Source organism: Girardinichthys multiradiatus, chromosome 5 (assembly GCF_021462225.1).
Source record: "Girardinichthys multiradiatus isolate DD_20200921_A chromosome 5, DD_fGirMul_XY1, whole genome shotgun sequence".
In the NCBI taxonomy this organism is placed as follows: domain Eukaryota; kingdom Metazoa; phylum Chordata; class Actinopteri; order Cyprinodontiformes; family Goodeidae; genus Girardinichthys; species Girardinichthys multiradiatus.
Window position 1 is genome coordinate 33,530,070 of NC_061798.1, and position 67,402 is coordinate 33,597,471.

Consider the following 67,402-nt stretch of genomic DNA (forward strand, 5'->3'; position numbering starts at 1 on the left):
AACAAGAGAAAATCCGGACTTTGTCTTATAAGTTTTATTCAAAGGCATTCAGCGTTTGAAGACCCTGACACTGAGGTTAGTCAGTGAAACAGAGCCCCGATCAACATTTACACACAGTATTTATACCAGAACATGACTGTGTTATCTCAACTTCCAAGAGTCTGTGTTTTATGACCCAAACCCTTCTTGAGTTCAAAGGTGACAAGGTTATCTAGGAACAGACCTAACTGCCCTTCCTGACATCATCCTAAATGATGGGTCTTAACCATTAAACTCTCCAGCATTGGAATTTAGAGTCCATCTGCTCTAAAAAACAGAACACTAACAAAACACAGAGGTCAGAGGTGAGAGGTAGATGGAAGGTCACCTGTGGGTGACAAAACACAGAATCAAATGAGAGAGGTGAAGGGAATATCAGAGCACTTTAAAAGAATTTTCCATTACAGTCTCTTGGCATTTTGAATGTAGGAGAGGTTCTTATGATCAGTCCAAATGAGAAAAGGGACTTCAGTACCCTCTAACCAATGCCCCCATTCCTCAAGCGCCAACTTGATGGCTAACAGTTCACGGTTGCCCACATCATAATTTTGCTCTGCTGGAGACAAGCGACAAGAAAAATAGGCACATGGATGTACCTTATCATCCAGAGGAGACCGTTGAGATAGAATAGCCCCTACTCCAATGTCAGAAGCATCAACCTCTACAATAAATTGTGCACATGGATAAGGATGGGTCAATATGGGTGCTGAAGAAAATAGAGTCTTTAATTCCCCAAATGCCCTTTCTGCCTCAGGAGTCCAATGGAACGTTTTCAGAGAGGAGGTGAGTTGAGTGAGAGGTGCAGTGACCTGACTGTAGTTCCTTATAAACCTCCTATAAAAATTTGCAAATCCCAAGAACCTTTGAAGTTGCCTGCGATCAGTTGGAGTAGGCCACTCTGCCACTGCCTTGGTTTTCTCGGGATCAGTTCTGTACCTGCCTGCCTCAAAAATAAAACCCAAAAAAGACACAGATGTGACACTGAATTCGCACTTTTCAGCTTTAACAAAGAGTTGATTCTCAAATAGCCGCTGGAGAACTGTTCTGACATGCTGGCGATGTTGTTCTATGTCCTGGGAAAAAATCAAAATGTCATCCAGATAAACAAAAACAAAGAGGTTGAGAAAGTCACGAAGAACATCATTAATAAGAGCCTGGAAAACAGCGGGTGCATTAGTCAACCCAAAAGGCATAACCAAATACTCAAAATGTCCTAGGGGGGATTTGAAAGCTGTTTTTCACTCATCACCCTTTCGGATCCGGACCAAATGGTAAGCATTGCGCAGGTCAAGTTTAGTGAAGATCTTGGCAGAATGTAATTGTTCATGTATGCAATCAATAAGTGGTAGTGAGTATTTATTTTTAATAGTGATTTGATTCAATCCTCTATAATCAATACAAGGTCTTAATGTGCCATTCTTCTTACCCACGAAGAAGAATCCGGCGCCAACAGGGGAGGTAGACGGACGAATGATCCCAGATGCTAAAGAATCCTCAATATACTCTTTCATGACCCTTCTCTCGGGTCCGGAGAGTTTAAAGAGTCTGCTGGATGGTAGCGGAGCGCCTGGGAGGAGATCAATAGAGCAGTCATAGGGGCGATGCAGAGGTAAAGAAAGAGCCCCTTGTTTGCTAAACACAGGTGCGAGATTGTGGTATTCAGGTGGAACTTTGGACAGATCAAAAGGCTCAGAAGGTTTGAGTTGTTTGATAGAGTGAGAGACAGCAGTCTTTAAGCAGTTCTGGAGACAGAAATTACTCCATCTCTCTACTCAGCCCTCCACCCAATTAATAACGGGATTATGTTTCTGCAACCAGGGAAACCCCAAAACTAATTGTGGAGAGATGGAAGAGACAACAAAGAACTCACCCCATTCATGATGGTTACCAGAGGTGATCATGTGAAGCTGAGGCACTTTAAATCTCACTTGAGACATGGTTTGACCAGTGATGCCAGTGACAGAAAGGGAATTGTTGAGAGGCTGAGAGGGTATTTGAAGTTTATCAACCAGATCCGAGGAAATAAGATTCTGTTCAGCACCAGAATCAATAAAAGCGTCAACAGGAAACTTCTCTTGGCCAACAATAATAGTGACCGGAAAACAAAGACGAGAGACAGGGGAAAAATGGGACATGCTCATCAAAGTCCCCTGACCTATTGACGAGCCCTCTCTTTTCCCTTCTTGGGGCATCTTGTGATTAAATGTCCTCCTTGTCCACAATATAGGCAAAGACCACCCTCAAAGCGCCGTTGTCGTTCCTCTGGGGAGAGTCGAGTGTGACCAATCTGCATCGGCTCCGGTTCCGCAGATCCCTCTGAAGAAGAAGTGGGTGCGTCGAGGAAAGTGGTTCGAGGCGCCAGAGAGTGCTGCCATTGTGAATTGTAGTTCCTTTCTGTTTGTCTCTCTCTTAGACGGTTGTCAATGCGGATCGATAGGCTGATTAATTCATCCAGTCTTTCGGGTTCATCTCTCAAAACCAACTGGTCCTTTACTTGATCTGCAAGGGAATTAACAAAAATACCCTTGAGTGCCGCTTCATCCCGACCCACCTCCTGCGCTGCCACCCGGAAGTTGATGGCGAACTCAGCCAACGCTCTCCTTCCCTGTTTGAGGGTGAGTATCTTCTTAGCCGCTGCCTCCTGCTGGAGTGGTTGATTGAAGACTCTCTTGAAGTGACTGAAAAAAATGGCATAACTAAGAGACTCAACAGGGTTAGATGCCAAATAGACGTGCGCCCAGCGCAGAGCAGATCCCTTTAGCGAGGTAACAATATAAGTAATCTTGGAGACAGCAGTAGGGAAAAGGGAGGGGGAACGACTAAATGCTAATTCACACTGGAGAGAAAAACCACCAAAGTTATTAGGATTACCATCAAACAGTTCAGACGGACGGAAGTCAGGCTCTCGGATCCCAGAAGATAGAATTGTGGGTGGCTGAGGATTCTCTAAACGAGCTGGAGGATTGGAAGAGGCAGGTGAGAGTTTGGTTATGATTTCGCTTAAAGCATGAACCATACCACCAAGTTCTGTGAGATGAGAATCCGTAGTCCTTTGTTGTTGCAGTAGCTGTTGAAGCATGGTTTCAGTAGATTGTAGGCGTTCCTTTAAGGAAGTCTGTTCATCATCTGAATTGTTCTTCGACATGTTAGATGGCTGGAACATACTATCATGAATTGCTTAAATAGTCGAAGTAGAACAAAACCAGAGAGGATGAAACAGACTCAGCACACAGGATAAGATGGTAAATGAGGTTTATTTCTACTGTAGACTTTGTTTAAGGAATCTTGAGTTGGAGTGGTCCAGAAGCCAGAGGAGGAGGAGGTAAACCCAGGAATCCAAGGAGAGAGAGAGAGAGAGTACTGGTGATGAGAATATTTACAGTGCAGTCCTTAGGAGAGAGTATTACCAGATGTTGGCAGGCAGGTAGGCAGATAGGCAGGCAGACGGATAGGCAGAGAGACAGGAGTCCACATAACTGAGGTTATGTTCCAGCAAAGGTCTGTTTCAGCAGCTACCTTAAGAAGCCCATGAGCTCATTAGGAGAATGCGTTGCAGCTGCAGACAATGAGCTGCCAGAACCAACCAGAAGGGGAGGAGCAGAGATCTTGCAACCAGGCACTGAGATCAATCTCAGTTGGACAGTTCCTTACAACTGTAAAATCGGGAAGCTATCAGGAGGATGGCAGCAGTCTTCTGGCACAGTTCCTGGACATTAAGGAGACATTTCCCAGTCCTGGCCTTCGTGTGGAGCAGCTGATTGGAAACACAGATACTCCTGACCTCACCAACAGCGAAACATGTATTCTGTACCATCTTACAGGATACATTGTGAATAAAGTCATCAAACATTCCAACATCTGTGATGGATGCTCAAGTTCAATTAAGCAAAATGATGACACTTTGGAAGGAGAGCACAGTACCCTATTGATACTGAAGAAATTCAAACCAGGGGTGCTGTGTCAGCCATCACACGTAGCCTTCAGTCTGGTCCAGAAAGTTGAAAAGCTTTTCAGAACAAGGTCCAGTCAATCTGTCATGGAGCTCCCAAATGCCATGGATACTAGAAGCAAATCTATTAGAAAGCATGCTTCCTTGATGTCATGATGTGCAAAGAAAAATAGCCACCAGATTCATCAGGCTGAGACTAAGAATAGCAGAAAAACATATCTTTAATGAAAGAAAAAAAATTCTGGCCAATGCTGGACATCTTGGAAGTAAAAGTCAGGCAAAAAACACGAAGAAAAAACAATGTCAAACCTCATCTTGCACCCCAACAAACAAGTCCTAAGCAAACACCTTGACTGTTACCACGGACTTTTGATTGTTTAAAAGTATTTTTTGTTACTGTTCTGTGTATTGATGTTGATATGTTCCAGTAATAATTCTTAATTTCTTGTTCTGTCTTGAGATAGATTCTAACATCTACTTCAACTTCACCCATGATTAGCAAATGCAAAACTAATAACATAGAACAAATGTTAAGTAACAGTCCTGCTTTAAATACCAACTTTGTGAAGGTCTTAAAATCATTTTGTTCAAACATCTTGATTCAGCTATTATTTTTAAGGACAAAAGAAATGAGATCTTGTTAGTGTGAACATTAACACTGCATTTTCGCAGGAAATGCTAATTTTTCTAGTTACCTTTGTGGTGCTTTGTATCCAACAAGGTTCAGCAGTTCATTTAAGCCATTCTCGTGTGGTTTACTTGGAAAAGAATAATAAAAAAATGACTCCTCTTCACAATCACGTTTAATGATAATGTCCCTATTTATGTGGCCATCGTTGACAAACAATTTATAACTTTAACTAAATTAACCATGCCAATATCACAGTATTTTTCCAAGATGTGCTAGTTCAGTAGCTGGAATTACAATAAAAATTTTAAAATTATCAACGTTAAGAATGTAAGCTGTAATGGACATTTTAAAATGCTGAATCAGACACAATGAGATAGACCCGTCTAAACCCGCCATGCTTGCAATGAGCTAGCTGCAGTTAAAATACAACTAGCAAGTTAACATGCTTAATTAATTAAACCTGGCAATATACAATTCAATTCAAAAATACTTTATTAATCCCAAAGGGAAATTAAATGTTGTTATAGCTCATATTATGAAGGTTTCCTCAAAGAGCCATTGTAGATGCTGATGGCTGTGGGCAGGAAGGATCTCCTGTAGCGCTCTGTCTTACAGCAGATCTGAAGAAGCCTCTGACTGAAGACACTCTGTTGTTGTAGGACAGTCTCATGAAGAGGATGCTCAGGGTTCTCCATAATGTTCTTCATTTTATGAAGAACCCGTCTTTCCACAATGATCTCCAGAGGTTCCAGAGGAGTCCTCAAAACAGAGCCAGCCTTTTTTATCATCTTGTTGAGCTTTTTTAAGTTCCTGGCTCTGATGCTGCTTCCCCAGCAGATGATGGCAGAAGAGATCACACTTTCCACAATAGACTTATAGAAGATATGCAGCATCTTGCTGCAAACACCAAAGGACCTAAGCTTCCTCAAGAAGCGCTGCTCTGTCCATTCTTGTAGATGGCTTCACAGTTGCCTCTCCACTCTAGTCTGTTGTCCAGGTGAACACCGAGGTATTTATACTCCTCCACCACCTCCACTTCTTCTCCCATGATAGAAATAGTTTTTGATTTATTCCTGTTTCTTTTAAAATCTACAATCATCTCTTTTGTTTTAGTCACGTTCAAAATGAGATGATTGTTTCTACACCATGCCACAAAGCGGTCCAACACCTTCCTGTACTCAGCTTCTTGTCCATCTCTGATCCACCCAACGACTGCAGAATCATCCGAGTATTTCTGCAGATGACAGGAGTCTGTCTTGTACTGGAAGTCTGAGGTGTACAGAGTGAAAAGGAATGGTGAGAGTACAGTATTATATGAAATATAATTGCTAAACTGCGATACAGAACACTAAAGCTTCACAGTAGCAAAATAATGTTGTATTTTCATCAACTTATCGTAAAAAATCCTTCCGAAACACCGAGAATGAACTACGTCCAATGCTGGAGCTGCTGATGTGTGGAACTATTAGCAGCTCCATGACCCACGTGACTTCCGCATTCCATTCTTTCTATAGAAGCCTTTTCTATAGAAGCCTTCCATTCTTTCTATAGAAGAAGGAGTGTCCTAACTCTCTCTTTCTATGGCGCTGATGAAAACCTACCTGATGGCTTCTCAGCCAATCGGCGTCACGTATGCCGCTATTTTTGCGTGCCCCCCTTTTGCAATTGACCAATAGAATTTCACAGCGATAGTTGATTAACCAATGACCATCACTGATTGATAATGTGAAGTTCGAGAAATTCTCTTTCGAAATAAATGAACTATTGATATGAGTAAAAAGACACAGCATTTTGACATGTGTTTTTACTTTTCTGCCACTTTTCCAGTCAAACCTACCACTCAAAGCGCTTTACAACTAGCAATGACTCTATTGTGAAAATCTTGAAACAATTGCAACAAACTTTAAGTGTTGATGTTTGCAAATCGCCAAAGTTGACTGTGCGGCTGAGATTGTTTTTAATGTTTATTTTTTTACTTTTTACCACTGTTGTTTTAGTAAGTGAATCAATAAATGCCGCACTCCCCTTTCAGATCATGATTTAAAACAACTATAGTGTGTTCTTTAGGCGCTAGAGCTGCTCTCCTGAATGTGTTGTAGTGAACTAACCAAATAGATGATGGGTAAGATTTATATTTGGTGCAGAATTGTTTTTTGTGAAGCTCCAAACGGTATGAGGTGATACAGTCACAGCGATTTTCTTATTATTACTTTTATTGTCATTCCAATAAATAACACAAAATAACAGAATCTGATTTCAAGTCTATACACTCACCTGTAATTTCAGAATGGGTTGTTTGAAGTGAACAGGTCTTGATGTAAATTATAATACTGTAGCCTTTCTTGTTTAATTTTGTTCCAAGTAGCCCCATTTTTATCATTTTGGGCACCCACTCATTAAAAAGTCTGTGTGTCCCTGTTTATTAGCACAAATAGCATAAAAGTTTGAAAAGTTGCACAGTTATGTATTTATTCAAAGTATGACCACATATTGCATATTGAATGCAGTCAATGGAGACGATCCGCCAGGTGTATAAGACGGTGAAGCAGCACAAAGAAAACTTTACCATCCTCCAGTGCACCAGCACCTAACCTCTGGACCCCGAAGCTGTGTGATCACGGTGAAAATGTATCTATTTTGACCTATTTTGCTTAATTGTTAAATTTACCTATATGCGACCTTCCTGTTTTAGCATGATAAAGAAATACAGATGCAGTAGTTAATTAACCCTGGGTAAAACTTGGAAAGGTAGTGTCAGGTTTAAACAACCTAAAATACTTATAACATCACAAAAAGAAGAGAAAGACAAATAATTTATTATTTACTCGCAGCGAGGAGAACGGTCAAGATGTGTTCAGTTACAAATCTCGCACCACTCTGAACAGCATCTGTCCGCACCTCTCTTTTTATTATCATTTGGGGGTCCCTAGTTACAAAGAACGTTGCTCTCTGAAGGATGGGAAACAACAGCTGCATCGTAAACAGGTCATAAACAGCTTTATATTTTAACAACACACTTCCACAGTCTCTCCATCTTAGGATCAGTGCGTCTTCTGTTCAGTGCAATCAGCCTTCATCTTTATGACCTCCTCAACTGCGGCTGCTTCCTTCTCAACTCCATTTATGATCTTTGCCAGCAGGCAACTCATGATATCTTTACTCACACATACAGCATGAAAGGTTATCAAAGTTAGTTATTAAAGTTTAGTCAAGTTAAAGAATAGGAGAAAATATAAGATAATTCTATATTCAATTATTCCAACATTTCCCCCCTGTATATCTTATATCTGCCCATATTCTCATATCACTTAACAGCCACTTCTTTCAGATTTTCTAACTGTAAGACTATTTTCATGTGTACAAAGACAATTATACTCAGAGGTACTTACTGACATTTAAATCACAGATTCATATAGAGATGGATCTGCGTATAGGTCAGAAAAATGGTCAGTCACATCCTCATCATCCTGATGTTTAAGTAACGGACAGAGTTGGGTAACTCTGTCTTCCATAGGAGAAATAGCTGTGGTGATGAGACGGTTAAGAAGAGAACGAAGGCAGGCAATACAACAACATCCACACAATGTCAAAATTGCAGCAAACACTGCAAAGGAAATTATTACTGATAATACAAAAATTTTATACTTCCCAAACATATCCAGCCAGGAGTCCCACATCAAGGTGTCTACTCCAGAATGCTCTTTCATTTTGCCATTTAGAGATCTCAAACCTTCTATGGCTTTAGTTAGGCTGCCATCAGCAGCAGTGTTGTTAGGTATGAATGTGCAGCATTTTTCTCCAAAAATAGCACAAACTCCTCCTTTTTCAGCTAACAACATGTCCAAAGCAATTCTATTCTGGAATGCCATCAGGGAAGTTGAAGCCAATTAGTCATGGACAGTTCAAACCCGCTTTGTCCAATTGCCTAGTTTTTGCACATTGTAGTGAATATAATTGATCCTGTCTACATTTTTGTTCATCGTACACCACTTACAGATATTTGATTCAAATCATGCAGCTACTTGATCAGTTAATTTATCTTCATCTATAGCATCTATGTACAGGTCCTTCTCAAAATATTAGCATATTGTGATAAAGTTCATTATTTTCCATAATGTAATGATGAAAATGTAACATTCCTATATTTTAGATTCATTGCACACTAACTGAAATATTTCAGGGCTTTTATTGTCTTAATACGGATGATTTTGGCATACAGCTCATGAAAACGCAAAATTCCTATCTCACAAAATTAGCATATCATTAAAAGGGTCTCTAAACGAGCTATGAACCTAATCATCTGAATCAACGAGTTAACTCTAAACACCTGCAAAAGATTCCTGAGGCCTTTAAAACTCCCAGCCTGGTTCATCACTCAAAACCCCAATCATGGGTAAGACTGCCGACCTGACTGCTGTCCAGAAGGCCACTATTGACACCCTCAAGCAAGAGGGTAAGACACAGAAAGAAATTTCTGAACGAATAGGCTGTTCCCAGAGTGCTGTATCAAGCCGCCTCAGTGGGAAGTCTGTGGGAAGGAAAAAGTGTGGCAGAAAACGCTGCACAACGAGAAGAGGTGACCGGACCCTGAGGAAGATTGTGGAGAAGGGCCGATTCCAGACCTTGGGGGACCTGTGGAAGCAGTGGACTGAGTCTGGAGTAGAAACATCCAGAGCCACCGTGCACAGGCGTGTGCAGGAAATGGGCTACAGGTGCCGCATTCCCCAAGTCAAGCCACTTTTGAACCAGAAACAGCGGCAGAAGCGCCTGACCTGGGCTACAGAGAAGCAGCACTAGACTGTTGCTCAGTGGTCCAAAGTACTTTTTTCAGATGAAAGCAAATTCTGCATGTCATTCGGAAATCAAGGTGCCAGAGTCTGGAGGAAGACTGGGGAGAAGGAAATGCCAAAATGCCAGAAGTCCAGTGTCAAGTACCCACAGTCAGTGATGGTCTGGGGTGCCGTGTCAGCTGCTGGTGTTGGTCCACTGTGTTTTATCAAGGGCAGGGTCAATGCAGCTAGCTATCAGGAGATTTTGGAGCACTTCATGCTTCCATCTGCTGAAAAGATTTATGGAGATGAAGATTTCATTTTTCAGCACGACCTGGCACCTGCTCACAGTGCCAAAACCACTGGTAAATGGTTTACTGACCATGGTATCACTGTGCTCAATTGGCCTGCCAACTCTCCTGACCTGAACCCCATAGAGAATCTGTGGGATATTGTGAAGAGAACGTTGAGAGACTCAAGACCCAACACTCTGGATGAGCTAAAGGCCGCTATCGAAGCATCCTGGGCCTCCATAAGACCTCAGCAGTGCCACAGGCTGATTGCCTCCATGCCACGCCGCATTGAAGCAGTCATTTCTGCAAAAGGATTCCCGACCAAGTATTGAGTGCATAACTGTACATGATTATTTGAAGGTTGACGTTTTTTGTATTAAAAACACTTTTCTTTTATTGGTCGGATGAAATATGCTAATTTTGTGAGATAGGAATTTTGGGTTTTCATGAGCTGTATGCCAAAATCATCCGTATTAAGACAATAAAAGACCTGAAATATTTCAGTTAGTGTGCAATGAATCTAAAATATATGAATGTTAAATTTTCATCATTACATTATGGAAAATAATGAACTTTATCACAATATGCTAATATTTTGAGAAGGACCTGTATGTAGAGTCTCCCTCAGTCTGCCAAGCTACTTCTCTGCAATTTCTATTGCGCTAATCATGTGAGATTACACTAGATAGTCCATCTGTTACTTCATCTATTAACACAGGATATAACCATAAAGTAATTAAGCACAGAGTCCTGTTACAATTGAAGATGATCAATCAAACAATCTGTCGTCACCACACCACCAAATGTCTCCTCTAGAGACTGGTTTAAAACACTTATTTAATTTTACAATTGTAATACACCATACTGCAATGAGATTTCCCAATTTATTGTCTCTCTCTGTCATATTTATACATGTGTAGTTTCCAGTGGTGACCTGCTTATGGAAAACTGATTTATCCTTATCTGCTGTAGTTACAGGAAAAACAGAATCCTTGTGCTGACTCATTTCATTAAATTAGTTTGATTCATTACTTCCATCACACAGGGTTGTGGTATCACAGCTGGAATTATTTGTAACAAAGGCCTGGGACCCAAACACACAACAGTCTCTTTTAGTCATGTTAGCCGCTTACTCTACCATCAATAACCAGTTATTATTTGTTCCTGATACTCCAGTAATAACCTGGAACTAGTCATCTGGTTAACTTTCCTAACATAATTTTTACTCTCTTCGCTTTGTTACCTGGATTGCGTTATCAGCTTTATGGAACTTAAACAACTTTAAGTTTGTTTAGTGCACATAGTTAGGTTATCTTGCCTTCCTTGATTTAGCGCAACTTGTTTCGTATGACTCATAGCAGGTGTTATTACATTTTTTTTTATCTTGACTGGTTCCCAGAAGTACCAGAAAAATAAAATCAGTATGAGAAAAAATATATATAAATACCCAGCATCGAAAAGCATTGTTCATCCATCTAAAAGTCATTTTGGCTGAAATTCTGACTCCTCTAAGTGGTTCCAGTGTCTTCATTTTCTTCACTGACTTTCGGGTCTCTCCAGCCTCTAAATGTCTGGGTCCACCCTATTATCAGTCTGTAAATCACTTCCCCTGATGGAGCTTTCAACCAAAATGACCTTTTTACAATGTGTAAGGTGAATCCAAGTTGATCTCTCAGCTATTTTTACTAATGTGGGAGTGGTTAATAATACCTGATATGGGCCCTCCCACTTAGGTGAAATACCAATACTTCTTCTTTACACTCCTTATTAGCACCCAGTCTCCTGGTTCCACTAGTTGATTTTCCTGCTGGGAAATAAAACATTCTTCATTAGTTTGAATTTGTTTCTGTTACTTTTCTAACATACTCCTCATATAATCAGCTAGGTTAGCTTCTTCATCTAACTCCCACTGATTTTTGAACTGTGGTAATCTGTATGGTCTTCCAAATAACGTTTTCATTTTGAAAATGCATCTATAATGACTAAGCAGAACTTCTTCCCTTCACTGTGGTTTAACTCAATAAAATCCATATGAATTGTTTGAAAAGGGTATCTTAGTTTTGGAAATTGTTCCCTTCGTGGTCTTAAATTCCCTTGTGGATTATGTTTTGCACATGTTAAACATGTTTTAAAAAAAAAAAATGTTTCATAAGAATTAAGAATTAAATCCATATGTTATATAATATTAATATATATGTCCTACCATTCCTCCCTGTTGAGACATTGTGAAACACGATGGCTCAATATTGCCGCCCATTTATATAGGTTTTTTGGTAGGACAGGTTTATTATCTGGTCAGATATAGTTTTCATCTTTTAATGCAGCTCCATGTTTTTTGCACATTTCTATCTCCTGTGGTGGGCTTTGTTGTTGCATTTCTTTTAACACTATATCTATTGTCACCAATGCCACCAATATCCTGTTTGTGTCTTCCCTCTCATCTTTTTTGGAGAAATCATTCACATAAACTATTTCATGATCCTGCAAATCACTTCTAGTTTTTGCTTCTTTTTCTACTAATTCTTGACAATCATGTTAATTTCCATCTTCAGCTTCTACACTCTATTTCAGTTCAGATGTCATGGTCAGCTCTTCCTCATACATTAGTTTGTTCAATGGAGCTACTATTTCTGCATAATTTGGCACCCAGTTTCTACAATAATTAGTTAGTCCAAGGAAAGGAAGGACATCATTTGCTTTTTTGTTACTGGTTTTGGAACTTGTAATATTGCAGTCTTTCTTTCTTCTACTATTGTGCGTCCCCCTGCGCTAAGATTGTGGCCTAGGTATTTAACCTCATTTTTATACAACTGTAGTTTCTTTTTACTGACTTTGTGTCCTTCTTCTGCTAAATGTTTTAATAATGCTATTGTGTCATTTTTACAGGTCTCCTCATCAGGAGAGGCTAATAGCACATCATCAACATATAGTAAAACATGACTACCTCCTGGAGGGTCAAACTTGGCCATACTTGCAATCATTACCTGAGAGTATACAGTTGGACTTTCACAGTAGCCTTGAGGTAGTCTGGTATAAGTACAGGGGTTGGACAATGAAACTGAAACACCTGTCATTTTAGTGTGGGAGGTTTCATGGCTAAATTGGACCAGCCTGGTAGCCAGTCTTCATTGAATGCACATTGCACCAGTAAGAGCAGAGTGTGAAGGTTCAATTAGCAGGGTAAGAGCACAGTTTTGCTCAAAATATTGAAATGCACACAACATTATGGGTGACATACCAGAGTTCAAAAGAGGACAAATTTTGGTGCTCGTCTTGCTGGCACATCTGTGACTAAGACAGCAAGTCTTTGTGATGTATCAAGAGCCACGGTATCCAGGGTAATGTCAGCATACCACCAAGAAGGACGAACCACATCCAACAGGATTAACTGTGGACGCAAGAGGAAGCTGTCTGAAAGGGATGTTCGGGTGCTAACCCGGATTTTATCCAAAAAACATATAACCACGGCTGCCCATATCACGGAAGAATTAAATGTGCACCTCAACTCTCCTGTTTCCACCAGAACTGTCCGTCGGGAGCTCCACAGGGTCAATATACACGGCCGGGCTGCTATAGCCAAACCTTTGGTCACTCATGCCAATGCCAAACGTCAGTTTCAATGGTGCAAGGAGCACAAATCTCGGGCTGTGGACAATGTGAAACATGTATTGTTCTCTGATGAGTCCACTTTTACTGTTTTCCCCACATCCGGGAGAGTTACGGTGTGGAGAAGCCCCAAAGAAGCGTACCACCCAGACTGTTGCATGCCCAGAGTGAAGCATGGGGGTGGATCAGTGATAGTTTGGGCTGCCATATCATGGCATTCTGTTGGCCCAATACTTGTGCTAGATGGGTGCGTCACTGCCAAGGACTACCGAACCATTCTTGAGGACCATGTGCATCCAATGGTTCAAACATTGCATCCTGAAGGCGGTGCCGTGTATCAGGATGAATATGCACCAATACACACAGCAAGACTGGTGAAAGATTGGTTTGATGAACATGAAAGTGAAGTTGAACATCTCCCATGGCCTGCACAGTCACCAGATCTAAATATTATTGAGCCACTTTGGGGTGTTTTGGAGGAGTGAGTCAGGAAACGTTTTCCTCCACCAGTATCATGTAGTGACCTGGCCACTATCCTGCAAGAAGAATGGCTTAAAATCCCTCTGACCACTGTGCAGGACTTGCATATGTCATTCCCAAGATGAATTGACGCTGTATTGGCCGCAAAAGGAGGCACTACACCATACTAATAAATTATTGTGGTCTAAAACCAGGTGTTTCAGTTTCATTGTCCAACCCCTGTATATCTTTGTCCCTCAAAGGTGAATGTAAACCAGAACTGACTATCTTTATCTATAGGTACAGAGAAAAATGCATTGCTTATATCAACTACAGTAAATATTCTAGCATCTGGTCTTAGGGAATTTAATAATGTATAAGGATCAGGAACGCACGGTGCTCTCTGAACAACTGCATTATTCGTGCCTGTAAGTCTTGTACCATGCGCCATCCTGTTGATGGAGCTTGTTTTTTAACTGGAAAAATGGGGATGTTACATGGTGAATCCTCGCATTTTATTATCACCCCTGCAGTTATTAAATCCTTTATTACTGGTTTTATTCCTTCACGTACATCATGTTTCAAAGGGTATTGTTTTACATTGGGCCTGTATTCTGTTTTTGCTCTAATTTGGACAGGTAATGCTCCTTTTATTAAACCTACGTCAGTAGGGTCTTTTGACCATAACTTATCAAGGACTTCATTCAAGAACTGTTCCTCCTGTTCAGTAAGGAATATTTCTCATTGTTGCTTTGTATGCAAATGTATCTCTTCCTGCACTATTGTTCCCATCTGCATAAACATAAGTTACCATGACTTTGGTAGGGGTTACTTTAGTTAATGCTTTTTCATAAGTTTTATCTGGTCCAGGAGTATTTTTATACCACATGGTAATATGTAGATCATCTGATCTTGTAGTCGAGTAATGAAATTTCTTCCTTCTGTTAATAAAGCTGTCCCTATGTCTAGGGGTGGCTTATTTGGAACATCCAGTGAATAGTGGTAATAAGGTGGTCCCACTCCATTTAACACAAAATAATCTCCTTGGCTGAGTTCTGCTTTTCTCTTTACTACAATATGTCCTTCTGAGGTCAGAATTAATGCCAACCCCAGATGTAGTAATCCATCTCGTCCCAATAGATTCACCGGACACTCAGGGAACATTAGAATAGATAGCTGGCATGACTGTCCATTGGGATCTCTTATCCAAACTGGTTCAGACTCACAGACTTGTGTAAATTTCCCACTAGCTGACCTTACTGTTATTTGCTGATCACTAAGTCTGGAATTTGGGATTGTTTCTCTACAGGTGGTCCTGCATGCTCCGGTATCACAAAGAAACAACACCCTGAGGTGTATTGTCTATAATTTCCTCTGCTCACTCCTCCTCTCTGACACCTGCGGTTTTGTCCTCTGCCTCTAAATTTTCCTCTTCCTCTGTTGTTTTAATAATAAATCTGTTCTTCTTGCTGGAAAAAGGTGTTGACTATCTTTTTTTTTTTTTTTTTTATCCTTCATTACTTTTTCTGCATGGAGGGCATGATTTACATAGTCTTCTAGATTTGCTGTGGGGAACCCTATAAAATGTCTCCTTACCCAGGTATTAATTGCACCATGGAACCAGCATGTAGTGCATTTTTTTAACTGCTGTCGATAAGCTCCTTGTTCGTTTTCATCTTCTTGTAGACCACTATGCATTTTAAACACATTTGTCAGTCTAATCCTATATTCTTCAAAAGTTTCTTCCTCTTTTTGTTTCACTGGCTATTTCTGCATAGTCAGCTCTGCATCTGTATTTAACTGTAAGCCTATCGATTAATCCCCTCACTCTGTTTGTTCTGCGGTTAAAAAGAGTAAAATATTTTCCAAGGTTACACAGAGAAAAAACCGTGTCATGCCATGAACCTCCATGACAAGCTGTATCGACAGCCTTCAGCGTCTCAAAACAATAATAAAAAAAATAAAATAAACACAAATAAAACATACAGGGGTTGGACAATGAAACTGAAACACCTGGTTTTAGACCACAATAATTTATTAGTATGGTGTAGGGCCTCCTTTTGCGGCCAATACAGCTTCAATTCGTCTTGGGAATGACATATACAAGTCCTGCACAGTGGTCAGAGGGATTTTAAGCCATTCTTCTTGCAGGATAGTGGCCAGGTCACTATGTGAAACTGGTGGAGGAAAACGTTTCATGACTCGCTCCTCCAAAACACCCCAAAGTGGCTCAAAAATATTTAGATCTGGTGACTGTGCAGGCCATGGGAGATGTTAAACACCACTTTAATGTTCATCAAACCAATCTTTCACCAGTCTTGCTGTGTGTATTGGTGCATTGTCATCCTGATAGATGGCACTGCCTTCAGGATACAATGTTTGAACCAATGGATGCACATGGTCCTCAAGAATGGTTCGGTAGTCCTTGGCAGTGACGCGCCCATCTAGCACAAGTATTGGGCCAACAGAATGCCATGATATGGCAGCCCAAACCATCACCGATCGAACCCCATACTTCACTCTGGGCATGCAACAGTCTGGGTGGTACGCTTCTTTGGGGCTTCTCCACACCGTAACTCTCCTGGATGTGGGGAAAACAGTAAAGGTGGACTCATCAGAGAACAATACATGTTTCACATTGTCCACAGCCCAAGATTTGCGCTCCTTGCACCATTGAAACCGACGTTTGGCATTAGCATGAGTGACCAAAGGTTTGGCTATAGCAGCTCGGCCGTGTATATTGACCCTGTGGAGCTCCCGACGGACAGTTCTGGTGGAAACAGGAGAGTTGAGGTGCACATTTAATTCTGCCATGATTTGGGCAGCCGTGGTTTTATGTTTTTTGGATACAATCTGGGTTAGCACCCAAACATCCCTTTCAGACAGCTTCCTCTTGCGTCCACAGTTAATCCTGTTGGATGTGGTTCGTCCTTCTTGGTGGTATGCTGACATTACCCTGGATACCGTGGCTCTTGATACATCACAAAGACTTGCTGTCTTGGTCACAGATGCGCCAGCAAGACGTGCACCAACAATTTGTCCTTTTTTGAACTCTGGTATGTCACCCATAATGTTGTGTGCATTTCAATATTTTGAGCAAAACTGTGCTCTTACCCTGCTAATTGAACCTTCATACTCTGCTCTTACTGGTGCAATGTGCAATCAATGAAGACTGGCTACCAGGCTGGTCCAATTTAGCCATGAAACCTCCCACACTAAAATGACAGGTGTTTCAGTTTCATTGTCCAACCCCTGTACATGAGGTACAGCCATGGTGGGGATGGATTTATTCACCAAAGGGACTCATTTTAGCCCATCCAATCCTGTCAAACCTCATCAGATCTTTGGTACAAAACAAAAACTTTCCACCTACTCTTTTTACTCCCCTTCTTCTGTCCTGCTGTTCTACTTTGCAAGTCCATCAAAAATTACTTCTTAGCCCTCTGACCTTTTCTGCTTTCCTCAAAAACGTCCATTCTTGTGCATCACATCTCTCTCTTTTTAGTTACTTTTAAGCAATAATCTACATCCTCATAACCTTCTTTGTTCATTTTTCTTAAATCACGTTTACTTTTAATGTACTTTTAATTATTGCATCCTATAGATCACCTAATTTTTTAGAGTTTAAATGACCATCATAATGATATGTGGTTATCCATTTATCTAAATATTTTAATTTAAATATTTTAATTTGATCCTGTGCTTCTATAAATTTCCAATCTTTGCATTGTTATTCATTTTTAGTTTATTTTACTCACCCCTTTTCCCATTTTTTTTTGTTTTTTTTTATTTGGTCCAGTATATAAATACCTAGGGTATTCTAAATACTGGCTTATTCTGCTCAGTAAGGTGACAGAAAAATCTCCTTTTGTGGTAATTCTCACTTCAACTCTTTCGAGTGGAGAATTCTTGCCTTTGCATCCACAAAAGTTAGTCACTTACAATCCTACTGCTTTGGTATGAGGCAAAACCTAGAGGTTTAAATCCTCCATTTATTTCTCACATGCACACATTTAAACGCGGATTTTTCTTAGTATTTTTTGTTGTTTAAAATACTTAAACGCAGACTCCGCTGTTCTGGAAACACGGAATTTTCAGTATTACTTATTAATACTATAAACAGGACTCCGCCGCACTGCTTTTACCTGTTAGGGCCTAGGATTTACAAGGTTTTTTATTTCACGCAATGACCCCCAGTCATTCGTCACACTTTTTTTAATCCAGATTCAACTCACCACTTTGTCCTCTCCTCTCTCTCTCAGAGTTCCGTCAGCCGTCAGATCCCAGCGGGCGGGCCGAAATCCAGTCCCGGAAAGGGTCTGTGTGTCTCCCTGATGAAGACAGACATGCGCACGGTCTTTTCCTGGAGTCTACCGACCCGCTGGAACCTTCAGGCGTAGTTGGAATCCGGCTCTCGAAGGACCAAATTAATGTCAGGTTTAAACAACCTAAAATACTTATAACATCACAAAAAGAAGAGAAAGACAAAGAATTAATTATTTACTCGCAGCGAGGAGAACGGTCAAGATGTGTTCAGTTACAAATCTCGCACCGCTTTGAACAGCATCTGTCCGCACCTCTCTTTTTATTATCATTCGGGGCTCCCTAGTTACAAAGAACGTTGCTCTCTAAAGGATGGGAAACAACAGCTGCATCGTAAACAGGTCATAAACAGCTTTATATTTTAACAACACACTTCCACAGTCTCTCCATCTTAGGATCAGTGCGTCTTCTGTTCAGTGCAATCAGCCTTCATCTTTATGACCTCCTCAACTGCGGCTGCTTCCTTCTCAGCTCCATTTATGACCTTTGCCTACAGACAACTCACACATCCTTTACTCACACAAACATCATGAAAGGTTATAAGATCAAATAGTCAAGTTAAAGAATAGGAGAAAATATAAGATAAATCTATATTCAATTATTCCAACGGGTTGAGGAGGAGGATGAGAGTGTCCTGCCCAACATGGTGAACAACTAGGGAAAGAAAGCCACATATTGATCATAAGTTTGTTTTAAAACCAAGTCACTTTGTCATTTTCTTGAGAGGATACTTTGGATGACGTCCAAAGTGACGTGGGTTTTGGAATTTATTTTCTTGGTGTGTGGGGGCTTTGCGAAATTTAATCTAAATAATCAATACAGTTGAAGAGTAAACCAACTTGGCTCAGTTGTCATCTCAAGTTTGATTTTCTTCCTTTGTTCTTTAGAGCTAAAATCTTGCTTAACATTTAACATTTCAAGAGGAATCTAGAAACTTGGTCAGAGTTGAGTTTCAACTCTGTGGTTAGTGCTTACAGAAGATGCACAATGGGCAGGTTATGCTCCTGAGTGCTTTAGTAGAACCCAACTGGACTTCTCTTGCTTCTTGAAGATGTTTTGCCTCACATCCAAAAGACTTCTTCAGTTCTGGACATGGCTGGAACTAACAACCTTACAAGTTTTAGTCAGAAAAATCACACTGTGTGTAATTGCCCCATTGAAGTCACCATGGAGGCAATTGGGACTGTGAGTCACCACCGCTACCCTCCATTCAGCTCAAAGTTTTGGGCAAAACCTCTTCAAGAAACAAGAGAAGAAGTCCAGTTGCAATAAATTGTTTCTCTCAGACCTAAAACATTATGTGTCAAATTATCAAAGAAACACAAAACACCGTTTTTAATTACAATTCTATTTATTAATGGAAAAAAAACTATCTGAACCAATCCGGCCCTTTTTGGAACAAGTAATTACACCCTAAACCTAACAAGTGGTTGGGTCACCTTTGGACTTGCTGGTGTGCTTTAGGTCATTATCCTGCTGCATAACCAGAGTGAACCTAAGCTTAATGTCAAAAACTGTAGGTTGGACATTTTCCTTCAGCATTTTCTTGCAGAGAGCAAAATTCAAACTTCCATTAATCCAGCTTCTGGAGCATGAAAGCCACCCCAGACCATCACACTACCACCACTACCATTTTTCACAGTATGATAGTAATTTTCTGACATTTTATGTTAATTTTACATCAGAGATAAAGGAATAGGATTCCTAAGAATGTTGGGAAACATGACTATTTGGTTTGGTATCAAACTGTTTTTTGTCAGCAGGGGTTTTTGTCTTAACTCTCCCATGGATGCCATTTTTACCAAGTCACTTTCTAATCGTCAAAACATAAACTCTGACCGTACCCGTCTAAAGTGAGACCTGTGGTGCTTTGGATGTTGCTCAGTGGCCTCTAATATTGTTTAAAACCTGCCTGTATATAAATACTGTTTAAAAAGCAAAGTGATTTGACGTTTTTATTTGATACAAATTATTACACATAATCCAGAATTATACTATCAAACTAATTTGTATTTCTCACAGATTAAGTAAATTAATAAAAACTAAATAAAGCAAGAAACACCAACCATAAAGTTTTCTTACTGTTGCTAAGAGGGAATAATTTGATGAAAAATGAATGCATGCTTAGAATAAATATTAAATAACCAGATAAAGACTAAACCCTGTCACAGTTTTGTCATTCTGGTGGAAATGTAAAGGTTGATTTTAAATTAATCTGCTTTTCTACGACGTATATTAAATCAGAGAAGTGAACAGGGAGGATTGATTCAAATTCCAAACCAAATGTCAGCTTGGCCACCACAGAACCACTGGGCTAGAACTGAATAAGATTCCTTGTTTTAATTAAATACAGTGAGGATGGATCTGCAGGTTTTCCACTGTGGGTCATTTCTCTCTCAGGACATACAGGGACACTAATCCTGCATTAATATTCAAGTGAGAAATTAATTCTCTTCCTCTTTTGAGCAGACACTGTAGAAACCCGGACGATATTACTGTTGGAATAATTGAATATAGATTTATCTTATATTTTCTCCTATTCTTTAACTTGACTATTTGATCTCATAACCTTTCATGATGTTTGTGTGAGTTTGTCTGCAGGCAAAGGTCATAAATGGAGCTGAACTAGCAGAGAAGGAAGCAGTCCAGTTGAGGAGGTCATAAAGATGAAGGCTGATTACACTGAACAAAAGGCACAACTGACCCTACCAGTTGGAGGAGACTGTAGGAAATGTGTTGTTAATGTATAAAGCTGTTTATGACCTGTTTACGATGCAGTTGTTGTTTTCCCCCATCCTTTAGAGAACAATGTTTTTGTAAACTAGGGACCCCCGAAAGACAATAAAAAGAGGAAGCGGTCGGATAGGCTTCAGAGCGGTGCGAGATCTGTAACTGAGCACATCTTGACCGTTTCTCCTCGCAAAGCGAGTAAAATAAACTAATACTTTGTCTCTCTTCTTTTTGTGTTGTTATAAGTATTGTTAGGTTGGTTAAACCTGACAATTACTGCTTTAGTGAAAACGCTACGTGAATGATTTAGTTCTGCTGAATAAAAACTATCATACAGTAAAATAATGCTTGTCTGCAAAGTCCGACTGGCTTGTGAACAGGGACAGGGAGAGGCACAGTATGTCAAGCCCAAAGTCTCTGAGCTTCTAGGAGAGGATATTTCAGGGAGACTGAGAGCAAATTTGGAAAATGTGTGGTTCTGTTGCATTAAACAGCCAATGAATGCTACCTAATGTGGCAAGGAGTGACTAAATCATGCATCCATTCATTGTTTTCTGCTTGTTTGAGATCAGGTCACGGGGGTAATGTGTCCAAACAGACCCTAGATACCCCAGACAACACTTTCTAGCTACTTCAAGCTCTTCACCATCTCCAAGGCTGAGCCCAATTACCCTCTTGATGGAAGCCCAATGCAGCCAATACTATGAGAAATCCCGAACTTTCCTTCCTTCACCACGACATCAGAACAGGGCCCGCAGAACCACAGCCAAAGCCCAAAACCGTCTGACCATCCAACCCAAGCAATGATATTAAAAGTTCTCAATGCAGTTTTGATTAAATCATGTTAAATGCATTATGTAAAGAACCTCAGGTTGAAATACACAATGCATTTCTGCATAACTGGTTTCACAAGTTTATATGATGGTGAGAACGTTAACCAGTATGTTGTTGCAAAACCTGTGCTGAAGCATTAACAATGTCACTCTAATTGGTTGTTTAATTATAGGCTGGCAAATAGAAATCCACACTGGTGTGGTGCACCAACGATTCATGATTAATGAACCTATTGTTCGAGCTTCTACACACACTGCAGTCGCATTTACTAACAAGCAGAAAGATGACAGGACAGCAGATCTCTCTTCATTTTTACTGATATTGAAATCAAATGGACAATGAATACACATGGTCAACTGGCTATGACCTAGTCTTTAAAACCACAAATGTCTAATTTCAGTGACAAATGTTTTATATACTGTATATATTGCCTTCTGTATATGTACATAGGTACACTCAAAGTACATACACACTGCTGGAGTTTCAACACACATACAAACAGGTCACATACATTTTGTAATGATTGGACTTTGTTTAGTACTGACAAGGGGAAAATAGCTTCCAAAAAAACAAATGCATAGATTGGACATTTGAACATGATATACCCCAATGGGACACTACACACAATTTAAAGTACACAATGAATTTGAAGTGTTTGGGAATTTGGTCCATTAAAAAAAATATTTAGAGAGAAAATGCACGCTGATACTTCATTAAGAGGAGAACATGAAGATGTTGGAGGACAAAAGATGCAGGAAGCCACTGAAAGATTCACTGGACTTAAATTTCAAGGTTATACAACAGCATTCTGATATTGTGTGGAGGTGTTGGAGGATGTAGTGTAGCTGAGAGCCTTAAACAAACGAACATCAATCTTTCCCTTTTAGTGTCCCAACTCACCACCCTTACAGCGTTATCAAGGACCACAGACCAAACAGTTTGGTCAGATCAAACAAGACTTTAACATGGGCCACAATACATGAAGTCTCGACTAGTCTGAGGTCGGAAGAGAAAAATCTTTCAGAAGGAAGAAAGGATAATCTCTACAGGCCTGCAGGAAAGGGAAAAACTGGACTGTGGCCTTCACTTTGGAAGATAAATTATGTGGATTCAGTAGTTGGTTCGTTGGTGTGTGAGGTGGAAAAAAAGAAAACATGTAATGGAATGACTTCCCACAAGCTCTCTGGTCTCTAACGGACCAGCGGGGACTGCTTTAGGGAGATGAGGACGGAGCGCATGCGGGACACGTCTTTGGCCTGCTTGCTGGACTTGGGGTTGAAGTCACAGAGCCGAGCCACCCGCTCCCACTCTGTCCCGGGGTTGTTCTCATCTAGATCTGAAATCATGGCTTCCTCAGCCGCCCTGACAGAGGAAAACAGATCAGTCAGTGGAGGAAGAACCAAAAATCCACAGAATGATATAAACACCATGAGAAAGTCCTCTGCTGAGAGCCAACACAGGTTATGCTGAATCCCATTCATTTCACTCTTCATTAAGCTGTAGCTCATAAACTTTAACCATGTCGGACCAAAGGTTTTATATGACGTTTTACAGCTTTTGGCTGGGTTGGATTATTAGCTCTGCAGAGTCTGCCTCACGTAGGTGGTTCCCATCATAAAAACAAACCCAACTGCCATTACACCCACAGCTTTATTATCTGCAGCGTAGCTCCACCTTTGCTCGCATTTAACACCTCAACGACCTGACTTTTCAAACAAGCCACAACAGCAATCAGAGGTACATCAACACCACCAATTATTGAAAGAAAAAATATATATATACAAAAAAACTTAGCTAAAATAAATAGATAAAAGATTTAAAAAAGGATTTTAACATGATTTGCTCATACAAATACAACAAAGTTTGCCTTGTGGTTGCAAATTTTCTAAACAAAAACCAAGTGTAGCAACAAAGAGCTCAGCCATGTTGATGGTATTCATAGATAACATTACCAAGAACAGCAAGTTCAGTTAGTTTTTGTCAAAAAACTATTGTGCTTTAGCCATGCGCTGTCCTGTGGCAGAAGAGCACAAATTGGTTTCTTTTATCTTTTATGTGTGCGAAGAAAAAACCCTCCAAAAAACTTTGATATCATCTCTGTAAACAAATATTAAAAGAGTAAAAAATAAATAATCAAAATCAATCGCTAAGATCCAAACCAGACTACGGCTTAAGTGATGAAACATTCCTAACACCCACCCACATAAATACCAACACAAGAGTTAATTTGTATTTACAGTGGCTTACTCATTTCTGAGTTCCCACGCTGCCTGTAAACACAAATTCAGTTCCAAAGAAAAAACAAAAACACAAAAAGGTAGACAAAGTACAAAGGGGCATGGAAAGCTAACCAACGTTCACCGTCACACCCATCTACAAAACACAAGGGACTAGGAGGACCACGACATCAAAGAAGGGACATTACATCTAAACGAGGGAGCAACTAAACTGTATGACATTAAAAACAAAAAAAACAGTCACAAAACTGAAACGGTCCTCTTGCCAAAAAATATCAAATACTTAAGAGGTTTTTGGGTTTCATTTGTTTACTTAACTGGTCTAGGCGGTAGCAAGGATGGTTAATGTGTGTGCTTTAAGGTGCAGAGGAAAAGAAAACAGGGAGAAACAGTTTCACCAGTCAGAATTCAAAAAAGAGAGAAAGAGAAGGAAAGGAGGTGAAAGAAAAGACAAAAATGAGCTCATTGCAGATGTTGAAGCAAACATGCCAAAGTGACAGTTTTTTTCCCCATGAAAATCATTTCTGTGCAGCTTTAGGTTCAGTAAACAACTCTTTCCAAATTTATTGAAATTTGTGCTAGAACATTTAGAAGCATTTTAAATGTTCTAACACGTCGCCTAACAGACTGGCTTACAGATGAGGCTTTTTGATCTTTCTGAGAATGATAGAGTTGTATGATACATAAGAGAGTTCTGAGGTTGATAAAGTCCCTCTTTAGTCCCAAAGAAGAGTAGCAAACCAAAGGCTGCACATGTCAAGCAGTTGGATGCTGGGCTTAACCTGTTTCATAGCAGATATTTTGACCTAGCAATAGTAAGGTGGGCTGCATTCCAGCGCAGCACCTCCACATATACTTAGAAGTATGTGTGCAAAGCAGAGCTTCCTTAAAGTGGTGTTCAGCTCCAATTAATAATAGAGATGCACCAATCAGAAATTTGTGGCTGATATTTGATCTCTGGTTTTTGTAAAGCTTTCACCTGCTGATACACACTGCAGCTGATTTTGATTTCTCTTTAAGAACAATAATACAAGAAGATGTAGAAGAACAGCGTTGAAAATAGCTTCCTAGCCATGAGCGGTCATCAGTTAGGAGCAGAGGAAACATCACACTGTGTGTGAGAGAGCAACCACTGTTAAATGGTTTAGTACTATTTTTAAAACTGTGAAAGTATTACCCGGTTCACAGTTTAAACTGGCTTTAGGGATTCTCATATTAGCGAACTGCATGGTTAGCACAGCTAAAACAGCAGTCTCCTTTGTTTTCCATACCGAAGATAGATCTGTAACACTGATTTTCAAAAGACTGCCAGCATCTACATATCTGGCATGTTTTATGACAGAAATTCAAAGTTTTAAATGACTAAACAGGGGAAGTGCCCTCTAATAGGTTCTCTAACCCTAACAGGCTTCCTGTTATGTTCTGAAAGTTTCACTTTCTCTCACAACCTGAAAACATGTCCACACCAAAGAGTGTATCTGTCAGTGTGACCTGATAAAGCTTAATACGGAGTATTTACTGATCAGAAATATAATGGATCTTTGAATCACTACCCGGCTGGTTACTGGTTAGGGCTTATCAAGCTGAAAATCATTCTTATCCAGCCACCTATTAACTTCTCGGTGCATCTCTAAATAAGACTGCTCCAGCTATCCTATTTCAAGTTTAATTATCTGCTATGAAATTCGTCTATTAGCATGTCAGTCGCTACAAAGCACTTAAATTTCTAATAAAGCATGAGAGCCGTTTTGTTTGAAGCAGTTGTCCGTTTATCATCAACTGTACAGTGAAATGTGGAAAAGCAACAATTATAGGAGAAGTTATCAGGGAACTTTGCTGGAGCTTTAATCAGAAGTAAAGACATCTTCACGGTCACGCCAATTTAATTTGGAACATGCTAAAGCTACCTTGTATTAAACCAAGTAAGTTAGAAAAAACAACATCACAAACCAAAAGGTATAAAAAGCAATGCTTGTTTACAAGAACAGAGGCATAACAGACACTGATTAATGCAAACAGGAAGTTTAGTTGATATTAAGTCAAAACACACAACTGCTTCAAGCAAATGCTTAAGCACCCTACTCCTCAATACATTTCAATCATTTGAGAGAAAAGAAAAATAGGAAAACACTTGAAGTTTGAAACAATAACCAAATCATTGTTGGAAATGTTGCCAATATCCTGATACAAGTTTAGGAGAAACAGCACAGATATGAGTGACGAACAAGGAATGACAACAAGCAGTTTGGGAAGAATGGAGGTGATTTGTTTATGAATGTGACTGAGGACTAGAGCATGTTTTATTATTGAAGTAGACCGAAACTAGAGGCTGTCATTACAATGACAGGAAAGGGAACAAGAAAAGTGTAGTTTGCCTTTTAATTGAATTAATAATCTAACACTTGATAATCAAGATTATTAATAAAGATGAATTTACTTGACTGACTGGAATATTCGAATCTCTATGGATGGTTTGAGTTGCAACAATTCAATCAGGTCTTTCCAACACTGGTTATGAACACAAAATAGGTCTTTATATGAGGGGAAAGCCTGCTGATTAAAATGTCATTGACACCTTAATTCAGAAAAGTTAATTAAAAACAGAAAAAAAAAAAGAATCTTCAGTTATATCCATCTTCAGGGAATTGTTAGGAGTCACAACAATATTAGTTTCTCCCCAACGAACAAACAGTTGGACTAAACTGTTTCAGTGTGAAAGAAAATACATTTTTTACCGACCATACAGCCTCTATTAGAAGCGCTTTCAGTGTCCTTATCAGAAAAAAAATAGTTATTCGGTCTACCTCTACAGTAACAACATGCAGGTGACTGGTTTAGTATTTTAACACATATTTATTAATAGTTTTAGATAAACGTTGTGAAAGGCATCCACTTACAGATGACATGCAGACAAATAGGGCTAAAATCATAACCAGACTATTTGAAAAGTAAAAATCCGGACTCTTACAATTATAGGGATTAAAAAGCCAAACAAAAAACACATGACAACACTAAGGGGTAACTAATGTTTTTATCTTATGAGATAAATATGACGTGTGGATAAATGATGTAAAGACATGAGAGAAAAAAAAACAACATTAAAAGGGAGGATGTTAGTTGGAGCAACATACACATAACCAATGAGGTCAGAGAAGGGCTGCTTGTAGAAGTCTTCGTCCAGCACTCTGGACAAACATCCGCCCAACGACAGAGCAGCAAGAAGGCAGGAGAGGAGAGAAAGAGCAGTAACAGGGAGGAGGGGATAGAAACACAGGCATCATCGGTTACCACTCACATATAAAGTCAAAGGATCAGGTTTTTGACCTCAAAAATAAGAATTTCCCCAGCTCCCAAAGACAGAGGGAGGCTCGCAGGCGATTGTGTTTGTCATCTCCAAGGAAACAGCAAAGCTTTTAAGTCTTATTAATTACCACAAATAAATGTGTCATTTAATTTAATGTACCATGGGTGTGAAACCTGTGGCTCTTTGGAGCTTCCACAAAGGCTATTTATAATTCGGCTAAAAATGATAAAGAACCAACTAAAGTTTTTAAATATAGATATAACAGGTTATAGTTATATTTTTTTAATGGAATTTGTCTTCTCATTAGGTTATAGACATTGTGCTTTTGTTGCATCACCTTCCACAAGTATGATTATCATTATTAAATATAAACATAACATAGAACAAAATGTACACATCCTATTTTGCAAAGGTTTGTGTTTTGTTTTTTTTTAACCATAAAACCTAAAAATAAAATGGTGGTTCTTTAAAAATGGCAACACATTTCCTATAGTAGATATTTATCAAAGATATACGTTTTTCAAAACTTCATGTAACATTTGCGGCTGTAAACGAGTTTAATTTAGAAAATGGCACTTCGGGTTTTAAAGGTTGCAGACCTTTACAACTGGATATATTTTAGGTCAAGTTAATAAGCTGACGATCTTCCAACCGTAAACCGTTTTGTTACACCTGTATTTGGGTGCCATTTTTATTCCTGCCACAAAGCCACTACCTGTTATTGGATTTAGTTTTCTCCAGCTGCTCGTTCTGCCTGGCGTGCCACTCCTCCAGCTCCACCTTGGCCTTCTCCTTCCACTCAGACTCCTGCTTGCGAGAATTAGCATCTGCAGAGGAGATGACAAGGAACAAGAGGAATAAACAGAGGAATGAGAAACAAATGAGACGGTGCAACAGAAGAAATTACAATGTGATGGAGATCAATGGTTCACACAAGTGCATGATGATGCTTAACAGTCAAAATTTTAGGCAACGTTTTTTTATTGTGGGTTAAATTTGATCAATGTCTTTCCTTCTTTGATTTACATTCAAGACTAGAGAGGACAGCTGCACACACCTGCTAAAAGCTGCGTAAATCTGTCATTGCAGTCACCTCAATAAAATAGTAGAATTGGTCAATATAAGCAAAAACCAAACAAAACTGCAATCTTGCCTGCTTAGTTGACAGGCAGGGGAGTAATGGAAAAAAACAAGATTTGTTTCTCAAATAGGAAATATTATTAGCCATCTGTGATAGAGTTTAGGATTTTAAATGAGGATGGTTGTTGTACTGAAACTATCTTACTGAATGAATCTGTTTGGGATTAACTGCTGACAGACAACTCAAGCATTAAATACAACAAGACCATGACCACCAACCAAGGAGAACCGTTGATGGATCTCTCCTACATAATTACACACAGCAGACCAGGGTTTCCTGGATCAAAGATATATATATATATTTTTTTCTTTTAATTGGAGAGAAAGGCTGTCATATCAATTTTGCAGTCTTCTAATTCATGCCATTATGGAGGCATGCCAAAAATCAAGAACTGTATTTAAGGAGGAAAGGCTGGAGGAACTCTACTGTGCAGTGAAAATGTGTGACACTGATGTGTCTTTTCCCATACTTATCCAGATCTGTAAAATACTTTACCAGATTGGGAACCCTGAACAAGACCTTTTAAACTACTTCTATTATGAGACTATAACCTACTTTTGACAAGTTTGAATATGCAAACAAAATGTTACACAACATTTGCAAAGACGTCACTTCTGTGAGAAACTGTGCTTAATGGGTTGTTTTTATTTCGCAAGTGAGAAAACTTAAAAAACATCAAACCTTAAAGAAACGCATCTATTAAGGCTCCCACAGAGTCGGGCGTACCTGACTGCGCGGAGGTCCGCATATACTCAAGGCGGACTCAAAGTGGACGTCGGCCGGACACGTCCAAGCAAAGCAAAATTTTTACGACCACATATGCGTACTCAGGGTCACACAAACTGCTTGGCGGGAAAAAGTCTTCACATTGAACTGTTGTATATGTGAATCACTGCTCCGATCGACCAGTTGCGAGGACTGGCGCGCTCCGCGCCTCACCGAAAAGTGTGTTTCCCTTCTTCGTGCCTAATCAGGTTTAAGGTCCTTATTTACCACCTTCTTTTATTTTGTTTTTCCAAAGCTACAAGGCAAATTAGCTCTTCCTCACACAATGTCATGATGACTGAAAATATGTACACACACACACAGTACGCCTGGCTCTGTGGGAGCCTTTACGGTCCTCCATTCATATCATACTGCAAACTCTGTGGACCAGGTCACTACAACTATGAATAAATAAAAGCGTGAATTGTAAATGATGATTGTTTGCAGGTGCAGAATATGAGCCTTAAAATGTCCACTTTGGTCACATTTAGCGTGCTGCTTTTCCATCGTCCTTACAGTTAAAACAGAGAAAAAGATGAGGTGAACATTTCAGATCTGTCATTTAATACCCATTTGAAAAACGAGTGATCTCTGTATTTACCCAGCACCTCCAGCCTCTCTCTTTGTTCCTCCCTCCACTTACGAAGACTTTCAGGTTCAGCCTGCAGCCGATCAGCAGTGGAGATTGCTGCATAGGCATCTGATGGGCCGTTGCTTTCCTGCAAAAATTGTTTTAAAAAAAACCACAAACGAACATTTAACTTTTTGATTCAGTTTTGATAAAACAAAAACACTTAAACTCTCTTGCCGACATATTAAACTATTCCTCCTGACTATAATCCAAACACTGCATCTGACATTGGCTCTTCTGTCTGTCATTTCTAATATGCAGGCACCACATTCATTCCTAAGAGTGGGCTTCTCTCACTACCAGAAGTCCTGATAGTGCAGAATGCCAAAATGTTGCAATGACAGCACAGGAAAAGGAAGCTGGAGTCATCGACTACAAGAACCTCAACCCACAGAGTTGTACACTGAGGTCCTGCTGTAGAAGTGCTAAAAGACAATGAGCACTTTCTATACTATACATTGTTACATGAATCTCCTATGTTGTAAGCAAAAACATGCTACTGACAAGGCATATTTTGACGCCTCACCGACCTTCATCACAGCTTAGCACAAACTCATCATTTTTACAAGAAAACTAAAACTAAAGCCCGAGAACAGCCTTTTTCAGCATCAGACTTTGATGTATGTATCGGTGTATGTCCAGGCCTTTTTCCCCTTCCGAATCCTTTCCCACTTTGACAGTTTTGGAACAGTTTACCATGAGATGTTACATATCAACCAAGTATTCATTTTTACTCACCTTGAGGACGTTTTGTATCTAAATTGCAAACTAATATTTTAAAGAATTTTCCTAGATTCTCCTCATGGTCTACTGTAAGAGCAAATTTATTTTACAGGTACAATGGAAGAAGGAACAGGTGAAAAGAAGGCATTTAGTTAGTAATAGGGGCAAAGAACTGACCTCTGTGTAATCTGTAAAGGCAAATTACACATTTATTTGATTCAATGTTCAAAGAAACAGTAGAAACATAGAATAAATGAAGTAGCTACAAATTCAGTTACACTGGGAAAACCCTTATAGGACGAATTTAAGTAATAAAAGTATTACCCCATAAAACTCTCCATTGATGGCGCCATCTATAAAAAAAAAAAAAAAGAAAGTTAAATACAAAACGTTAGAAACAAAGCACAAATAAAAACACAAAGTGGAATATTTTAAAAGCAGAAACTCTTATGTTCAGTAAATGCAAGTTCTTTAATACTTTTAAACATGTAAGAGTTTCATACTAGACATGTCAGCATTTCTAACCAACAGTTAAAAAGGCACAATACTGGTCAAAGGTTACAGCGTTGTATATATAGTTCCTCTTGCGGTTACTATTAACATTAGCGTCAATGGCCACCAGCAATGAATGACACGAACAGGCACGATACAGCTGATGTTATCAGAAACATTTAGCCCATAAGAAAACGAAGGTAGATACTGTATTTATTGCAATAAGCACATTATAAAACCACCCCAGTCTTCCTATAAGCTGTTAAGCGACTCAGGAACTCGAAGCCTCAAATTAATGTGAAATAAAGCAGACAGCAAATGACAGGTCCGTTAGCATTAGCTAAGACTAGGCGAACCAAATCCCGTGTCAAATTACCGTTTTAATGTTACAGCGAATATTTATTATTTAGCGGCTTCTATCTCTATCATATCTCCAGGTATTAACGGTAACTGGACAAGTCAAATAACCCTGAAAGGAGATGTTAAGGTTTCTGCGTTGGAGCACAGCGGTGACGAACCGTTAGAGTCTCCAAGCGACGAAGGAACCTCTCCGCCGTCCAGGATGCTGAAGCCCTCGTCATTCTCGATCCCCGCGATTTCGCTCTCCTGCTGGGCCAGGAAAGCGGCGGCCGGGTCCTCTTCGGAGCCCACGCCGTTTCCAGCGGCTGGTGCGTTCAGCATGTCAAAATCATCCATGTCGGGAGAGCCTGCAGGATAGACGTAAGAAACGACAAGCAGGGGGTAGGATCCACGGAGAGCTATCAGCTAAACGGGAGGAAGGGCGAGGAGGGGACGAATCCGAAGCGATCGAAACGGAAACAGAGAAACAACCAATCAAAAAGCACTATTGTTGATTGGCAGTAACAATGGCCAATCGATGAGCGACTGCCTCAGAATTTGACCAATAAAATCTTTGCATACGGGTCCCATGATCAACTACGTGTGCAAGACCTGTAAAACCAAATCCGCAGTCAGTCACTTCCTCTGTTTAAGTCCAGCCTGGTTGACATAGAGAATGTTCTGAATTTATTTCAATTAAAGGATAAAGATGGGACAAGGACAAAAACGTTTTTTAAACACATTAGTGCAAAAAAGTCACGAATTGTGTCTCATATCTGTTTACATTTTGCTCTGAAACATAATTATATGAAGATTATGTAGTAAAAGCATTTAACAAAATTTAGTGCTGGCTATAGGAATGCCAGTCCATCACTGTGAGCGAGTCAGTGGTTTGATGAGAAATGAAGTCACTGCAAATCAGAAACGTCCTAGATGATTGATTCAAACTTTATCTTTATTCAAAATTCAAATAATTTAAGACATGTTCAAATTAATGGACACCCTACCAACAGCACATACGCCTGCCCCAAACCACTCACTGGGTTCATACAGACCTGTGCACACTAATGGTTACAACTCTCTCTTGGCCTTCACATACATACTAAAACATTTAAATAAAACTTAAAAATGTTGACTCATCGCTCAAAAGGTTTGTTGTTGCAAAGGGTTTGAGGGAGAATCTTTTTAATCTGGCTTTTTTATTTCTCCTACTTTAATATCTGAATTAGTCTTTACCTTTGGTAAAGGGGTCACTCTCCCATTCTGACACCCTTGTCTGTAGAATAAATGGTAGAATGTTTTTTGCTGGAAACAGTGTACAACACATACAATAACTATGAGCATGTGCAACTAAAAGAAAAAAAAATCTTACAGCTTATTTACTGTGTATAAAATATTCATGCAGTAAATATTGTTAAAAAAACAGTACAGTGCCTTGCAAAGTATTCATACACCTAGACCTTTACACATATTGTCAGATTACAACCCCAGATTCCAATGTACTGTATTTTGATGTTAAAGGGTTGACCAAAACAAAGTAGTGCATAAACATGGTATGGAAGAAAAAAATTATATTTAGTTATTTTACAACACACACAAAAAAAAAATTTGAAAAGTGAGGCACACAAATTTATTGAGGCCTTTTTAATCTGACACCCCCTAAATCAATTCTTATGCAAGTGATGGCCTTGAGAAGTTACAGAACTAGTGAACAGAGTCTACCTGTGTAATTTAATCAGGATAACTACAGCTGTTCTGTGAAGGCCTCAGAGTTAAATTAAAAAACATTAGTGAACAAATACCATCATAAACACCACACCAGACCAGCCAGGAATATGGTTGTGGAGAACCACTACAACATGGTGGTGGAAGAATCATGTTGCGGTAAGGCTTTTCTTTTATAGGGACAGGAACACTAGTCATAAAAAGAGAACCTTTTAGAGGCTGCAAAACACTTCAACAAGGCAGTACTTTACCTTTCTGCAAGACAACAAACCCTGAACATACAGCCAGTTCTACAATGGAATAGTTTTGATCAAAGTTTATTGTTGTATTTGAATGGCTTAGTCAAAGTGTAGACCTAACTGCATTTGAGAATTTGTGGCAAGATTTCAAAACTGAACCTGGGCCATTTTGTCACAAAGAGTGGGCTAATATTTGTCTCTATGGTAGAAACATACACCAGACCTGAGACCTGCAGCTATAATTAGAGCCAAACGATTTTCTGGTGGACAAAAGTATTGAGGCCAGGAAGAGAAGTAAAAGTGCACACCACACTTGATTTTTAATTTGTAAATTTAGAAAAACGTGCTATATTGTGTGCCTATCACATAAAATCCCAATAAAATACACTTAATTTGTGATGAAATGTGACTAAATAAAAAAGGTTTGGAGGTACTTTTGCAAGGCACAGTATATATTTTCAACTTGCGGATTCAACAGCTCTGTACCATCTTTCAGTTTTCTGATCCCCTGACCCTTACTGTCGCTAGTTGCAGCATGGTGGCGATACCTTTTTTATTTTAACCATTTCTGGATCACAGACAGCATCACTTTAATCTGACGACAACAATTTAGTTTTGCTCTCCTCAAATCGCAACGTATCCATTTTACAAGCACAAGCTGGTACTGTAGCATTGTCCCTGCAACAAAACAGTTGTGTGCCCCTCTGTTTAATAATTAACAACTCCGAGAGTCTCCAAGATCTCAGGTGACTAGGAAACATTCACCTGACTCTTCAAAGTATGCAGTTGGGAGAAAGGAGGTTGGGTTTTACAACATGAGAATGATCTCAGAGTGACTCAGTTTAAACTGCTAGAAAACTAAGCTATGAACTCGAAAGACTTAGAATCAACATGGTGAGCAGAAAAACATAGGTTCAATTACGCTTCACAGTTTGTGTCGAATTACTCAAATAACTTATGCAAGATGGAGAAAAATACCATCCGCACCCCCCTTGTTTTGGAAAGCACATCTATCCTGACAATGCACCACAAAATCAGACTCACCAAAATGTTTGCCTAAGCTCCCAGGACAGGACACGACAGAAATAAAGACTCTTTAATATGTAAAATGTTTATTTAGACCAAGAAATAATTAAACTTATAGAAATATATTTGAAAGGTTTATACAGAATATAATGTACAACACAGTCTGTAGAGGTATACAAACTGAATAATCAAGCCCTCACAAGCCTGTAGCATGTGTCAGCCATCCAATATGCACCATAAATGAAATCGATAAAACATGGAAATGTAGCAATAACTAAAATAGCTGACATTCCCGCTGAACGACAGAGAAATGGTCATAAAAGATCTAGAGAAAACTGACAAATGAATTCATGATAACAGAAAAAGACGCAGCAGTTCAGCAAAATGTCACAAAACTTTGGTCTCATTTGAGTTCCGTTAAAAAAATAAAGTCTGGACCTTCTTCAAAGCTTCATTTTACTGTAAGGAGCATGTAAGAGGTGGCATTTCCAGCCCATTATACTTTGCCCACCTCCCACCACTTATGTCAGTTTAGAATATGCAGGATTCCCTTCTAAAAACATAAAGGTTCTTTTGTTGACAGCCCAAATAGCAGCAGAAACATTTAAACATAATACAATTATGTTAAAATTTGATCAGAAGTTTATCATTTCAGTGAAAAGAAAACATAAGGTCCACTTTGTCAAAGCAATCCTTAGTGAATAATGCCTAGAGAAAGGTTTTATTACCACAAAATACTCAGGTTAAAGAGATACAATGACTTTGGGCTTAAAGCAAAGACTACTAGATTTAAGCTGAAGCAAATAATCTCCAAATTGAAGGAATTTTTTGGGTATTGTAGCTCTTTAAAGTGGGAACGTCTGGAGACCATTTCAAGGGCGCTATTTGGGTCTGGAAAAAGTTTCTGAGAACTCAGAAGATACTGTCAGTGGAGATCTGTAGGAAGTGAACCATGTAGCAACGCAAATCTGGAAATGGGAATATTGGGAAAAGAAATGCATTACATAAAATAACCTTCAGAGACGTGTAGGTTGCTCTTCGGGTAGCAGAAATATCCTTATATCTGCTGTTCCCCTTCACCAGTTTCCACACACGAAACAGACGCAGACCGTTTACAATAAGGTTGCCTCCAACATACTGGCTCGATTTGGCCAGCCCAGCTCCGCACGTTGTGTGTCGCATTTCCGGAGACCCGCTTTTGCTCCGCTGAAGGAAACACCTCCTGGAGGCGCGGCTTTAAAGCATCATGCGTCGTGCTGCATAACCACGAATGAAACACCCAACCACCAATGTAAAGAAGAAAAGACCGAAACGCGTTACAAAAACAAGAAATAACAGGTCTATTGTCTGAGGATTAAATCTGCTGACTGCATTGACAATCAGATTTGATGAATAGGATTTTGACATTGGTTTTATTATTATTATTAAAGATTTCACTTTCCCTTTAAGAGACTTGGAAAGATTTGAATTAGGGCCCATTTTATTTCTTATAGTTGTTGCCAATATTCAGCGGCAGCTGAATATTGTAGTCTCCTATGATCGCCAGAAAAGCTTGCACCTCGTCTTTGCTCCAAGGAGTGACTTTTCCGGATAATTGTGCAGACTCCATCTGTTTCTCTAACTTGCTTGAATGCACGTTTGAAAATGCTGGGTGTTTTTTTTACGCTGGTCGACTCTTATGGCTGGCCGCGCCCACGGCCAATCAGTGAACAGCCGTTTGTTCACGTCACGTACGGTACCGACTCGGGCTCGCTTAGTCCTGTTAAGAAGGAGGTACCAAAAAAGTAGGTACCGGTACTGAAATAACAATAATGGAAATGTTTGCGAAGTGAGCCGAGTGGAGCCAAGTCGGGCCAAATCGAGCCAGTGGAAAAGGGGCATTAGTGCTTTCAAACAAAAGTCTTCAAAAACTTGGGTAGTTCTGGAGCATCTTTTTTCAAATTAATAAGAGTCAAGAACCACCACAGGTGTGTAAAAAAAAAAAAAAAAAAAAAAAGGCTTAAAATGGTGAAAAGAGACGATGTTAACGGATCAAACACAGATGGGTAAACTCTGTGATACATATGGCATAACGTCTGGTTAAATTAAGGAAAACACAAAGGCAGCTGGAAAACACTCCACAATTTAGATGGTAAATGACAAAATATGGAAAAAAAATATCTTTTCAGAAGAAAAAGTGGAATATTCTGCAATAATCTAGTCAATCACCTCAAGCCCGCCTCGAATACATACTAAAGACAATAAGATCCCTAAAAAATGTAACCGATTTGTAGGATTCTTCCTCCAACAACTGTTTAAATTAGAATAAGGGTTCACCACAATATAATATAAGTATTTTCTATAAGCCCACGCTCCTTAACAAACATTTACTTAATATATTCCGGTAAAACGTGTTCAAGTGTGTTCCAACATTTTCAGAAAAAACAGCTGGTTTTCTTAGTATGTCCTTCTAGTTGCATAGTCCAAAACCATGCTAGCAGCGCCTAGTAAGGCTGGTTCTTCCAGTTCAGATTTGACGACCTTGATTCTCTGGGCGGAGACGAGTGCTCTCTCTGTGATGACGTGCTGCACTGGAGCCTGGTAATAAGAAGCCAGGACTCCAGACAAAATCACCAGCGCGGGGTTGACTATGTGGAGGATGTTTACAATCCCTACACCGAGCGCCATGGATGCTGCAACAGGAAGAACACACAGAGCAGTTTGATTTTTTCTACTACTTTTACAGCTTCTTCTTGGCTCAAAGCAGCCTAAACCTACAATTCACTGACAGTCAAATTCATTACACTATTTAAAAGTGATAAATGTGTAAAAAAACAGAGTTTGTGTTGTCCAGATTTACTTCTGAAACAGCTCTACTGAGCAAAAAGTCTCTAAGCATTGGCATATTAAGACCACATATAAATAAGGGATTATGCATCACATGTAGTAGGAAGTCCATCCATATTTATGTAGATTGTAGTCTCTGAAAACACAGGGGGCAGTATGCTAAGGAACCAATTGAAATGTAGTAAAAGAGAGAAGAAGCGCTTCATGTAACACTGGAAATGGATGTGTGCACTATCAAAAACATTTCTTATCAAAGTGATTCTGTTTCTAACAAAGTTTCAGTAAAACAATGAAGAGGAAAAAGCTGGTTACAGTTGGTAACTTTTATGATTTTTTTTTAATTCAGTGAGAACTTTTACTCTTCAGCAAAAATATATTGTGCATATGTAGTCGTGTGTCAGTGTTTGTGCTCAAACCTTTGTGCAGGACAGCGTTGGCTTCGGAATTGCCGTTTCCAGCCGCGTGGATGAGGTGGGCAGCAGTGATTGGCTCAGCGAGCTCCATATCCATCCCCTCCTCCTTCAGCAGGTCCTCTGGAGAGCCAACCACAACAGGTTAGATGCATGAATCCACATCCATGTCATCTTAGGACAATTCGGTTTGATATCAGCCTAAGCTAAATGTGGGTTACGCATGTTCATCTTTTAAATAGCACCGTCAACTGTTATTTATCGTCATCAGAAGAGCAGGGATAATGGCACTCACCGTCATGCAACCGTTTCGCCTCCCTCTGCAGGGCCATACCAGATGCAAAGGCTTCGATACATCCCTGACTCCCACATGAACACTCTGGGCCTTCCAGGGAAACCTTGATGTGACCCAGCTCAGCAGCACAGAAGGTACTACCATGGATCAGCTCATAGTTATGGATAATCCCTCCTCCAATACCTACAGAGTCAAAATATTAATTTCTATTAGACCTTCACTGCACCTGATACAACAATTCAAGTGACCAATTAGGAATTAAGGAGTTAATTGTTAAACTTTCATCGATGTGAGCTGTGCCGACTGGTGGATAAAATATTTACACTTTTAAAATGTGTACTAAGCTACTGTTTCTCTTCAGGACAGGGGTCAGCAACATTTTCAATTCAATTACAAAAAAACTTTAATAAATAAAAATGTTCTGGACACATTTATTAGCAACCATGGTACCAAGTGGTTGCATTAAAAACTACCAATTATGTTTGTCCAACTGAATTAATGAACTCCAATTAAAGGTTACAATTTCCTGGGTAACTTAAGATTATTCTTCTGCAATTAAAGATTTTTAAAGCTTTCTAAAACATCTTCCACAAGATTAACAATAAATCTCGTAAAACAAAATAGACAATATAAATATCTTCATACCTTTATATTAAAAATATATATAAAATATACAAGTCATTTTATTTTTAAATAATTAAATCAAATTATTATTTTTTTACTTTAACTTTTAGATTTTGGAATAAAACAAAATCAAAAAAATCTGGTAATTATATAAAAGAAATAAACATGTCCAATTCACTTCCAATAATGTTTCTTGAAGCAACTTTGGTTAACGGTGCTCAGTTCTCCAGCTGATGTCATAAAAGTGTTAGTATTATATGTTGTATAAAAATGAATGTGTGACTTTATGCGAAGCCTTCTTTCTCACCTGTTCCTGTGATGACGGTGACAAAGTTTTCTACTCCTCTGCCGTGGCCAAACTTCCTCTCGGCCAGCGCGGCGCAGTTGCCGTCATTGTCAACCCAGACAGGTAGGCCTAGGGCGTTCGAGATGGGGGTCCTCAGGTCCACAGAGGACCACTCCTGGATCAGGTGGGTAGAGTGGAGGACAATGCCTTCCTGCGGATTTACGCGTCCACCAGTAGAAATTCCTAAAAAGAAGAATAAAAATTAAGCTGTCTATGATTCGTGTACCTCAGCTTTTCAGACGTGTTTGACTTCAGCAGGAGGAAATGCACATGTTTTCATACCAACACCAAGGAGTCTGCAGTTGAAGTTCACAGCATCTTGCACTGCGTCTTTGCACATCTTCAATATCAAACACATTCGGTCCTCGAAAGTCTTTGGATTGGGCTCTGTGTATTTCTTTACTATATTGCCCTGGACAGGGAGGGAAAAGACAGGAAATTACTGAACAAATGCTTTTATTTTAAAGGTAACGATTCAATGTATCATTTCATCATATTATGTTAATAAAAAGGGTGCTAGACTGAAATGGTATTTAAATTTAAGAGGATTTTCATGTACAAGTATATGACGACCAATAAAACATGCCACTTGGACGGGACTAGTCCAGATGTAACGCCACAAAACTTTCTCTTTATGATGTTCAAGCTTCACAACAAAATCATTATATTAATAAAACTAGAGGGACAGCTGTGTGAAAATTCAGGCACATTTTGATAAATTGGAATATAATTGACAGGGTAATTTATTTCAGTGAACCTGTTTAAAATGTGAAGACTGATGTTGTTCCTGGTTCAGGAACGGCTTCACATAATAGTTGTAGCCCATGTCCAGCATACATCTGTGTGTGGCGGTTCCTGAAGTAACCGGCTCCAGCTACAGTCAACTTCATGTAAATCTCCCCCAAACTCTGCTGCTCGACCATGCTCTCAAGGCTGCTTTTATCCCCTGTTGCTTGTGCCCTTATTTCCACCACAGTTTTTACTTCCACTTAACTTTCCATTAACACGCCTGGATACATCACTTAGAACAGCCGGCTTCTTCATGGCTTAACAATCAGTCAATAACTGTCTGGTTCACAATTGTCAAATCAGCATTCTTTCTCATGATCGAACACTTTTTAAATCAAATTACTGAAATCAAATTTTTTTTCTCGATTATATTCTAATTTAGCGAGATGTATCTGTCCCTTTAACGGTCTATAAGCCCTACCCTCATACAGACAATGGCCACCCTCAGGTTGGTCCCTCCCAGGTCTACAGCCAGAGCACTCTGTGTCTCCAGGATGTGATCGATGTCCTGGGAGATGGGGTCTTTCACAGGAGGGAAGCAGAAGGTCTTCTGGAGGGGCTCTTCAAGGTCAATACTGCCCAGAAACTTTAGAATACGAGGCACTGCATTTCCATCACCATAGATTTTAGAGCTGGATAAAAAAATAAATGAATACGTAATCATTCATGCTACTTAAAAACATACAATTGTCATCACGCTAGATCAATTTGAAGTTTTAAGACAAACATGATACAATATGATCCACACTCATGGTAATTATGGTTGTCACACTCAAAGCCACACATTTCTTCACAAGTTGCTAAATTTGATTACATTTTATACTTCCAAAGAACAACTCTATGAACTTATTTTTTAGACATTAAAATAAAGGCAAAAGGTCAAGTTATCACAGCGTCTCCTTGTAAAAAAATATACCTAAATTTAAGATTGTGAAAGATGCTTCAGGAATCAAGTTAAATCCAAATTAAAAAGGAATTTACAGGAATTCAACTGAGTCAATTTTAATATCGTAAAACTGGAAGCACAACAGGAAAGTGCTTGATTTTAAAAATAATATAAAGCAGAGAGCAACAATCGGGTGGGGCACACAGGAAGCACATACTCGGGATAACGCTTTCCAAACTGAAGCTCCAAAGCATGGTAGATCTTGTTTTGCGTGTCAGCATCTCTGACATGTAGAACATTTTCACCTGAAAGATAGAAATGTTGTTGCAGTTTTAAAGATAAACTCACCCAAAAGAAAAAGGAAAAACAAGGGTTTGATTATGAAATAATAATTTCTGGCATCTTGCTTGCGAAACTGTTGGAGCATTTACAGAGCATTCAAGTGATGTTTTATTTGAAAAAGCATTAAAAAAGCAACATCACAACATTTGGCCTTTGCTAATAATGACAACAGGTGGAAGAAGCATGTGCTAATGTATTACATAATGTGGAAAATATGGGTGTATCGCAGACTTAAAGGCACTGTGCAACAGTCTTGATTCCTTTGTCATTTTTTTATGTTCCGCTTACAAGGAGCCAGACTTTCCTATAATAGTTTAATATAGTCTTAAGTAATATTTCCCCAAGCTTTTTGAAGGCATTTCAGGGCTTTCCTATTGACACTGGCTCCATTTTTCTGTTTTTATTATGTCCATTTCCTAACGTTTATTAGATTTTTGTTTGTTAGGCCACTTAACGTGACCTCGTGAATCTTTCAGGAATTAAAAAGTTCCACAACTCAAGAAACGTACCAGTTCTGCACGCAGAATAGATTTAACAAACAAATAACTGGGATAAATTGGGGTTGATTCTCAGTAATCCAGCCTTCACAATCTATTTAAGGGCTTAAGATATAAATGAGACTTTGTGATGAGCAGCCTGTCAAAAAAAAAAAAAAAAGGTTTCTCCCATTTTTTGTTTTAAACAAACAAAACAAAAAAAAATTACAAGCACAGTTAGGATTTAATCCATCCCCAGGTTCTTTGTCAGGTCATTAATGGATTTTAAACATATGTCTTAAATCCTTGTTTTTGTTTTTTTTACTGTGTCCTGTCCGGCAGAGTATCGCTCAGTTGTCTGAGTGCCAAGAAATTCCCCAACAGATTTACTTTCACAAGCAGAGCATCACAGCTAATGCTTTAAAGCTCTGCTTGATATTTATAAAAGAAACTTTATTATAAACTTCTTTGGGAATATTTCAATTGTTATGGACAGGGAGACTGAAATGAAAAGGAAAAAAGAAGCTCAAAGAGAGAGACGGGGCAAAAGGGAAAAAGGGGAGAAAAGGAGGAAAGAGTGGAGGATAGAAAGAAGGATGAAGAGAATACAAGATTACACCCTGCTTGCTTATACACCTATTTTTTTTTTTTTTACAAAATAGTACACGGTACTTATGAATGTAAAATGTTCTTAGTGAGAGGTGCAGCCCAATATAGAACATCTGTGTATCTGTCAACACCTGAAGCTTAACACCTGTGAGTATGGGTGTGGACGCGCTTTTGTATACAAGGTTTCTCCACAAAAATATGCAATAGCGAGTGTGAGGACCCACAGACCTACCCCATGGTCCCTGGACGGACACTGAGATCCGAGCCACAAACATCCAAAGGCCCCCCAAAGCACAGGAACCCCAGGAGAACCACCGCTGGGACTACCACAACCCCCCCAGAGAAGAGCAGTGGAGAGTCCCAGGGGAACCACCCAGCAGCGACAGTTCAGAAGCCCCAGGGAGCCGCAGCGACGAGCCCACAGGCCCTGCCGGCAGCCGTCCACCCCCGGGCAGATCCAGCCATGGACCCAGAGGCCCAAGACCCCGGGACACACCAGCCCCCAACCATAGGCCTGACAGAGCCCAGGGGGCCAGGCCCTGGCAAGCAGCCACCAGGAGTGAGCCAGCACACACCAAAGCACCCGGCCCCGGACACAAAGAACCACAAGTACACCAGCGGGCAGAGACTCCAACCACCGGCAGGTAGTGTGGCGGGGAGGAAATAGGCCCCTCATAGTATGGGGGGGCCTAAGATGATCCAGGAGAGGGAGCAGTTCAAGGCCCAACCTGTCACAAAAAAAAACAAAAAGGAGGCACACACAGTCACAATCACCCACTCCCACCCTCATGCATTCACATAAAATCACTCGCACCCAACGTAAAGACAAACAACAATGGACGTCATACACTCACTCACACTCCCCATGCATACTCTATACTCCCAGGTCCAGGCGCTGGTATCCCCTAGGGGCAACCAGCCCCCCTGACCCAGGAAGTGGTCCCCTTCCCTCCTGAAAGGTGGTCCCCTTCCCTCCTGGGGCAAAGACAGGCAGATAGCGCCAGAACCGCCCAGACCCGGGTGACCCCGGCCCGGCTCCCGCCCCAAACCCAGTCCCCAACAAACCCCTTCCACCTCCGGAGAGGGAGCTATGTACAAAAGAGGCGTCCACATGGCTCAAACCAGCCCGCCAACCGGAGCCGCCCCAGGACGGAGCAGTCCCGACCCTCCAATGAGCTCCAATCCCAACCCCATGAGTCTCCCACCCCCAGTGAACCCCAACAAGAACCTCCCCACAGGGCCACCCCCAACAAGGACACCGATACCGAACACATGCCCCCGAACCCAAACGCCACAAATCCCCTTAAACATATTTCTTAAATACTTTTAGATGATGTATTGTTAGGACTTTAAGGAATGAATATTGATTAAATGCTCAATCTGTTGTCATGGTTACATACAAATACTGTACAGGAAAAGTGAGAAAAAAACTGTGAAGCAAAATTTAACAGACTGAGAAAACCAAATAAATCAAATTCAAGTAAATCAAGTCTTTCAGAAGCTAAAGTACGGGTAAAATATGATTTAAGATGCAAAGTGTGTGTCAGTATACTTGGATTAACCGATCAACACAAACACCGCCATTGTTGGAATAATTGTATATAGATTTATCTTATATTTTTCCTTGTCTTTAACTTTACTATTTGATCTTTATAACCTTTCATGATGTACAGGTCCTTCTGAAAATATTAGCATATTGTGATAAAGTTCATTATTTTCCATAATGTCATGATGAAAATTTAACATTCATATATTTTAGATTCATTGCACACTAACTGAAATATTTCAGGTCTTTTATTGTCTTAATACGGATGATTTTGGCATACAGCTCATGAAAACCCAAAATTCCTATCTCACAAAATTAGCATATCATTAAAAGGGTCTCTAAACGAGCTATGAACCTAATCATCTGAATCAACGAGTTAACTCTAAACACCTGCAAAAGATTCCTGAGGCCTTTAAAACTCCCAGCCTGGTTCATCACTCAAAACCCCAATCATGGGTAAGACTGCCGACCTGACTGCTGTCCAGAAGGCCACTATTGACACCCTCAAGCAAGAGGGTAAGACACAGAAAGAAATTTCTGAACGAATAGGCTGTTCCCAGAGTGCTGTATCAAGGCACCTCAGTGGGAAGTCTGTGGGAAGGAAAAAGTGTGGCAGAAAACGCTGCACAACGAGAAGAGGTGACCGGACCCTGAGGAAGATTGTGGAGAAGGGCCGATTCCAGACCTTGGGGGACCTGCGGAAGCAGTGGACTGAGTCTGGAGTAGAAACATCCAGAGCCACCGTGCACAAGCGTGTGCAGGAAATGGGCTACAGGTGCCGCATTCCCCAGGTCAAGCCACTTTTAAACCAGAAACAGCGGCAAAAGCGCCTGACCTGGGCTACAGAGAAGCAGCACTGGACTGTTGCTCAGTGGTCCAAAGTACTTTTTCGGATGAAAGCAAATTCTGCATGTCATTCGGAAATCAAGGTGCCAGAGTCTGGAGGAAGACTGGGGAGAAGGAAATGCCAAAATGCCAGAAGTCCAGTGTCAAGTACCCACAGTCAGTGATGGTCTGGGGTGCCTTGTCAGCTGCTGGTGTTGGTCCACTGTGTTTTATCAAGGGCAGGGTCAATGCAGCTAGCTATCAGGAGATTTTGAAGCACTTCATGCTTCCATCTGCTGAAAAGCTTTATGGAGATGAAGATTTCATTTTTCAGCACGACCTGGCACCTGCTCACAGTGCCAAAACCACTGGTAAATGGTTTATTGACCATGGTATCACTGTACTCAATTGGCCTGCCAACTCTCCTGACCTGAACCCCATAGAGAATCTGTGGGATATTGTGAAGAGAACGTTGAGAGACTCAAGACCCAACACTCTGGATGAGCTAAAGGCCGCTATCGAAGCATCCTGGGCCTCCATAAGACCTCAGCAGTGCCACAGGCTGATTGCCTCCATGCCACGCCGCATTGAAGCAGTCATTTCTGCCAAAGGATTCCCGACCAAGTATTGAGTGCATAACTGTACATGATTATTTGAAGGTTGACGTTTTTTGTATTAAAAACACTTTTCTTTTATTGGTCGGATGAAATATGCTAATTTTGTGAGATAGGAATTTTGGGTTTTCATGAGCTGTATGCCAAAATCATCCGTATTAAGACAATAAAAGACCTGAAATATTTCAGTTAGTGTGCAATGAATCTAAAATGTATGAATGTTAAATTTTCATCATTACATTATAGAAAATAATGAACTTTATCACAATATGCTAATATTTTGAGAAGGACCTGTATGTGTGAGTAAGGACGTGATGAGTTTGTCTGCAGGCAAGGATCAAAGGTGGAGCTGAGAAGGAAGCAGTCACAGATGAGGATGTGGAAGTGTGTTGTTACAAGATAACGGTGTTTATGACCTGTATACGTTGCAGCTGTTTTTCCCATCCTTTAGAGAGGAACGTTTATTGTAACTAGGGAGCCCCCACAGATAATAAAAAGACAGGTGCGGACAGATGGTTTTCAGGGCTGTAGGAGATTTGTAACTGAAAGCACATCTCTGTCCGTTCTCCTCGCAGCGAGTAAAATAACTAATTCTTTGTCTTTCTCTTCTTTTTGTGATGATTATAAGTATTTTAGGTTGTTTGAACCTGACAGCCATTAACAGCATTTTCAAATTCTAAACTTTAATTGATATCAGTTTAGCAAAATAAAGTGATTACAATACATCAGGCGTTATGTAGTAAGCAACAATGTAATAATGGCTGATAACATAATAACTAAATCTAATGCAATATTTCTGGGCATTTCAAAAATGACAATGTCAATAACACAAATAAAGTGATAAAGTGTTTGAGCTGGTAACGTATATTTTCCCAATAATTGAAGTAAGTTATGATTCTATTGCCACAGCATTATCTGCAGCCGATAAATACATAAACAGGACTGCATTTCTTGGTAAAACCATATTTTCTGCAGTTTTTGCACGTTTTTCTCATCAAAATAGGTCAAAATGGACCAAATACTCATATTTATTAATTCTACAATGCCTACTAAGCAGCCCAGTCTCCTTAATTATGATTGAAACTCACAATTTCAGAATTAGTTTTGGTATTAAATCTTTATTTAGAATACTGTTCATTAACGTTTACTATTAGATTTGTGAACAGTTTCGTACATGATCAAACATTATTTAATGAAGCGCTGCAAACTGCATTTGGTATTTAGATCGCTTAATGGATCGTGCCAAAATCCAGGAAGAGAACAGTGGTCATGGTACCCACATGTGTTATACAGGCTTTGGCAGGATGTTATTGGCTCGAAAACATAATTACGTAAAATGATTATCTCAATGAGTCACTGGCTGCTAACGTTTATTTTGTCTTACTTTAAACGGCCTTAATCTTCCAACTACCACTTTCTATTAAAAGAGAAACTACCTCTGTAAAGATACGGGAGATTAACATATTCTATGGCTGAAGAGTAAAATAAATTGACATATTTTCTAAGTAGTAACTCAAGATCATACTCTAAACACATTTAAATATTTAATTAGTTAAACAAAAATATTAGGCAATCCTCCAGTTTCCTTTTTGCTTTCTTAAAGGTAAAACTATGACTACAGCTACAGAGAACGCAGCCAGTCAAACCTACCTGTTTCTCTGCCCGTTTGCCTTGTTCCCAGGTTGATGACCGGTGTGCCAAAGGCCCCGGCCTCTCGCACTCCACAGCTGCTGTTTCCTATCATGCAGCCCGCGTGGCACACCAGCTGGACGAACTGCTCAAAAGGAATGTGCTTCACTGCCCGGAAGTTGGGGTGCTGCTCGATGCCCTTCTTTCGCATGACACGCACCATCTCCTTGCTTCCTGTGTAGGAGAGAAGGATGATTTTTACTCACAATCACATGTTTTCAATCAATTAACAGCATCTAGAAATAAATCTGAACGCGTATTTTGGGTTTGACAAACACACAAACCGGTGCACATCTCAGTAGATTGGAACTGAAAAGTCTGTTTATTTCAGAAATTTACTTTAAAATATGAAACTCAGATTCATGACACACAGGGTCATTTGTTTTAAATGTTAAACTCTGATTTTTTTTTATGGTTTTGACATTAAATCAATATAAACTCTGAATTCCCTTTGTTACACAATTTGAATACTCAATGAGCCAAAAAATTTTTTTTAAACACATTTTATGGCCTACACCATTAATAGACACCCTCCAAGTCACAGAGGGTCATTTTTAAAGATGCTGGCTATTTAGAGTGCTGTATCTAAGCATATTAATAGAAAGTTCAGTGGAAGGAAAAAGTATGGTTGAAAAAGGTGCTCAAGCAACACAGCTGATCACCTCCATGCCAGGACGAATCAGTGCAGTAAATCATGTAAAAGTATTGAATGTATAAACTGTACCGTATCTGGAGATGCCTTTTATGTAAGCTGTCAAACATATTTTTTTACTGATTTTATACATTTTCTGGGAAACAGATTGTGTTTTCCTTTGCTGTATGACAGTCATTAAATTAACAGAGCTAAACACTTGAATTATATCACTCTGAGTAATGAATCGATATGAGTTTCAGTTTATGAAATGAATGACTAAAATAAATAAACATTGTGATGATGTTCTCATTTGTTAAGATGCATTTGTAGGCAGGACAGTAAAGGTAAACACATGCAGGTAACTAACCAGCATCAATGTTAGGAAAGAGGATGAGCGTCCTCTTGTTGAAGGAGATCAGGGCATCCAGCATCAGTCCATAGATTTTAATGGATTGCTGGATATCTGTGGTGACAGGGTGCTGCAGCGCCACAATGTAGTCACGGTCCTTCACCTTGTCACCTGCAGAGTAAACAGAAAACAACATCTGACTTCTGTAAACTGAAGTGAATTCAATCAAGCACAATATTTTTAATGTGAAACTGAAAATCACTGCAAGCCAATCTGATAGACCAGGCTTTTTCCACTTTTGAAGAATCCTAACCAAACTTTATGTTTTGTGAAAACTAACTTTACCTGGTTTTAAGGTATTTACTAGGTCATACTTCAAGTTCACGTTAGGTCTTGAGCTTTTTATCGTCTTGGTAAAGTATGACAAAAGTAGCCCGACTTCAGTCGCAGATACGTTTTCTTATCCTTGTCCTAGCTTGTAAGAGCAGACTGATTCCCACAGTAAAGCTTTTCAACTTTTGTTGGATTTTTTCAAAAAGGTTATTGTTGAATAGCTCCATCTTCTTCAATTCTTGCTGTGTTTTGACTACTTTAAACCTGCCTACAAGATACTTTGCGACTGGGTCTTTTCTAATTTGACTCTGCAGACTACTGTTCCACTCAGCTGTTTGTTCTCATTGTATGAAGATACTAGGCCTTTCAAAGGTTGCTCATTGACTGTGATCATGATCTATTGCATTACCACAACAGAACCTACTTGTCCTTAAAAAGTGCTAGCAGCATTTTTACAAGCATTTAAAACCTGGATTTTTTTTTACTTAATCAGGTTCCCTTTTTTCAGTGCAGGGGAAGTTGACTTTTAGGAGTGGCAGGAGTTCTTTTGAGACAAATCTGTAGCCTCCCCTACTATTCAATGAATTCATATCCATCCATGCACACCTAGCCAGCTCTTGATGATATCCATGTAGTCGTCTCTGCGTTGAGATGACAGCAGCTTATCATATGAAGGGCAGCCAGCCAGGAGGATGCGAGAGTGGTCCTCGCACATGGCGATGAGGTGCTGCTCTGCCATGCGTGTGCAGCAGGCATGATAATGGGCCAGTTTACTGATCGCGTGGCGGATTGAATCGTCAATGGTACCGCTGACCTGTAGGGGGTTAAAGAAGATGGATGAGAAATGATACGTTGGTTTTAAATGTCAGAACAAATGCTATAAAGTTCCTCCATAACAGACATGTTTATAGTACAAAAGATGGAACTCATAACCTCATAAAGAAATGGCACAACAGTAAGTAAATGTTTAGTTTGAGACTGAATAAAATATCAGATGGAAATGATGAAAATCAGATGTAGATCTTTCTAAGGAACCCCTTTCTCTGACCTCTCCTCCTTCCAAATGAAGTATTCGAATATTCATCAGCGCAGCAGCAGTTGCCAGAGCGAGCGCGTCAAAGCGGTCCCCATGTACGATCAGGATGTCAGGGTGAAGTCTCTGCAGGACGTCAGGGAGCTTCACCAGGGCCAGCCCGACGCTCTCCACCATGGCTGCTTCGTCTTCTCCTCTTACAATGGTGTGGAGTTTGGAACCGATATCAAATTTATCCTGCTCAATCATACGGAAAGTGTTTCTAGAGGGTGGAAGGAAAATGTTAAAACCTTAGAGTTTATCTTTTCCATGGGCTTCAGTTCCACTTTAAAGAAAACGATAATGAGGAAAAACAGAGCAGGTTATGACTGGTTGTTAGGAAGGTTCTTACCCGTAATCATCAATGAGATGGGAACCGAGCACCACGACTTCCAGTTCAAACTCCTCAGGTTGGTTTTTTAGCCCAAACATGATGGGAGCTAACTTGGAGTAATCTGCTCTGTTGCATGTTGCCACACACACTTTCAGTTTCCTCTTGCTCTTTAGAAAAATAAGTGGCAAACAAAACGACCATTAGTTCAGCTGAATCTGTGTGCACACAAACTCTTAAAAGGGACCATTTGACTTTTCATCAAACTAACTTTCACATCATTTTGAATAACAGTAACAACAGAAACTGACTAACTATGCCTAAAATAATGAAAACACTTACCAGCGCCCTGCAAAACCATTTACACTCCTTCAACTTTTTAATGTGTGTCATATTACAGCCACAAACGTATTGTATGTTCTAAAAATTGTATGTAATAGAACAACACAAAGTAGCAAATATTTGTTCTGTGGAATGAAAAGGGAGACATGGTTTGAGAAGTATTGCCTCCATTTGTATGTAGCTCTTATTTCTCTGATACCCCTATATAAAACCCAGGACAAGCTTATCTCAAGTACTAAACCAGTTCCAGAGATCCACAGCTCGGGTGTGAGAGTCTGTTGAAATGACGCATATTAGTTGGGCACTCCACAAATTTGTTTGCTGTATGGAAGAGTGGCAAAAGAAAGCCAAAAATACATTCTGCTTAAAGCTTCCCTAAAGCCAGGTTGTTAATTCAGCAAATATGTTGAAGGAGGTGTTCAGGAGAGAAAGACAGAACTTTTTGGCCTAGATGCCAATGTGTGGTGGAAAACTAACACTGCACATAACCCTGAAAACAGCATCCCACCGTGATGGTTGTAGAGGTGGGGAAGCTGTGGGGATAGCAGAGTTAATGGGAAGATGGACAGAGCTACATACAGGGTTAATGAAGGAAACCAGTTAGGAGACTGCAAAAAACTTACTGCAGGGGCAGAGGTTCCCCTTCCAGCAGCACCACTGTCCTAAACATGCAGCCACAGCAACAACGGAATGAGTTACATTAAAAACCATTTCAAGTGTTAGAATGGACAAGTCAAAGTCCAGACCCAAATCGAATATAGGATGTGTGACTACTGGATTAGAGGGCTGACTACAAATGCATAGCACACTTTTCAGATTCCTATTTGTAGGAAATGCTGATAACTATGCATCGTTTTCCTATTTTGTTCAACTCTGTAAATCTATCACCTAAAATCCCATTCAAAGACACTGCAGATTGACAAAATGTGGAAAATCAAGCAGTATGGAGCTTTTGCATGGCACAATAGATAGTAGTAAATCATAAATTTGCCACAACTTGACATTCATAAATATCTTACATTTCCTTCATCCATTTGGTCCTACCTCATAATGGTTTTCTTCAGTTTTCCCTCGCTCCATCTTTTCTTTGATTCTTTGCATTCTCAGATAGTACAGCTCCTAGGGAACAAAGCCCAGAAGATTAGATGATGAACCTACAGATAGGATTCCTGCTAAAAGCAGATCAATCCTTGTTGTCCTTTTAACATTCAAGCGCAGGTAATACTCACTTGAGCCTTCCATGTATTCACAGTCTGAAGCATGAAAATACAATAAAACTACACTATAAAAAATTCAATAGATATGTAAAGGACACATGCTAACAAGCTTTTTTAGAATTGGTGAGCAAAAAGAAAAGGTTACACTTTGTCCATCTGTTCAAGTCTCAACTTCACTAAATAAAAATCCTTTTTTTTTAACTGACAGAAAATCTAAACATCTAATGAACTCTGGAAAAAGATAGAGTCAACAACTAGAGTCTTTTTTTCAACTTGAAATATTCATGTGAAATGTTATCTGGCTGGGAGAACCTGTTAGCATGTCATAACAACTTGCAGGTGTGGCAAAAATTCACAATTATTCATAAGAATATGTCCATTCATTTTAACAGGCATGTCAAACCGGCTCCTCCTTTCATTTTAATCCACGATGGGCAATAATGCATCAAGTAAGAGCAGGGTTCAACTAGGCCAATTCAAAAGCACCAACCATTTTTACTGTCTGGAAAGCTTTGTCAGCGTAACTGTGACAATAAATTAGCGACATTAGAAATGCCCCGGCAAAATAAAGAATTGTCCAATTTCCCCTTGATCGGCAAGTCAAATACTGAAAAATCCAAAATTTCCTAAACAGACTATTCATTAAATGGACTAATACTAAAAATTCAAACAGACAATTTAAGAAGCTCAAACCAAATATAAATAAAAATATCAACAGGTCAAAAAACACTTTTATGCACATTTCTGAGTTTAATAAAAATCTGATAAAAGTGACGGGCATCTGCTTTGATAATTGTCATTCTTCCATTTTCTGCTAGATTTAAAACTACCTTAACACAACCTACAACACATTATTCTCTTATTTGTTGAAAGTCCTTTAAAAATAAAACATCAGTTTCAGAAGATAAGAGCTAGAAGAGACCCAGAAGTCAGTATTGGCCAGAAAAAGCCTGATAACTAACAGTTTGTGTTACAGATTTATTCAACTAGTGTTTCAAGTGCTAATCCAGGGCAGGTCCCAGAGCCGGTTCTTAACTCCCTCAAGTCCATAAAACCAGTTAATAACCGGTTTGTTCCTCCTCAGCCAGAAAGTCCCTTCATTGCACATCCAATGTCACTTTCAATTCGTTTTGACACTTCCTCTGTTGCATTCTTAAGCTTCTGTGTAAGACAGCAATTCAAAGAAGCAATACATCCAAAAAGATAACAGTGCTTGACTTGTGTCTCCCTGAGACTCTGATCAAAGAGGTTGTTAAACTTCAGAGCTTTATCCTGCACTCAAAATGCAGTATTTTTTTCTTTTACCTCGGGACACTTTGTACCAACTATGGGTTGATTCTTATGCGCCTGTGGAACGTTTCATACCTGCTTTGGTAACAGATTGTTTAAAATATTTTCTGCATTCTACTCATTATCTACTGTAAGGAAATGTGGTTATAGGACCCCGATTAATGGGTCGTAATCTGTCAACTGGCCCAAATGGGGATTAATACGAAAAAATTTAAGTTAAGAATAGCCATTTCATAACTCACTAGATATTACTGACTTTATCAGATCCTTATAATGCCCTCCTAACTCATGTCCTGCTGCTTTAAAGAAAAACACAGAGCAAGGATATTTTGCTGGCATACATAGCATTAACACAATACATGTATATTATTAATTAATATTTATTGCTGTCCAAGCAGCTATGCCTTCCTTGGGTATTTCAATATCAATTTGTTATATAAAAATACAATATACACAACAAAGGGCAGACAATAAACAATCAATTCAATCAGGTTAAAATGTGTCTTATGAAAACATTTTCTGCTAATTTCAATATATGGTGCAGCTCAGCCACCAGATATCATGGGGAACTGGGGAAATTTCAACACCACAACAGCCAATTAACCAAATCCCCAGGGCAAAACTATTCATGTCTGACGTTTCTGTGCAGAAATAATTGCAACATCTGAACACTTGAAGCCATTTCAGCTGTTGTTCTATGAAAATGCAGAAAAGGAACAGTTCCCAGCGGGCATTTGCACTGCTCTTGCAACATAATTTTGACAATGAACCACCCTGCTTTTGTTTCATAGCTGAACCTCAAATGTTCACTCCCTACATTTAGAAGTATCTGTACTCACCTGTTATAGAGGGATTGTTTCTAAAATCCTCCACTCAACCGGTTTGCCCTCTCTTTGCTGGGAAACAGGGTTGAGAAGTCTAGCTCCTAAATAGTTTTTTTCCCCACCAAGGCTTCTACCGTGCAGCCAGTGCCCGAATAACATTTATTCCTTCTGTTTCAGTCAAAAAGTGCAAAAATGGAAACAGCCAATCTGTTTTAAGATGGGAAGACAGAGAAAAAACAAACAAACCGAAAAGCACCTGAGCTTCCAACTCGGATGTGCAGTCATGTCAGGACACAGTTTGGTATTCATTTTGGAAACATCAGCCTTTTAAATATTACCAGCTGGTGTTAATAGATATTGCATGAAATGATGTGCAAAGCATTAGCTTGCAGTGCCATTTGTAAATACTGAACAGCGGCTGGAACTGCTGACACTGATTGTTGAATAAAAAAGCATTTATACTGTAAATATGAGGAAATTTGTTTGCTGCGTTATCAAGACAAACACTGTGATTAACATAAAACTGAGTCTGCTCCTGTCCTTTAAAGAAACCTGATGCACCGGATGGGGGATGCTGAAATAAAACAGCTTGACATGGCTCTGTAGTGGAAGTACCTCCTTCAAAAGATGTTTTATATAGAACCAGTTAAGAACCAACTTCAACACCAGTCCTGATCCAAACCAGTAAAGGTTAAAAATTTTTTAAAAAAGCATCATTTCAGGTTCATCTCTACCAAACACCAGGCTCAGCATCACGTAACTAAACATGGTGGATAACAATGAGAAATAAGAACAATACAATATTGGCATTTGTGCCTCAAATCTTTCTTGGCGGATCTGTGAAATGTGTGGGTGGATCAATTTTACAGAATGACTCTCACACATGCACACACGTGCAAAACCCTTGCAGTTAAATTAAGCGATCACCCTGAAGGTAATTCATACGCGCCGTGGCTTCTACCCGAGCATCACAAGACAGCATCAGCAGCCGACGTTTGAATATGGGGGCAGGAATGCATGCGGGAAGCAAGAGATGACACAGCAGCTGAAGCAGACGTGCACAACAAAGATCCAAGATTCAAGAGAGTTAAATGAGGACAAGTAAGCAGGAGGAAGCATACAAAAAGGAACAATGAAAAGGAAAAAAGCCCATCGGACTCACATGAGGGTTTCTGGTCAAAACACCGGGCTGCTTTTCCATCTCTCTGCTCTGCTGATTATGAGCTAACAATCACCCCTCTGTTTTCTATTTTTTTCTGTTCAATTCTTTCCATTTCTTTTTTTTATCCCAACATGAAGTAGCAGAGGGAGAGCATAAACCAACCAGCCAACACATGAGGAGAAAGGAAGGGAGAAATGTTTGGTGACAGAGACATGGGGATAGGCGGAGGGGCTACATGAGATAAAGGCAGGCATGATGTGAGCCGCAGCTCCTGATTGGACGAAAAACCAACAGCCATTCCACACATACAGGAGAGTGGACAAGAATTGCTCCTCCCCTTTCACTGGAAGAAATAAAATCCTTTTGCCAAATTTGAACAATTGTTTTCTGTTTCAGAAGGAATCTAATTCCATAGACAATAGCCATTTCAAATTAAAAATTATAAAAAAGTATTTTTTTTTTTAGCCAAGAGAGTTATTCTAAAGTGATTCTTATCTCCCCCAGACAAGCTGAACTTCTGAAGCAAATAATAGACAATGTGACACTCCTTATTTGACATGAGGGAATGGCGTCAGATCTGCAAACTTACACAGAAAGGCAACTTGGCTAAGTAAACTACCCTCACTGCTTATACAGTAGTAACATCCTGGTTTGCCCCCCCCCCCAGAAAGGAGTTACTGTGACATCGAAGAACACCAATAAATCATTTCCACATTAAGCTACTTCGATGAAGTGAAAAGGGCAAACAAAGTGACGGACCATGAACTGTGCACCCATCAGTGTTCTGCCATTTTCCACAATGTTACCACAAAATCAGACAAACTACAACCTTTACACCTTATTTTACCACCACTCTGTCTCATCTAAAACATTTTATATTGCTCTGTTTTAACTTTGTCCTTTTATACTGCTACAGCATCTCTTCTAATAATTGCTGCCAAGCTTTCGACAGGTCTTCACCTGGATTTTTGATGATTCATCTTTTGTGATGGGCTCCAAGTCTGAGTTTAGAGGCCCTCCTTACCATCACCCTAATCCTTATCCACCATATCAGAACTCTGAGCCACTTAAAAACATGAATATTACTGCCAGTCAGTGGAAATATGTTGGTATAATTAAAATATTACATTAAATAGTAATTTTTCAGGAATAGGAATATCTAAACTCCCCAAGTGCCGCTGAGGTTTTTTCTAAACAAAAGTGAAATATTTAAAATAATTGCTCTAATAATCCTGCATCATTTCCAGTATGGAACCACTGGAACACCACAGTTTTGGTTGATTATGTTCCTTTAATGAAAAACAGGTCAAATTACAGAGTTCATTAAAACTGATATTTTGAAGAGAAACCTAACTTTCTTTTCTGAAGATTCTTCCCAAAACTAACCAATACGATAAGACACAGAATTAATTAAATGGAAAGAAGTGTTTTTCCCCTCTGTCAGATTATGTAGATTATGACTAGATTTATCTCCATGCTCTTGCTGAATAGAAAAGACATATATACAGGTCCTTCTCAAAATATTAGCATATTGTGATAAAGTTCATTATTTTCCATAATGTCACGATGAAAATTTAACATTCATATATTTTAGATTCATTGCACACTAACTGAAATATTTCAGGTCTTTTATTGTCTTAATACGGATGATTTTGGCATACAGCTCATGAAAACCCAAAATTCCTATCTCACAAAATTAGCATATTTCATCCGACCAATAAAAGAAAAGTGTTTTTAATACAAAAAACGTCAACCTTCAAATAATCATGTACAGTTATGCACTCAATACATGGTCAGGAATCCTTTTGCAGAAATGACTGCTTCAATGCGGCGTGGCATGGAGGCAATCAGCCTGTGGCACTGCTGAGGTCTTATGGAGGCCCAGGATGCTTCGATAGCGGCCTTTAGCTCATCCAGATTGTTGGGTCTTGAGTCTCTCAACGTTCTCTTCACAATATCCCACAGATTCTCTATGGGGTTCAGGTCAGGAGAATTGGCAGGCCAATTGAGCACAGTGATACCATGGTCAGTAAACCATTTACCAGTGGTTTTGGCACTGTGAGCAGGTGCCAGGTCATGCTGAAAAATGAAATCTTCATCTCCATAAAGCTTTTCAGCAGATGGAAGCATGAAGTGCTCCAAAATCTCCTGATAGCTAGCTGCATTGACCCTGCCCTTGATAAAACACAGTGGACCAACACCAGCAGCTGACACGGCACCCCAGACCATCACTGACTGTGGGTACTTGACACTGGACTTCTGGCATTTTGGCATTTCCTTCTCCCCAGTCTTCCTCCAGACTCCGGCACCTTGATTTCCGAATGACATGCAGAATTTGCTTTCATCCGAAAAAAGTACTTTGGACCACTGAGCAACAGTCCAGTGCTGCTTCTCTGTAGCCCAGGTCAGGCGCTTCTGCCGCTGTTTCTGGTTCAAAAGTGGCTTGACCTGGGGAATGCGGCACCTGTAGCCCATTTCCTGCACACGCCTGTGCACGGTGGCTCTGGATGTTTCTACTCCAGACTCAGTCCACTGCTTCCGCAGGTCCCCCAAGGTCTGGAATCGGCCCTTCTCCACAATCTTCCTCAGGGTCCGGTCACCTCTTCTCGTTGTGCAACGTTTTCTGCCACACTTTTTCCTTCCCACAGACTTCCCACTGAGGTGCCTTGATACAGCACTCTGGGAACAGCCTATTCGTTGAGAAATTTCTTTCTGTGTCTTACCCTCTTGCTTGAGGGTGTCAATAGTGGCCTTCTGGACAGCAGTCAGGTCGGCAGTCTTACCCATGATTGGAGTTTTGAGTGATGAACCAGGCTGGGAGTTTTAAAGGCCTCAGGAATCTTTTACAGGTGTTTAGAGTTAACTCGTTGATTCAGATGATTAGGTTCATAGCTCGTTTGGAGACCCTTTTAATGATATGCTAATTTTGTGAGATAGGAATTTTGAGTTTTCATGAGCTGTATGCCAAAATCATCCGTATTAAGACAATAAAAGACCTGAAATATTTCAGTTAGTGTGCAATGAATCTAAAATATATGAATGTTAAATTTTCATCATGACATTATGGAAAATAATGAACTTTATCACAATATGCTAATATTTTGAGAAGGACCTGTATTGTTCAGTCATTTTTCTCAGACAGATTTCTGTCTGGGTTTGATTACTCTTGCGCAAGATCAATTTTCCACTGATACACAAACTGAAAAAGTAACTACCCTCTTTTCTCCTGTTTATGTGTTTCAATAACTTACAAAGAGCAGAATGAGATTTCTCAAAACATTCCCAACTTAATCCTTGATCCAAAGGTACCACAACTCACAGAGACATAATACAGCAGGTATTGTCCTGTTGGGGTTTCTTGTGTAGCCTAGTAAAGGAACTGCGTTTCTACGAGTAAAAAAACATATTTTGTCTGGCTCTGCAGAAGAAACATGGTGAGAGGTTATGCTTGAAGCCTGCAAGAGAGTGGGGTAGCTCAAAGTGGAGACAGTAACACAAACCCTTCAAGAGAAAACACAAAGATACAATGAGCTGTAGGCGAGTCTGTGCCATATAAAAAATTGTACAGAGAAATAAGAAATTTATTTTACTTTTTAAATGTTTTTTTTTTTTCAGATTTTAGTGTAATATTTCTAACATTCTTTATTTAAAAGAAAGCTGAATTCCAGCACCAAAGCATTCTCATTTGTTCTGTCTACAGAGGTACTTTCAATGCACCTGATTTTACAGGATGTACTGAAACACTTGACTGCAGAAAACGGAATAGCTTTGAATCAGACATGAGGTTTGTGTTAGCTTAATGTTGCTGCTGGCAATGTTTTAAACTTTAAAATAAAGACAAATCACGTATTTATTGTTTAAAAAGGCAGTTGGAAGTTGTTGAAAGTTGGGAATGAATTGAGATTTAGACTAAGTTGATTAGCATCAATTAAGCAGGACTGAGATCAAACTACAGTAAAATAATGTGTTTTTGTATTTTCTATTGTAAAAGAGACTATCTCTCACCCACAGCGATATTTTCCAGCCCATTGTCCCCGTCCCCAACCCCACATGCACCAAGTGGTTGGAGTTTTTTGGTAGCCATTTCCAAAAATGCACATTTTTCACTAGTATCTGCTTTTTAATTACCTGAAATCTTTTGTAATGTATGAAAAGGCCCTTGAACTACTTCCTTATACCCAACCTTATTCAAATGATCCCTTCATGTGTACACCACATTTAATCCGATACACCTGTTCAGATCTTAAGGATTCTATTAATTTCCTCATGGAAACTCTGCATATTTTGTCTGGAAGCATTCTGTTCTTTTCTTAAGAAGCTTTACACTTATTTACAAAACACTGAATAAACAACTACATATTACATTGTAAATTGTTTAGATATCTGTGACAACTTGGTCTACATTAAAAAAAAAAAAAGTAGTTTATTATCAAGTAAGTTATTTCAGCAGTTCCATTCAAAAAGCAAAACTCAACATGTTGATGTACTGCACACACTGTGACACATTTCAGGCATTTATTTCTGGTAATTTTGATGATTATGGCTTGCATCTGATTCAGTTTATTAAATTATTTATTTTAATACATAAAACGCAAGAAACCAAATATTTAATGCCATGATATCAGTTTGGGTGTTAAATCAATTAAACTTCAGTGAAGCTATTAAGCTGTGCCTATAATTGGTATGCCATTTATAATTTGATTTTCGTAGTAGGCCGGTTGATCGATCAAAAACTTTAAACTGCTACTGCGAATTTGAACGTGTTTCTGCTGTTCCTGATTTCAACCCTGAGTTTATGTTCCTCCTTCAGCCAAGAGAGGCTTCTTCACTGTTATCAGGACATACAATTATATCTTTAAGGCGTCACAAATCACCCTGATATTTCATCCCCTGCTAAAGCCTTAAAGCAGATAAAGTCCAGAACTTCTACAACGATTCCGCTTGATCAACAGACCAGAAAACCCTTCTTTTCTCACTTTCTGGTTTGACTGGTTGCGTCGCACCTCTCATCGCAGTTAAGCTTAACGAGCAACTCAATCAATGAAGTTAAGCTATCATCAGCTAGCATGTTGACAAGGTAGACAAAAGAGAACTACTTGCGCTAACGGAGTCGTTTTACTATCTAAACACTCCTCCTGTGAGGGACACGTTGTCAAAACCACATTCACTCACTGACTGGACATCTCATGTTAGCCGGAGTGCGGATAGGTTCGCTAAAGTTTCGCCGTATTTCGACACATTGTGTTGTACACCAGTGTCGCTCCAAATGTGACGAGGGTTACCTTAAACTAGAGGCGTTGTAAATATCTCAGTTAGCTTCACTTGCTCCTCTACGGCAGGTTTTCAGATAATAACAGCCAACGGGTAAAAGCTGCGGGGTGTCTGGACATTCGTACACTGGTCGGGAAGCCGTTCTGTTAATTTTCGAACCGGTGTTGTGCCATAAAGTGATGGTCTGCCAAAAACTGATCGGGTAAGTTCGGGCGCGTCCCCGCGAAGGAGCGAGCAGTGAGAGGGGGAGGAGCTTGCTGCAGGAGCGCGCCCAGCGCCCAGCCTGTCAGCTGAGTGTCTGGTTTTGAGAGTTTCTTTCTTGGTGGTTTACCTCTTGAAGTCAACAAAAGAAAGACAAATAAAACAGTTATATCTGTATGGTCAATGTTACAGCAAAGGCGTGTCTAGGTATTTCACCTGCCAAAAAGAGATTAAGGCTTGTTTCCTGACCCATAAAATGCAATTTCTGCCTAAAATAACTTTATTTCATTCAAAGGGAATATACTTTACTGATCCTGCAACAAACAATCATTCCCACACTGAAAAAGGTCCCCAAATGAACCAAATAGGACTATTTCACCTGCCAAAAATTGATCATGTATTATTTTCTTACTCATGAGACACTATTTCTGTCTAAAAGTGCTTTATTTTATTTAGGGGGATCATATTTAAGACATCTTGCTGAGCACAGACACTCCCACACTAAAACAAATCCCCAAAAGTACAATTTGGGGGTATTTCACCTGCCGAAAACTGATTACAGCTTAGTCTATGACCCATGGAATAATATTTCTGTCTAAAAGTGCTTTATTTTATTTAGGGGGATCATATTTAAGACATCTTGCTGAGCACAGACCATCCCACACTAAAAAAAGATCACCAAAAGTATAATTTGGGGGTATTTCACAATTTTTCAAATGGGCAAAAGTCTTGGTTTTTCTCTGCCAAAACATATTTATACCACAAACTTTTAAAGAGAAGGACTAATCTGCCCTAAAATTTTTATTTTTCTTTCCTGTCGATTTTAATTATCCACATCAAAGTGCACTTAGTCCTTTCTATCATCTTAGAAACCCTTAAAATTTCCAAAACTGTTCAATTTACTTATCACGTTCTTAAAATTGACCTGTTTTTTCAATGCATTTTTTCTTTGACATTTCACCCCATCTTTTCCCGTTGAATTTTACTACATTGCAAGACCTTTTCAAAATGAAAGTGAATAAAGTTTGAATATATTCCAAACAAAAATAATAATGCACATAATTACAGCTGTTGTTTAAACGTTGATTATATGAACTTTGTATGTTACTTTATTGGGTTTGTAGTTTTAATTATCCATCTTTATTGTACCCCACATTTTACTTTTTTATGTCATTCGAGTTTCATTAGGCAACGTAACAGTCCTTGCTAACTGTTCATTGGTCAGTACTCTTAATTGGCAAATAATCATTTATGTTGCCTCAAAGACGAGAAGAAATAGCCTTTGTTGTATGAGTCTAGGATGGATGCGACACTATATCAAGACATTTGGACTTATAAAAGTCAAGGAACCTTCCCTCCTGGCTTTTCACCTTCTCAGAAATCGAATTTTCACCGAAAAGGGCAGAGCTTCGAGCTCCAAGGTCAGTTAGTAGTCTAGGTTGTTATTGGGCATATTACTTGCGCATATAACCTGATTGAATTAAATGCTTTTCATTGATAGTCTTATCTTTGACAGAGTTTCTTGTGGAATGTATGAATATTATCTGTTTATATCCAACCAAAAAATGAATTAGGTAAGTTGTGTAAAACCTTGGCTAATTTTAATTGTTTTTCCTCAAATTAATTTTATGATAGAGCAATTGCCCTGTTAATTAGAAAGAAAATTCAATATGTGTTTTATTTGATGTTTTTTCACTATATCTTAGTTCCCTATTTATGAAGGTCTTCTGACAACTTTTGTTGGTCTTGATTAGTTAACGAGCATAATTAGGGAAATGTTCACAGTCCTAATTGCATGTGAGTGCATAAGCACCACTGATCTTTATAGCCTGGTTTGTCTGGTCTGTCTCCATACCTGTTTGCTGTCCTGTAAGTTGTCATTATCTTCATTAAATCCTTCAATTCACCATGTTGAGCATACAGTCAGCCCCTTGTTACATAACAAAAATACATATCAGATATTAGAAATGTATAACAATGTAAACATTTTGGATTCCTCTCACCTATGACAGATGGACAATTATTCTACATTCGCCACAGAGGCCAGGCTAATTTAGTAAAAGCCAAGATTTTAGTTGGTCAGAATGAAGCCAATGAAGTCTTCCAGGGTTTTCATGCCAGCATCAGTGGTGCACACTGTAGTCAAAAAAAAAACAAGAGAAGCTATTTCTCTACGGTTTTACTGGCCTGGGATGTCTGAAGACATAGATTTGTGGGTCAGTATGCAGCTTTACACTCTTGTTATTATGTTAAGTATTTGTAATGTCTTTCTTACGAAGTTAACAACTGCATGTAATACGTAAATAGAAATGACGTTATCTACTAGATTGGTTTTAATTAATTTCAAATCTTCTGAAATGTGATGTCATTTTTCCTCTCGGGTGAGTCAGTGTGTGGCATGCCAGGCTAGCAAAGTGACAATTAAGCAAGAGGTGGAGTACACACCAATAAAGGTAAGCTTGATATTCTTTTATATAAACAGACAGACATCATAACTTATAATATATTGAGAGGACATTAAAATCAGTACGAAGCCTCAGTGGGAAAACTACGTTAACGGAAACTGCTGCTCATATATTTTGTAGCCTGACTTTTTTCTTTGTTATTGTGTTATTGTATAAGTATGCACATTATGAGCATTGTACAATCCAAATTCAAATTTCTTGTATGTGTACACATGCCTGGCAAATAAAGCTGATTCTGATTAAGGTAACTCACTCTTTTGAATTGGTTGGCATGGATCTCGTGGGAAAACTTCAAACTACAATTGGTGGATAACAGTACATCTGTGTAATGATTGATTACTACACCAAGTGGCCACAAGCTTATCCTTTAAAGAGCAAAAGTGCTGAGGAGGTGACTGAGTGCCTTCTTAAGTTTGTGTATCAGTTTGAGGCACCAAAGCGGATCCTCACTGATCATGGAAAGGAGTTTGTGAATGAAGTAAGTATAACTTCACCTAGTTATAAGTTAAGTAAATAGAACTTCAAATGTGACCTAACGCTCACATTTACAATTTTTCGCATTCATATGTTGACAACATGCATTTTTGTTTTGCAATAATCGTTTTTAACCAACAGAAAGGTGTGTGAGAAGCTGGGCATCTGAAGGAGTCTTTGTGCACCGTACCATCCACAAACAAATGGACTGGTGGTAAGAATGAATGGCACCATACAGAGGTAAACGTTTTTGTACAAACATTTCGTTGAATTTGTTTTCCTTACCATTAATGTTATCAAGTGCTTTTAGATAGAATTTCAAATTCTTGTCCATTGTTCATTTAGAGCACTATCTAAACTGGTCGAGGGCAAACCAGAGGTGTGGGACAAGCATTTAGATGCAGTGTTATTTGGCCTCAGAACCAGGCGTCAGGTGACAACAAAGTTATCACCATATTTTATGATGTTCGGGAGAGAAGCAAGGTATCCTGTTGAAATCCCTGAGGATTACAGGGTGAGGTTTACATACAAACATAAAAGCAACAACTTTTTTCATGTAGTGCCATTCCTCAAAATGTTTATTTACCTGATACTCATTTCAAAGGTTGACAACAGTGTGGAGGACAACTTGTCTGTGGAGGAGGACATGAAAACATTCTAAAACGGGATGAAGTCATTCAGGCTGTGTTGTCTTCCAAACGTGATTAAAAACAGCACAGGCAAAACAACCGCTAAATTCCATGTAGGGATGAAAGTGTGGCAGCTTAACGTGAGGAGCCAACAGAGAAAAGGAGGAAAGTTGGACCCCAACTACCTGGGGCCCTACATTATAGTATATATTACTGGAAAAAGTGTGGATCTCCAAGACAACCAGGGTGTCATCAAACACAAAATTAACATGGATCATCTGATGTTATACTCGGAGGAGAAACCCAGGATGCCCCGGAAGACTTATGAAGTTCCATCCTCGTCCACTTCCCCTCAAGTCTCGTCCTTGGCCTCTCCAGCCTCCACAGCCCCGTCCACGGTTCCTGCAGCACCCACGGCCCCTGCAGCCACCACCACGGCCCCGTCTATGGCTCCACTGGCCCCACCTGCCTCAACGGTCCCTGCATCCACCACCTTGGACCCTCCAGCCTCCACGGCCCCTGCAGCCACCACCACAGCCCCGTCTATGGCTCCACCGGGTCCACCCGCCTCCACGGCCCTGTCCACGGCCTCTGCAGCCACCACAACAACCCCTCCAGCCTCCACTGCCCCGTCTACGGCCCCACCGGCCTCCACAGCCCCATCCATAGGCCAGTCCATGGCCCAGTCCAAGGCTCCTCCAGACTCCATGGCAGAGTCCACAGTGAACACCTCATTTATCCAAAGTAAGTTTCAACATGAAATCAAACAATACAAGTTATCATAGCTCTATTGAAAATGCTAAGACAGATTAAATTTATGCTTATGATAAACTATATGGAGTGTTCTATTTGAAAGCAAGTCAAAGTCTGCATGAGCGTGCTGCAATGGTAGAGCAACATACTGACCTAACATATAAACAGTTTTTATTTAGATAATAATCATGATGAGGATTTATTTCCAACACAGTTAAACACAAACATTGAGAAGACCAAATCAGATTAAACAAGATTTAAAGGAACAATAGTATTGAGATATTGTGGAATCCTTTCAAATTGATTTGGATTTAAAGCTGAAGATTAACGGAAAAAAAAAAATCAAATATTGATGTTTCATGACAGATGTGAAAGATGCATGGGAGGGTAAAAAAAATCTATCTTCTAGTCTCCAAAATTGGACCCTACAAATTATTCTTCAGTGACATTTACAACACTGTCCCTCAAAAAGAAGTTGAAAGTGAGGTAAGATGTCAATATATTCAGAACTACTGACTTCAACATCTTGTAAATGAAACTTGAAGGTTTTGTTTTTGTACGCTAGGTTATCAATGCATACCTGACCCTGCTTGTAAAGAAATTCAATGACAAAAACACGGAAAGGGCCTTTGTCATTGATTCCTTTGAAATGACAAACATCTGGCCACAAAAGAAACCAAAGATAAGAGTAAGAGATCTTTTTTGGTCTTATGCTTAATGTTGAAGTACCCTCATAATTTAAAGACTTTTATTTTTTTCTAACCTTCAGATTGACCCATGCTTGTACAAGTATCTCATAGGGATAGTCAATCAAAGCCATCACTGGATGCCTGTGGTAAAATTTCATGACTTAATGAACGCTGTTGTCCATTCAAGATATTGTGAAGAGAACGTTGAGAGACTCAAGACCCAACACTCTGGATGAGCTAAAGGCCGCTATCGAAGCATCCTGGGCCTCCATAAGACCTTAGCAGTGCCACGGGCTGATTGCCTCCATGCCACGCCGCATTGAAGCAGTCATTTCTGCAAAAGGATTCCCGACCAAGTATTGAGTGCATAACTGTACATGATTATTTGAAGGTTGACGTTTTTTGTATTAAAAACACTTTTCTTTTATTGGTCGGATGAAATATGCTAATTTTGTGAGATAGGAATTTTGGGTTTTCATGAGCTGTATGCCAAAATCATCCGTATTAAGACAATAAAAGACCTGAAATATTTCAGTTAGTGTGCAATGAATCTAAAATATATGAATGTTAAATTTTCATCATGACATTATGGAAAATAATGAAATTTATCACAATATGCTAATATTTTGAGAAGGACCTGTATGTAGAGGACTTGACAAACTTATGTTATTTTTGTGGACTGATGGATGGTGACACTAACTGAGTAACATTTAACATGTTTAAAGTATATGAAAGATGAAAATACTTAATTTTAAAATTCCATAAAATGTAATAAGCCTCAGAATAACAAAGTGCACTGACACAAATTTTCTAAAATCAATATGTTGCCAACGGTTTGTTTTTGTCTCTTTGTCCAACACAGATTGGATGTGATGTGTGCCCAAGATGGTTCCACCAAAACTGCGTGAAGATGCAGTTCAACCCAATACAGGAACATTTGTCTGTGAGGCATGTCAATGAAAGAAAAAGTTGTGTTAATGTATCGAGGGTTCTGTTGCATATTGCCTCTTGTCAAGATGTAAGTAAAACCGACAGTTGCAAAGCCTATTTTTCTATATATGTATTTTGATTTCTGAGAGGAACAAATATTTCAAGTTGAATTTTTTTGTTCATTTTAAATCTTGTTTGATCAAAATTAAGTCAGTTCACTTTTTGAAGCTGTGTTGTTTACATTTTTGATTTGAGCATACAAATGTGTTCGCAGATGTTGATAGATTCTGAAGTGATAGCATAAAATAAGTTATTTGTACAAGAAATCTTGGTCATGATCTCTTGAAAAAGTTTCAGTTGAAATGAGACCAGGACTACCAGGTATGTAAAAATAAAGAATAGATCTTTTGTGGGTTTCTGTCACTTTTTCATGAGTGAAACTGTCCTATGTCAGCCATTTTTGGGGTGTTTAACACATTGAAATGAGTGTGGCATGCTTTGGATAATAACACCTACAGGAAAGACATTTAAAGGCAGATTAGTCTGGCAAAAATTCATTGTAAAGCCATTTGAGGTGGATAGCTTGTTTGCAAATAAACATGGGTAAGTGGAAGGGCTTGTAACGACAAAAAAAAAAAAAAAAAACTCAAGTCAAAGTGAAACAAAAATGGTATCTAACTTAAATATTAACCAAAAAGGAGCTGTGAGTGCACCTGCAGCTTCTTAGTTTTTTTTTTTTTTTGTTCCAGTGTAAGACTTAGATCTACAAAAAGTAACCCACAGACATGATCACTTTTTGGCAGGTAAAATACCCCCAAATTGTACTTTTGGGGATCTTTTTCAGTGTGGGAGGCTCTGTGCTCAGCAAGATGTCTTAAATATGATCCCCCTAAATAAAATAAAGCACCTTTAGACAGAAATATTATTCCATGGGTCATAGAATAAGCTGTAATCAGTTTTCGGCAGGTGAAATACCCCCAAATTGTACTTTTGGGGATCTTTTTTAGTGTGGGAGTGTCTGTGCTCAGCAAGATGTCTTAAATATGATCCCCCTAAATAAAATAAAGCACCTTTAGACAGAAATTACATTCCATGGGTCATAGAATAATCCATAATCGATTTTTGGCAGGTGAAATACCCCCAAATTGTACTTTTGGGGATTTTTTTTTAGTGTGGGCAGGTCTGTGCTCAGCAAGATGTCTTAAATATGATCCCCCTAAATAAAATAAAGCACTTTTAGACAGAAATATTATTCCATGGGTCATAGACTAAGCTGTAATCAGTTTTCGGCAGGTGAAATACCCCCAAATTGTACTTTTGGGGATTTATTTTAGTGTGGGAATGTCTGTGCTCAGCAAGATGTCTTAAATATGACCCACCTCAATGAAATGAAGCAATTTTAGACAGAAATAGTGTCTCATGAGTAAGAAAATAATACATGATCAATTTTTGGCAGGTGAAATAGTCCTATTTGGTCCATTTGGGGACCTTTTTCAGTGTGGGAATGATTGTTTGTTGCAGGATCAGTAAAGTATATTCCCTTTGAATGAAATAAAGTTATTTTAGGCAGAAATTGCATTTTATGGGTCAGGAAACAAGCCTTAATCACTTTTTGGCAGGTGAAATACCTAGACACGCCTTTGCTGTAACATTGACCATACAGATATAACTGTTTTATTTGTCTTTCTTTTGTTGACTTCAAGAGGTAAACCACCAAAAAAGAAACTCTCAAAACCAGACACTCAGCTGACAGGCTGGGCGCTGGGCGCGCTCCTGCAGCAAGCTCCTCCCCCTCTCACTGCTCGCTCCTTCGCGGGGACTTACCCGATCAGTTTTTGGCAGACCATCACTTTACGGCACAACACCGGCATCGGAGCTAAGCCGGATATTCAAGGCGCGGACTT

General features: G+C 39.4%; 2 protein-coding genes across 8 annotated transcripts; both read right to left on the reverse strand.

The window, feature by feature from the left end:
- Positions 1-21,932: 21,932 nt before the first annotated feature.
- On the reverse strand, positions 21,933-31,729 carry clta (clathrin, light chain A). Of its 2 annotated transcripts, XM_047364775.1 has the most exons (7): positions 31,445-31,729; positions 30,759-30,787; positions 29,682-29,799; positions 27,890-28,001; positions 27,002-27,055; positions 24,189-24,224; positions 21,933-22,995 (listed from the first exon to the last, which is right to left on the reverse strand). In XM_047364775.1, exons 1-7 carry the CDS (start codon positions 31,620-31,622, stop codon positions 22,824-22,826), a joined length of 699 nt encoding a protein of 232 aa, XP_047220731.1. In that variant the 5' UTR covers positions 31,623-31,729; the 3' UTR covers positions 21,933-22,823. The 2 variants fall into 2 exon arrangements, with proteins under 2 accessions (XP_047220731.1, XP_047220732.1); XM_047364776.1 differs by lacking the exons at positions 24,189-24,224; positions 27,002-27,055 and having other exon boundaries at positions 31,445-31,723.
- Positions 31,730-34,324: 2,595 nt separating this feature from the next.
- On the reverse strand, positions 34,325-59,562 carry gne (glucosamine (UDP-N-acetyl)-2-epimerase/N-acetylmannosamine kinase). Of its 6 annotated transcripts, XM_047364772.1 has the most exons (16): positions 54,087-54,268; positions 52,940-53,092; positions 50,823-50,846; positions 50,638-50,712; positions 49,273-49,421; positions 48,897-49,143; positions 48,455-48,662; positions 47,534-47,686; positions 46,494-46,706; positions 40,649-40,736; positions 39,967-40,177; positions 39,039-39,168; positions 38,718-38,939; positions 37,787-37,969; positions 37,498-37,614; positions 34,325-36,927 (listed from the first exon to the last, which is right to left on the reverse strand). In XM_047364772.1, exons 4-16 carry the CDS (start codon positions 50,692-50,694, stop codon positions 36,692-36,694), a joined length of 2,214 nt encoding a protein of 737 aa, XP_047220728.1. In that variant the 5' UTR covers positions 50,695-50,712; positions 50,823-50,846; positions 52,940-53,092; positions 54,087-54,268; the 3' UTR covers positions 34,325-36,691. The 6 variants fall into 6 exon arrangements, with proteins under 6 accessions (XP_047220728.1, XP_047220727.1, XP_047220724.1 ...); XM_047364771.1 differs by lacking the exons at positions 52,940-53,092; positions 54,087-54,268 and adding an exon at positions 59,369-59,562; XM_047364768.1 differs by lacking the exon at positions 52,940-53,092 and having other exon boundaries at positions 54,087-54,282.
- Between the last annotated feature and the right edge of the window lie 7,840 nt (positions 59,563-67,402).

Excerpts from the sequence above, each read along its gene's own strand:
- clta (XM_047364775.1), bottom strand. The coding sequence starts at position 31,622 with ATGGATGATTTTGACATGCTGAACGCACCAGCCGCTGGAAACGGCGTG. Across the intron at positions 29,800-30,758 it reads TCAATGGAGAGTTTTATGGG|GAAAGCAACGGCCCATCAGA; the intron begins GTAATACTTTTA and ends CAATTTTTGCAG. Across the intron at positions 27,056-27,889 it reads AAAACTAAATCCAATAACAG|AGTGCTGGACGAAGACTTCT; the intron begins GTAGTGGCTTTG and ends ATGTTTGTCCAG.
- gne (XM_047364768.1), bottom strand. The coding sequence starts at position 54,125 with ATGGAAAAGCAGCCCGGTGTTTTGACCAGAAACCCTCAT. Across the intron at positions 46,707-47,533 it reads CTTTCCTAACATTGATGCTG|GAAGCAAGGAGATGGTGCGT; the intron begins GTTAGTTACCTG and ends TCTCCTACACAG. Across the intron at positions 39,169-39,966 it reads TGGCCATTGTCTGTATGAGG|GGCAATATAGTAAAGAAATA; the intron begins GTAGGGCTTATA and ends CTCCCTGTCCAG.